The sequence below is a fragment of the Amblyraja radiata genome, chromosome 5, assembly GCF_010909765.2.
Source record: "Amblyraja radiata isolate CabotCenter1 chromosome 5, sAmbRad1.1.pri, whole genome shotgun sequence".
Classification (NCBI taxonomy): domain Eukaryota; kingdom Metazoa; phylum Chordata; class Chondrichthyes; order Rajiformes; family Rajidae; genus Amblyraja; species Amblyraja radiata.
In genome coordinates this window covers 49,016,410-49,088,498 of record NC_045960.1, presented here as the reverse complement: position 1 = coordinate 49,088,498, position 72,089 = coordinate 49,016,410, and the positions used below count along the sequence as shown (strand labels likewise).

The 72,089-nt window shown below is 43.3% G+C and overlaps 1 protein-coding gene, 1 long non-coding RNA gene and 1 other non-coding gene across 4 annotated transcripts; 1 reads left to right on the top strand and 2 right to left on the bottom strand.

The window, feature by feature from the left end:
* Positions 1 to 12,346: 12,346 nt before the first annotated feature.
* LOC116972829 lies at positions 12,347 to 15,277 on the bottom strand. The gene is made up of 3 exons (XR_004411902.1): positions 15,265 to 15,277; positions 12,693 to 12,695; positions 12,347 to 12,437 (listed from the first exon to the last, which is right to left on the bottom strand). It is a non-coding gene; the product is annotated as an uncharacterized LOC116972829 (long non-coding RNA).
* Positions 15,278 to 16,466: 1,189 nt separating this feature from the next.
* Positions 16,467 to 58,689, top strand: mcm9 (minichromosome maintenance 9 homologous recombination repair factor). 2 transcript variants are annotated; one of them, XM_033021170.1, is made up of 13 exons: positions 16,467 to 16,923; positions 20,758 to 21,072; positions 24,203 to 24,519; positions 25,804 to 25,885; positions 27,741 to 27,941; positions 33,063 to 33,188; positions 38,060 to 38,179; positions 49,355 to 49,529; positions 51,658 to 51,860; positions 52,011 to 52,214; positions 54,681 to 54,763; positions 55,023 to 55,168; positions 56,964 to 58,689. In XM_033021170.1, the coding sequence occupies exons 2-13, from the start codon at positions 20,763 to 20,765 to the stop codon at positions 58,462 to 58,464; spliced, it is 3,468 nt and encodes a 1,155-aa protein (XP_032877061.1). In that variant the 5' UTR covers positions 16,467 to 16,923; positions 20,758 to 20,762; the 3' UTR covers positions 58,465 to 58,689. The 2 variants fall into 2 exon arrangements, 1 of the variants encoding a protein (XP_032877061.1); XR_004412026.1 differs by lacking the exons at positions 49,355 to 49,529; positions 51,658 to 51,860; positions 52,011 to 52,214; ... (1 more) ...; positions 55,023 to 55,168; positions 56,964 to 58,689 and having other exon boundaries at positions 33,067 to 33,188; positions 38,060 to 38,172.
* Positions 54,503 to 54,575, bottom strand: trnak-cuu. The gene has a single exon. It is a non-coding gene; the product is annotated as a tRNA-Lys (tRNA).
* Positions 58,690 to 72,089: the final 13,400 nt, after the last annotated feature.

Here is a 72,089-nt window from a genome sequence, read left to right as displayed (position 1 = left end):
ACACTGCCCCTACCTTCCCTTCAATTTAAAACAACCCGTTTTTTCACCAAGAGGATATTCAGATCCCTTTGCAGCCTTCAGTACCCTCCATCTAAAGAGTAATGGGCGCTGGTCGAGCTGCAGCTTCACAGCAGTGAAGGTTCAAGTGCAATCATAAAGTCAGATACAGTCCGAGTGAAGTTTGTACATTCTCCCCTTATGCACATGAGTTTGGCTGGGTGCTCCGGTTTCTTCACACATCCCAAAAATGTCACACTTTGGTAGCTTAATTGGCGACTGCAAATTGCCCTAGTGTGTAGGTGAGTGGTAGAATCTGGGAAGAGTTGTGGGGAGAATATAAATTATGATTAATGAAGGATTTGTGTAAAAGGCTGGCAAATGGCAGCCAAAGGGCCTGTTTCCCAACTGTATTCTCTGTGAGCACTGTACACTCTTTAAATAGATAACCACATTTTACCAAGTTATACTTAGATCATCTATTTTTACATAGAAATTGCGCATAAATCATTTTTGTGCGTGATTTGAGTCTCACCCATCAGGATAAAGAGTGGGCTCATCTTGGCATGGTCCACTCTTGTACGGTTGCTATTTTCTGAGCATTATTTGATGGGCCGAATGGCCCAATTCTACTGCTATCACTTATGATCATTTGCGAGCAGGGAAACAACAACAAATGTGTATGACGTTCACTTCTATCATACTGATAGAAATTAGACAAATGAAGTCTATCTTTCTTCCCTCACTCGTGATCAAATTAGAAGCAATCTTCACTACAAATTACTGAGCAGATGTGAATTAAAGTGTCCTGATGGAGATATTGCTCTTTTGCTCTCTGCGTGTGCCTGACTACTGCTCTGTGCACTGCAAATGTCAATGCTTGGCCTCATGCTGCTTACTGCAAAAAATGAGAAGACATCTACAGTACATGCTGTGTTCTCTGCAGGCTTATGAACCCATGGCTCAGAGCGGCATGGATCCGCAAATGGGAAAAGATCGACTGGCATCTGTGACTGAAGTGGGAGGGCGGGGAAGGTTGTCTCGCCACTGACATTCAACATTCCCCCAGATCTGTTTTCCTTCACCTCCATGGCAGCTTTTTGATTCTGCACTAAGGCTGAATTATATGCAGGGGTCAGTGCAGGAATAAACAGCATCTTTAGTTTCTAAATAATGCTGTCATCAGGAAATGCACAAGCAGTGTGCTAAAACTGCTAGAAGGGGGAAGAACATTTTAACCATTTCCCATATGTTCATTTCATTTGTATATGTCAGACAGGGTGCCCGGGCTAACCCCATGCGATGCTCCAAGAATGGATGAAATTCAATTTCCATGCACTGGTGCCGAATTGACTTTTCATCCTACAGTGGTAATATACTCGGTCTCTTTACCCAGGTTATTTTATTAAATAGTAAGTAGTTGAGACCAACTCTGATTCTTATGTTACACCTTAAGTTACAGTTTACCAATCTGAACATTATCCATTTACCTAAATCCTCGGCTCTCTGTTAGTTACCCTAAGCTCCACCCTTGGTACGATGTTATCCTGGTATCCCTGAGTTCTTATATGTGGCACTTCATCAAATGCACTTTGAATAGTCAAAATTCAGATTCAGATCAGATCCGCAGATCGGATCCATTCAGATCAGATCAGATACATAACATCCACTGGTTTATCACACAAGATACAAGATACAGATACAAGATATATTTATTTGTCACATGTGCCAGTTGGCACAGTGAAATGTGATCACCATACAGCCATACAATAAAATAAAGAACACCCAATATAGTTCAACATAAAACATCCCCACCCAGCAGAATCAAATGTTTCCCACTGTGAGCAAAGGCACCAAAGTCAGTCATCTTCCTCGATGTTAACCCGAGGTCGGGGCCTCCAGAGCCCTCCGTAGTCGCCGCTAAGGCCCGCTCGCCGGGATGATGTTACTCTGACATCGGAATGGGAGGCCAACCTCATCGGCTTGGACCTCCGAATCAGCCGCTTCCTACCAGAGTCCGCGGCTTCCGACGTCCCCAGGCCGCGCCAGGCGGAGATTCACACTGGTGGCCCTCGGCAAAGGGCTCAAGTGACTCCGCGATGTTGTAGTCAGCGCAGCCCGTGTTGGGAGCTCTGCGAACCACAGCTCCTCGATGTTGGAGCAGCAGGCCCATCGATCCGGAGCTCCAAACGGCGATCCAGGAAGGCATCGCCCGCTCCGCGGTGAATCCAGCGCCGTGCTGCCACTGCCAAAGCTCTGGTCCGGTCCCTGGTCTCAGGTAGGAAAGGCCGCTCCGATCCAGTGGTAGACCACGAATAGGGGGGGGGGGGGGTGAGGACACAACTCGGAGAAATAGTCACATCCTCGCCAGGAAGCAACTGGGAAACAGTTTCCCCCTTACCCTACCCCCTCCCCCACATAGAAAAACTAAAGAATCCAGTGCGCAATGCATCCTCAAACATGCTTTCCCTTCTTAACACCATATTGATTTTTGCTTCAATGTATTATGAACTTCCAAATTCCTGCCGTGCCTTCCTTCAAAATGGGTTCCTGCATTTTCCACATGCCAGATGTCAGGCTTATGAGTCTAAAGTTTCTTGCTTTCTTTTCCTCTTCTTTCTTGAATAGGATATTCTATTGGAGACATGAGAGACTGCAAATGCTGGTACCTTGAGCAAAAAACAAAATGTTGGAGATTCTCAACGGGCCAGGCAGCATCTGTGGAGGGAAATGAACAGATGGCATTTTCAGACAGATAGAGTAGAGGGGAGATATTTGGTAGAAAGTGGTGAGGGGAAGGGGTGGGACAGGAGCCAGAGAAATGTGGATCCAGATGAGGAGGTGTTATATTTCTGGGTTTCCAATCCACTGGGACATTTTGTAAGAAATAGAGAATTTTAGACCATCATTTGACCAACACTTATTTTATAGAGAATGAAGCATATCAAGTCCAACAAACATGTTAGTGTTTAGTTCCATTAATTTACTTAACACCTTTTCTATGGCAAATATGATTGTTTTAACTTCCCTGTTTGGGGTATTGGTATTTGTTTATTATTGCCGCATGTACCAAGATACACTGAAAAAATTTGCTTTGCCTGCTATCCAGGCAAATCATACTAAACATGAAAACATTAGGTAGTGCAAAAGAGAATATAAACAGAGTACAAAATATAGTGTTACTGCCACAGAATGCAATTTAAAAATAACTTTTGCTCTTTGATTTTCGCTTTTATCAGAATACTTTCAGTGTTTACCCTCATGAAGAAAAACAAATATTTGTTCCGAGTCTGAACCATTTCTTTATTTCCCACTATTAATTTGTAAGTCTGACCTCTTAAGATGTAACATTTAATTTGGTTACTCTTTTTACAAAAACTTGTAGAATGATGTTTTTCATTGAATCATGAATTGTTAGAAAAACAGAGGCTTCTTATTTTGTCACGTGAGCTGTTCCTTATGGGTCTGTCCCACTTAGGCTATTTGTAGGTGACTGTCGGCGACTGTCATGGTCGTAGCAGGTCACCAAAAAAACGGCGACTCGACATAAAATTTGAAATGGGATCATAACTTTAACAACAAAATAAAACGGTCAGCACCAGCGACAACGTCTGTCACTTGGCGACAACCTACATTAACCTGGTGACAACTACGACAGCACCTACATCAGGAGAAGTCAAGCTACGCTCATTGGCGTCAAACCCACTGTTGCCGATTGTCTCCAAATATGTTTCAACATGTTGAAAATCCAGCGGCGACCAGAAAGACGCTACATCTTTGGGCAACTGAGGAGACCATTCACGACCATACAGGCGACACTCCGGCGACCATGTGGCGACAGCCTAGTCTCCGGCAGTCGCCTAAAAAATCGCCTAAGTGGGACAGGCCCATTATTCCTTCACAGACACTGCATTGGCAATTCACAAATAAACTTTTTTTTTTTCAGGCATTGCTCTTAAGTGAATGGATTATGATAGCAACAGGGGGCATTCTTCGTATTACTGCCAGGACAAACAATTCCCTCCAATCTTGTCGGCGTACAAATAAATACAGAAGGAAAGTCTCCAAAACAACTAAAAATAATGTGGTAATATTGAAAGCCAAATTGAAACTGTGTTCTATTCCAGGGCTAATTACTGCATTTGGGATCTTGGTCATGTTGGGAGGAATTGCAATGGTAATAATGGGTTATTGGCCCCGAGCTTATAAGATTTCCAAAACCATATCTCAAAATGCCACTAGCAATAATATGACAGCAGAGACCAAAACCTTGGAGATTATTTCTGGATTTGTGGCTCAGTCTGACAAGCTGAAGATTTTTGGACCAATGGTTGTAGGGATTGGCATATTTCTCTTCATCTGTGCCAACGCAGTTCTTCATGAAAGTAGAGACAAGAAAACTAAGATAATTAACATGCAAGATATCTATTCTACGGTGATAGATTTTCAGAGCAAAGAGAAAAAGGCATATGTTCCCAATGGAGTTGTGAATTATGTGCAGTGCAAAAGCATGTATAATCTGAAACCTCCAGATTCCCACAACACAGTAAAATTGGCTGAAAGTTCATGCCAGTCACCTACTGCAGATGATATAAAAACAGTGTGATTTAATTAAAAAGAAAAACAGGAACATTGCAGTTATTTTGAAAAGCAGGAACAATTTAACCTCCAAGAAAAAATGACATTATCATGGAGTATTTACAGGAAAAAACTATTAAGAATAAAAGAAAGAAAAAGCCCACATCAAATGGATCTGAATGCTGTGTTACTTTTGTTGACAATCTTACTCCCCCCACAAGTGCAATGATTAGATCAGTTTACAGCAGAGAAGACACAAGATCTTCCAATGATAATAAAGCACAGATGTAAAATAAAAAGAATAGTTTGAATAATACCTGATCATATATATCCATCATTTTTACTGACACTTCTTTCGAGAGGGAATGAAGGATAGTACATCATCCCAGAGCACCTATTGGATTCATTTGAAAAAACATGCCTCGGCTGAATGTTTTCAAAACAATAAAGATGGCATCAAGGATGCGACTTCAAATGTTGTCTGGTTTGATCATATTCAAGTGATATCCACCAAACTCTTGTAAAGATTCGCACTCTCATCGAGAACAATAGTTCCCTCAACATTTTATGTCTTTATTTCTACCCTCCAGACTTTAGAAACCATTAACAATATACAGTGAGAAGAAACCTTCAGATGGTCACAGCAGCAGCAAAGCTTTATTATAAATCGAGGGAGCATCATGATGTTTGGAATGTTTGTTGACATTTATGGATCGGGACCTGCTTGCTGTTTTACTGGTAGCTCCACCGCTGGTCCCAGTTGCATTGGTGTCTGAAGTCATTTTTATATCTCTTCCTATTTAAGTATGTTCATGAAGCCCTTACCTATAATTGGTACCTTGGCCACCTCTGAAAAAGGCATGGTTGAAGAGATGACAGGCAATTACTCATCGGTAGTAAGTAGTCACCTGCAATATTCACCGACATGCTTGACCTCTTCCTATGAGACAGGCAGTGATAAAGGTTGAAGAAAGCTCTCTTCAAAATAGTAGAAACAAGGAACTGCAGATGCTGGTTTCCAAAAAAAGAGACAAAGTGCTGGAGTAACTCAGCTGGTCAGGCAGCAGCCCTGGAGAACATGGACCTTGTACATTTTGTCAGGATCCAGACTTCAGATCATTCTTATTCTATCCATGTTCTCCAAGGATGCTGCCTGACTCGCTGAGTTACTCCAGCACTTTGTGACTCCCCAAACTAGATTGAGTTGTCAGAAATTGTAACAAAACTATTGGTTAAACTTTGGGGAAACAGCAACCAGAAGTGTAGCAATGTTTAAAGCATGGTGACTGGGTATGAAAACGATGAGAAATCAAGTCAAGTTTAGTGTCAAATGTACAGGTTTAGTGAAATACAGCTAAATTGAAAATCTTGGTTGTAGCAGCATCACAGGGACATAGACTTAGTCAACACAGGTAATACATGAGTTACACATATATCCTACAACACATTGAGAAGAGAGAGACTTCAAAAAATAAGGTGGTCCAAATAATTTGTCCAAAATACAATTAGAAAACAAATCCATGTTAGGGCAAGAAGTTGTCCTTAGTGTTTGCCAAGGTAGCCTGGGGTTGTGCAGGCTGGTGCAAGAAATAAGTGGAGCGGGCGATCCTTCGCCGGGGGTCACCAGAGAAGAGCTCCGACCGCTGGCCTGCGGCCTACAACATTTCGAAGCCACGGTCTCCGGTAATGAAGTGGCCGATTTGGGAGCTCCGGGCCGTGGGGTGTGCTTGACCTCTCCCGACGTCGGCGGTCCGACCAGAGGGCCTGAACATCAGGAGATCCGTAGCGGCGACTACGGAGGGTCAGGGCCCCAACCACGGGTGAACAAGGGAGGAGGAGGAGGAGGACTGTCTGAACTGTATTGCCTTCCATCACAGTGAAGAATGCTGTGGTGGATGTCTGTGTTGAATTATATTGTATATTGTGTCCTTTTTTAAATGTAACACTGCATGGTAATTACATTTCACTGCACCTTATGGTGCATTTGACAAATAAATTTGAACTTAAACTTGACCTTGAACTTGAACCTGAGGGTTGTAAGACAGTAGGTGTTCCTAACACTGACAGTGGGGATCCTTGATAATAGATGCCACCCTCTTGAGACTGCGCCTCATGTGGATGCTTTAGATATGGACTAGCCGTGATGGACTAGGCTGCATACAGCACTTTCTGAAGCATCTTGCATCTTTGCATTGGAATTGCCATACCATGTCACAAGGCAACCAGTCAGGATACTTTCTACATTGCATCTGTCAAAGTTTGAAAGAGTATTTAGTCACATGCTGCATCTCTTTAAACTTCTAAGAAAGTAGTGGCTGCTACTTTCCAAATGATCCTAAATTACACTGTGGTCTAATGATGATCAATACTCTGATGAATTTCAAGAGGGATCAGTGAAGGAGCTTTGTGCATAATCAGTCACAAGAAGCATCCATGTAAACACACCGATTGTTAGAATAAATTATTGGAAACCACAGATAGCTGTCTCAATGTTATTGATGACTACAATTTAATCAAATTCCCAAGCTCAAATTTGTTATTTTGAAGTTTTTCAGTCAGCTTTTTAGTTCCTGTAACAACTGAATACAGTGGTGGCATTACTTATTACAGTAAATAAGAATATACAGTATTAATATGTCCAATTAGGAATATTGCTGCTCCATGTTTTAAGACATCATCAGCTTGGATGGATTCTATCTTAAATACAATTTGTAATTATATCAGGTTCTACAAGTGTGAAAGAAAACAAATGGAAGACCATGTAAGATTTCTGCAAAATGCTGGCAATAGTTCCCTAGTACCCAATTTCTTAATAAAATGGATGAAAATAAATGTACAAAATAAATTTTGTATTTTGATGCATCCTAATTTTAAATTACAATAATATTTAGTTGATTGTTTTAATTGGGCCTCTTCAGTTTGTGTACTCATTTTGACGCTTTTTTAATACATTGATTAATATCTTTTGGAGTTTTTTGTTCATTGTTCGTTTCTGATTGATACAAATTGGTGATCAAGTATTTATCTTCCAATTTAATGTTATTTTTCATGTACAATTTCTGATACCCATTTTGCCCAATCCTAGCAATAAATAAAGTGAAAATATTCAGAGTAATTTGCCAAGCATGCTTGACAAAAAGGATTTTCTGTAATTGCCTGCTCCCACTCATAAGTGAACATTATTCAGTGTTGTATGTAGAGTCATAGAGTCATCGAATCATACTGCATGGAAACAGGCCCTTAGGCTCAACTTGCCCTCGCCAACAATTGCTATGTTTGCTGAATCTTTGATCATGTTTGAAGTATGTTGATGCGGGCCATCTGATTCCATGCTCCCTTTAACTTATCCACATTTAAGCTGAGCAAACAATATATGTGAAGTTTAGATATAGCACTTATCTATCCACAAGAGAACCTGCACGAAAGACTTCCCTTTCCAAATCCACGTGACTGAAATTCACGATATAAGTAGCTTTAGATGCTGGGTGTACCAAAATGTACTGGAGCAATTCAGTGGGTCAGGCAGCATCTCTGGAAAACATGAACATGTGTCTGAAGAAGAGGCCTGTCCTGAAATGTCGCCTATCCATATTCTCCAGAGATACTGTCTGACCCACTGAGTTACTCCAGCACTTTGTGTCTTTTTTGTCTGAAATTTGAGTTGGACAAGCCATGGCAATGCTGATTGAAAATGGAAGATCAGGGCAGAGTCTTGGCTTTTCAAGAGAATAGAGGTGGCCCGGGAGTGAGAAATTAGGTGTAGGTGACCTGAGGAATCTCCAGGCAGGCAATGCTATACAGTAAAAGATTGATCTATCCAATGTTCATAGCACCGCTGCAAGACTAAACCCAAGCCAGAGAGGATTTCTGCATGAAGAACAGCAACAGATGTTCAGTAATATCTGTTATATTGTTCAATAATACGATTTTGGTTCTCTGCTTTCAAACCCCAATTCCATCCACAATGTTAGCTTCTGTATTCAAATCATAGTTTATATAATTTCTCAAATCCACTATCATTTTGCATGTTATGCAAACTCATCATATGGCTAACATATGCAAAACGCTACCCACCATGTGTTGTGGTAATGTTACATCCACCTGGGCTCATGCATGCACATCAACAAAACTTGCAAGAACACAATAGCATGAAGAAAGTGGACATATCCTGGAAAGAGCATATTTCAAGAAAAAATGAATGCAGCTAAAAACAACCTGAATAACATCAAAATTGCTGCATCAATATAAATTAATCTTCAAGTGTTCTTTAATCATCTGGGAGATACTACTACTGCAATGCAATGAGCAACGTCTTGCAATTACATTAGCTCTCGAGCAGGGTATCTTCTTCTTCTTGTCGTGTTGCTACACTTTTCCAAGCCACTGCGTAACGCAGGCTCTGGCACATGGGTTGAAGACCTTTAGATCTTCTGGTTTGCAGGGCTCTGGGAGGAGGGGCAGGTAAGTAGGTGCTCCATAGTTTGGGTTGCCTCCCCGCAGTCACATTCGTTTGGTCCATCGTTGTTGTACCCCCACTTCTGCATGAGGGCTTTGCACCGTCCGACCCGTGTTCTGAGGTGATTGAGGCAGAGCCAGACTGGTCATGTCTCTTTCACTCCCAATGGAAGGGACTCCTCAGGGTATAGTGTCAGTGTGTGGGGTTTTGATTGTAGGTGTGTCACCCAAGCATCTATCCTACAGGTGCGGGGGTTATCATTCAGGGGTTGAACTGCATGTAGGAAGCTATTTCTGGATTTTAACCTCTTTGGTGCCTGGACGTGTTGGGACAGTGGATGCCGAGGGTCATCCTCCTGCTTGGTGCGTTCCACTTTTGAGGATACTGCTCTTCTGATTGGAGGGGGTGCAATACCACACAACAGGTACAGGCCGTCAACTCGTGTGGACTTGAGGCAACCAGAGATGGTTCTGCATACTGCATTTAGCACCGGATCCAACTTCTTGGCATGTGAAGAACGTCCCCAGACTGGGCAGGCATATTCTGCTACTGAATAGCATAGTGCTAGGGCAATACCTTGTTCCTGGATCTGATCCCCATTTAGAGTTGGCCAGCTTTCTCAGGATGTTGTTTCTGGCACCTATCTTTGCTTTTGTCTTGATAAGCAGGGCAATGGACTGGATAAGCAGAATGTAATTAAACCTGTGATAAGAGTTTCCGCTCCTAAAAATCATATGAAGGAATTAAACAGATTTTCAGCCAGATTTCCTTCCTCTCTTCAATGTTTCAATATCTCCAGACTGCTCTATTCTTCTTTTACATATGTAGTTTTTTCTAAGAGATGAACAAGAAGTTGCCTTTAATTTTCTCCACATAAATATATGTCCAGAACACAAAGTAGAATTACCCGAAGTACAGCAGGAGGGTGAAGAAAATGTAAAATACAAAACTGTGTACCTCACCCCAATAACATTGTTATACATGTGTTTCTTGTGTGTGTACTGTTGTGAATGCCCATGCAAATCAAATTCAATGTTATTGTTCTGGTTACATATTAAAAGCAAAAAAAACCCAAAGTATTTTATTAAAAAAAGATTAGAATCTGAACAATTGCATTTGAGATAAGAGGTAAACAAGTCTGGGAAATGTAGCAGAAATCAGAGAAATTCATCTTCATCTGTATCACAGAACATGCAAGAAGGTGGTGGCTGCACATTGTAATCAGATTCCCAAGTCATTGCATTAATTTCCACGTGATCTTTATGACCTTGCACTCCCAGAAATTTGTAACTGAAGGCTTTTTTTGAGCAGAAGTCTGAGGATAATAAATCAGTTCACGAAACATGCTCCAGATGCTTTTTAGATTGATTGATTTAAAGATACAGCATGGCAACAAGTGGTTTAGTCCACCTAATCCATACCACCCATTGATTACCCGTTCACACTGGTTCAATGTTATCCCGAGGAGGAGGAGCCATCTTGGTGAATAGCTGCTAGCCAGCAGCCGTCCGTTTTGAATTCGTTTTTTTTATAGTTCTTAGTGAGTCCTGTTTTTTTGTTTGTAGGGGATATGGTCTTTTAATGTGGGGGGGTAGGTGTAACTTTATTTCTAGGTCCCTACCTGGTCGGTGTGGCAGCCTTTTCTCGGGGCTGCCCGTCGACCCGTCCTCGTGGCCTACCTGCGGGCTTGGAGCGCCGTTTCGTGGCGGGGACCGTCCAGCACCTCGGCCTCGGCGGCGGCACAGCGTTGGAGCGCTGGAGTGGAGCGGGCGATGCCTTGCCTGGGTCGCCGCGCTGGAGCGACGCGCTGGAGCTCTGGCGAGCTGGACCGCCGAGAGCAACATCTCCGGCTGCGGGTCTGCGGAGCGGAGAGGCGGCGGTGCGGAGAGGCGGCAGTGCGGAGAGGCGGAGCCGACTTTAACATCGGGAGCCTGGGAGCTCCAAACTGGCGCGGCCTTGTCGGCTTCGGCAGCCGCGGGCTCCAACCAGGAAGCGGCCGTTCCAGGTGGCCCATCCGCCGAAAGGACTCCCGACGCCGGGGCAAGACCACCCGGTGAGAACGACCAGGGACATCGGGCCTCCGTAGAGGCAATTGCGTTGGCCTCAATAGGCCTGACTTTGGGGTGAACATGGGGTGGGGACTGGACATTGTGCCTCCTCCACAGTGCTACCCACTGTGGGGGGATGATTTTTTTTTGTCTAATTGTAGTCCTGTAGGTCTGTGTCCAAGATGGCTGCTGTGAAGAGAGAGTGGACGCTAGCGCGCTTTGGCTGCCGCTGCTCTCTCTTCACACTGTGTTTTTGATTTTCTGTTTTTGGATTGAATTCTGTTTTTAATTTGTGTCTCTGTGATGTCTTTTTTACCTGTTCTATTCCGATTATATGTTTTTATTCCGATTACTATGTAAGGTGTCCTTGAGATGTCTGAAAGGCGCCCATTAAATAAAATTTATTATTATTATCCCACATGGGCATTTATTCCCTACACAATGGGGCAATTTACAAAAGGCAATTAACCTACAAACCCGCATGACTTTGGATGTGGGAAGAAGCCGGAGGACCCAAAGGAAACTCACAGGGAAGATGTACAAACTCCACGCAGGCAGCACCTGAGATCAGGATTGAACCCGGGTCTCTGGTGCTGTTAGGCAGCAGCTTAACGATTGATCCTAATATTTGCTGCAAATTCTCCTGAAAAATATTAGTATCAATCCTAACTCCCAATAGGAAACTGACCAGCCTCAAATCTGCCCATGTTAGAAGATGAGGAATGAGGAGATGGTAGTCAATCAGCTAATGACAAAAGTACAGATAAACAGGCTGTCAGCACTATTTTAATAGTGAATTTGGTTTCATCACAGTGGGAGAGCCAAGGGATTTCAGATACTGAAGTAAAAAAATAAACTGCTGTTGAAACTCAATGGGTTGAGCAGCATCTGTGGAGGATATTCTATGTTTTGTGCCATGACCTTGCATGAATGGGCTAACATAAAACCTGCCATCTGAAGGCAAATGAAGAGGGCTGCATTCACAAGTTTAATTTTTTTACAGCACCACCAATGGACTGACCCTACAAGGTTATCAGTAAAACAAATCACTCCAACAATGCCTTGCACCCTCTCCTCCCTCAAACACCTTCTCATTTCACTTTACAGATTAGTTTAGATTAGAGATACAGCATGGAAACAGGCCCTGCAGCCCACGCGGACCATCAAACACTAGTTTGTATGTGATCCCACTCTCTCATCCACTCCCTACACACTAGGGACATCTTACAGATGTTAATTAACCCACAAGCCTGCACGTCTATGGGATGTGGTAGGAAACTGGAGAGCTTGGAGGAAACCCATGCGGTCACTGGAAGAACGTGCAAACTTCACGCAGACAGCAGCCAAGATCAGGATTGCTCCCGGGTCCCAGGTGCTGTTAGGCAGCACCCTTTTTTATCTGTGCCACTGGGCCACCTTCGACACGTTGTCTGGTTTGCAGGACTGCTCTCAGTGGGGTGGAAGATTGCAACCTTCACGTGGTCCGCCCTGTTTCGATTAATGCAATCAACTCGATGTGCACAAACGGAAGATCAAATAGAACAAGTTGTCCAACAACTTTAGGCTGTGCACGCCACACAAAAGAAGAAGACTGCTCTCAGAAAGTAGAGCACAATCTGGATATTTCTCCATGCAAGTGAGGCATCCTTTGCCAACAAAGCAGTCTTATAGCAATCCCAAGACAATGGTTCAATGGTGCTTTATTGTCACATGTATGGAGGTAGAGTGATATTCCATTTTTGCATACAGTTCAGTAATAAAATTACTATACATATCACAAACTTAGTTAGGTAAAGTATATAAAGAGTATGCAAGAGTCACCATGTTTTGGCGTCATTTTTCATGATTCAGGTCTAAGTTGTTATAAATGTAGAGCTCTTGGCCATAACAGCACATCGTTGGCCTGGCCAGGCAAAGTTGTTGGTGTACTCCACTCTATTTTAAACTTGGTTCCTTGTAATCCATGAAAGAGTGAAAAGAGTAATGTGTAATCTGGCAGTACAGATCGTTAGGAGAGAATGTTATACATGGTTGAAAGTGATTCAATCCAATCAGCAGTCAAAGTACAAAAGTATGAGATGAGGTGTGAGTTGGCAATGGGGTAGAGGAGAAAAAAATTAAAGGTTGGAGAGTAAATTAGTTATAGCCACCTTTTAAAGGAATAATACATATCTAAAATGTAAATTATTTCACTTTTGAGGCAATTAAAAATAGCAGGGGAAAAAATCCCATCAAAAGAAATTAAAGATAATATAAGATTAATGAAAAAGACACAAAATTGCCAAAATAAACAGTAAACCTGAATTTCAAAACTCAGCAAAATGGAACTAAAATATTGATAATAAAGAGAAAGCAGAATAAAGAGCAAAGGCAGTGCAAGAGTTTTTACAGATTAGTAAAAAAAAGATGAGCATTGGTTAATATGGCTCCTTGCAGAAAGTGAGAGGAAATTATATTGACAATAGACAATAGACAATAGGTGCAGGAGTAGGCCATTCGGCCCTTCGGCCCTTCGAGCCATCACCACCATTCAATGTGATCATGGCTGAACATCCGCAATCAGTACCCCGTTCCTGCCTTCTCCCCATATCCCCTGGCGTAAGGGAAGTAAGGAAATAACAGAGAAACTGTACAAATATTTTGTGCCTTCATTCTCAAAACATAGAACAATATAGCACACAAAGAGGGCATTTGGCCCACAATGTCCGTGCCCAACAATATGCCAATTTAACCATTTTTCCCCAAAGTGGAAATGTCGAAGACTAGAGGTCATAGCTTTATGGTAAGTGGAACAAAGTTTAAAGAGGATGAGCAGGGCAAGTGTTTTTCCACAGAGGTTGGTGGGTGCCTGGAATGCGCTGCCAGGGATGTTGTTGGAGGCGGATACAATAGTGATGTTTAAGAGACGTTTAGACAGGCACATTGATTTGCAGAGAATGGAAGGATATCGACCATGTGCAGGTAGATGAGATTAGTTTATCTTGGCGTCATGTTCGGCATAGACATTGTGGACAAATGAGCATATCCCCGGCTGTATTGATCTCTATAAATGTGAAACTAATCTCCTTTGCCTGAAAGAACCTGAGGGTTATGTTTTTGCACATAAAGGGTGGTGGGTGTATGGAATGAGCTGCTGGAGGAGGTAGTACTATCACATGTTTAAGAAACATTTAGACAGGTACATGGACAGGGCAGGTTTAGAGGGATATGGGACAAATGCAGGCTACTGCAACTAATGTAGATGGGACATGTTGATCGGTGTGGGCAAGTTAGGCTGAAGGGTCTGTTTCTACACCGTATCCCGCCATTCTTGCATATGCATGTGCCTATCCAAAAGCCTCATATGACACAAAAAACTCTTGGAAATAGAGGAAGAGAATATATCTAGAGTAAATCTGAAAATAATAATAATAGTAAAAAACGTTTATTTCACAATCCTAAGAACCTGGTGGCTTGCATGCAAGCGATTTGATGGTTGTGACCAAGGAGATATTCTACATACTGGTTGCCATCTTCCAAATTTTGATGGTTGTTACAATTATTCCCACTCTAGGGCAGCAAATGTCACCCTACAATTAAGGAAAGGACGGAGAAATAACAGTAAACTAGTACCATTTAATCTGACCACCATTCAGAAAATATGTTTAGCTTTCTGGAATCTGAAGAAGGGTCCAGGCCTGAAAGGTTACCTGTCCACGTCCTCCAGAAATGCTGCCTGACTCACTGCGTTAATCACTTTGTCTATTTTTTTTGGAAAGCGGCACCTGCAGTCTATTATTTCACCATTTATCCTTTTATTAAGGAAGTGTTAGAGGGTGTTCTGTACTCCTTGGAATTTAGCAGAGTAAGTGGAGATCTTATTGACAATTACTTACAGGGCTTGACAATTGTGTTTCCCTTTGCCAGAATGCTTGGAACTAAGAATCGCAATTGCAAAGAGGTCAGGCAGTAAGGACAGAAACAAGAAGAAATTTATCCATGTAATAACCAAGAACCAAGAACCTTAATAATGCAGTACCCAAGAAGGCTGTGAATGGTTCATTGTGATCTATATAGGCGAGTTCGGTATTCCAAAAAATGCAAGGAATCATGGGATTTGTCAAAGGTCACTTGCGATAAACATTCTCGGCAACTGCACTACTGCGTGTATACAGACCTGCGTTTCATCCGTAGTCAGGATCAAACCCAGGTCTCCGGCGCTTAGCGCTGTTGAATTGCCACTGGACCATCCCCATCCCCTCCCGAGTGTCCCATCCCTGTCCGGGGGTGGCCGGAGATGTCCGGGGTAAACCTGGACTGACGGGACACCGGCCCAGAGCAGTGGAGTTAGTGCTTCTTCTCCGCGCTGGCTGGGAGCCTGGGCCGCCACTGCTGCGGGCCGGTGTCCCATCTGTCCAGGGCTGTCGGTTAACCCAGCGGGACGGGCAGTTGAGCTGGAGTTAGCGCTTCTTCTCTGCGCTGGCTGTAAGCCTAGGCCGACACTGCTCCGGGACGGTCCAGTAGCAATTCAACACGCTTGCAGCGCCGGAGACCCGGGTTCGATCCTGACTACGGATGAACCGCAGGTCTGTATACATGCAGCAGCACACTTGCCGAGAATGTTTATCGCGAGTGACCTTATGACCTGATGGCCTGGGCATGCGCAGTCGGAATACCAAACTCGCTTATTCCAGGCAAACACTGATAAATTCCTCAGAACCTCTGCTGGGGAATATGCGGCAAGTTGCTTGCGCTGAATCGCGGAGGTAGTGCATCAGTCTTTTTTTTTGTTCTTGTTTTGTAAGAATAAAATGTTACAATTTCTTAATAACCCTTTATTGCTTTTCTGTATTGACCTGTCATCTAGCTTTATTAAAGAAGAGTAATTGGTTGTGCATATTTTATTGCTATGGGTGCTGTGTTTGGGTAACCCGGGTGGTGCAGTTCGGTGACCATGGGTCACTGGATTGCGAAATTTTAGATCGTTCAACCCGCCAAATAATGCAAGTTCGTTACATTATATCGTGTACAAAACTAAAGTTGTGAAATGAGAAGTTATTTAAATTTAACAAGGCATATTAATCCAGTATGACAAATAATCCCTTAAATGTACCAATGGGTTTTCTGCTTTAAGAAACAGATAAACAGTTCGAGTTTTATTGAACCCGCGCTGAAATTGCAGGGCTGGGATCGACCATTGCACGGGTGGGGGGAGAGGTGGTGAAGGTAGGGAATATAACATCCCTTGATTGAAGTATTGTAGGTACACAATATTCACCAATTAAAAATAAAATAATAAAAAACGAATGAACATTTTATTTCAGTTAAATATCGCATGTTACTACAAAAGAGGTGAAACAGTGGCTATGATATTTCTTCCGGGCTCCGCCGCGCTCTCTTGGGTGGCGCGGCTGGCGGGAGATACGAACGGCCGCTGGGGGCAAAGATCCTGGCTGGGGGTTCGCCTCATTGTGACGCGGCCGCTGCTTGTTACTGTTCACCGGGTCCGGCAGACGCTAGGGGTTCCCCTCATTGTGACGCGGCCGCTGCTTGTTACTGTTCACCGGGTCCGGCAGACGCTAGGGGTTCCCCTCATTGTGACGCGGCCGCTGCTTGTTCCGAGGCCGCCGGCGCTCCGGTTTTTGCTCAGGATTGCAGGATCTGGATTACCCCCCTGCTATGATGTCATCGGGTTCTGTAACGTCGCAGAGAAACTCCGGGTAATCTGCGCGTCATCGCGAACACGTCAGTGAGTGGTGACGCCATCGGGTGGTGACGACACTTGCAGAGGTACCTGGGTGCAATCACAGGAGGCCTTGGAGCAAACGATGGCATTACACGAAGACCAGAGGGCATAGTTTTAAGGTGAGAGTGCCAACGTTTAAAGGAGATGTGGGGGGAAAGTTTATTTTTGCATAGAGGGTGTAGTCAACAAAATAGAGAGAGTACAGAGGAGATTTACTAGAATGTTGCCTGGGTTTCAGCAACTAAGTTACAGAGAAAGGTTGAACAAGTTAGGGCTTTATTCTTTGGAGCGCAGAAGGTTAAGGGGGGACTTGATAGAGGTTTTTAAAATGATGAGAGGGATAGACAGAGTTGACGTGGAAAAGCTTTTCCCACTGAGAGTAGGGAAGATTCAAACAAGGGGACATGACGAGAATTAAGGGACTGAAGTTTAGGGGTAACATGAGGGGGAACTTCTTTACTCAGAGAGTGGTAGCTGTGTGGAATGAGCTTCCAGTGAAGGTGGTGGAGGCAGGTTCGTTTTTATCATTTAAAAATAAATTGGATAGTTATATGGATGGGAAAGGAATGGAGGGTTATGGTCTGAGCGCAGGTATATGGGACTAGGGGAGATTATGTGTTCGGCACGGACTAGAAGGGTCGAGATGGCCTGTTACCGTGCTGTAATTGTTATATGGTTATTATATGGTTATATGGGTGAGGCAGATGGGATCGTGATCGTGATAGTAGAGATAGTGGTGTTTAAGAGGCTCTTGGATAGGCACATAGCTATGCAAGTAATGGAGGGATATGCATTGTGTGCAAGCATATGTGATTAGTTTAATGGAGACAATATACTGCAGTTGCTGGATTAGAAAAATATACAAAGTTCTGGAGCAACTCAGCAGGTCAGGCAGCATCTCGAGAATATGACAAGGTAATGTATGAGTTGGGACATTTCTGACCTGGAAACCTCACATATCCATGTTCTTCTGAGAGGATGCATGACCCACTGTGCAACTCCAGCACTTTTATTTTTATTTTAGTTTAGAAACATTGAAAAATAGATGCAGGAGTAGGCCATTCGGCCCTTTGAGCCAGCACCGCCATTCAATATGATCATGGCTGAGCAACTAAAATTAGTACCCCATTCATGCTTTTTCACATCCCTTGATTCCTTTAGCCATAAGAGCTAGATCTAACTTTCTCTTGAATACATCCAATGAATTGGCCTCCACTGCCTTCTATGGCAGAGAATTCCACAGATTCACAACTCTCTGGGTGCAAATGTTTTTCCTCATCTCAGTCCTAAATGGCATACCCCTTATTCTTAAACTGTGACCTCTGGTTCTGGAAACCCCCAACATTGGGAACATTTTTCCAGCATCTAGCATGTCCAATCCTTTAAGAATTGTATATGTTTATGTAAGATCACCTCTCATCCTTCTAAATTCCAGTGAATACAAGCCCAGTCGACCCATTATTTCATCATATGTCAGTCCCGCCATCCAGGGAATTAACCTGGTGAACCTACGCTGCACTTCCTCAATAGCAATAATGTCCTTCCTCAAATTAGGAGACCAAAATTGCACACAATACTCCAGGTGCAGTCTACCAGGGCCGTGTACAACTGCAATAGGGTCACCTTGCTCCTAAACTCAAATCCTCTCACAATGAAGGCCAACATGCCATAGCTTTCTTCACTGCCTGCTGTGCCTGCATGCTTACTTTCAGTTTAGTTTATTGTCATGTGTACAGAGGTAGAGTGAAAAGCTTTTTTTTTGTTACGTGCTATAGTCAGCGGAAAGACGATAAATGATTACAATCATGCCGTCCATAGTTTGTAGATACCTGTTGGAGTAGGGGTTTAAAAGAGTGGAGCGATTGTAATGAATGATTGATCCACTTCTGAGATCAGCACCAGGGTCACCTGGCTTGGGCGCCATCTTGCTTTGCATTAGTTTAACATGTTCTGCACAGACCGCGTGGACCATAGGCCTGTTTCTATGCTGTATTGTTTTATGTAGTATGTTCCAATGTCACAAATGCAAACAGGAGTAGAAATGACACCTTATGCTCTGGTGCAAATCTATCTGGAAATGAACGAAGTTCAGGAAAATGAATCTGATTGGGTTTTTATGAAAATATGGCTTTTTGCTATTTCAGTTCAACAGATTAATAACAAATTTGTTCCAGAACTTGAAATGGTGGGTTTCGTGGAAAGTGTTCATAGGTATATTTATGGAGTGAGACATATATTACACATTTTTTGCCTGATTCTCATTACCTAGAGAAGACATTTTATCTGGACTTATTTTTTTAATAGCTGAACAAAAACATCTAGACTCTATCCCGTGCTGCAAGACTGGAGTTGTGGCTAGATGCTAAGGATGGTGGGGTGTTGTGATAATCTGACATTAGTCACTTTTGTTGACACACTGCAGTTCACAAGATGCCATGAATTTATCTTATTGATGTGGATTTTTATTATTATGGATCATTTTTCCTCAACAGCACCCATGAGATATGGCCTTTTACCATGGACTTTAAGACGGATGTTGTACAAACAACCACAGTGGTTCAAAATGTGGGATGTACTTGATTAGATAGTTCACAAGAACATGAAAAACATATACTTGCCAAATTAGTTGTTGTCTAGTTGTTGTGAAATCCAGGAATGGCCCCCATTCCTTAAAATAAAGAATCTATGATGACATTAGCCATTTATGGGGGAGAGTGATGGAACCAGTGAGCAACTGGTTAAATGTGATCTGTCTCAGAGGTTCAATTCAAAATTGGGTAATTTTAATGGTGTTTCCAGTAAGCATACCAACCAGAATGGCTCCATTAACTATCTTGTGTTCAATGACTTTCTTAAGACATGCAATTATGTAAATGCATTTATGATTGAGCTATTGCCCAACTTGAACTTCAAGCAGCAGCATTTCATTTAATGAGATAGGGAAAACACTGAGTTACATTAAGGGCCTGTCCCATTTAGGCAATTTTTTCTGCAACTGCTGGCGACTGTCACAGTCGTAGCAGGTCGCCGAAAAAGCGGCAACTGGACCCCGCTGCGACAATGTCTACGACAAGCTACGACAATCTACCACCACACAGGCGACAACCTACAACAACCGATGTCAACCTACGTCCACCCACGACAAGCTACGTCAAGCAACGACCCTGTCAAGCAACTGAAGACAATTCAGTCACTGGAGGTTGAAGTAAGGTTGACGTAGGTAGTCGCCAATGGAATTCACCGAAGTCAGGACCCGGCGACAACCAACGACACGTGGCGACAACCTGCGTCATCCTGGCGACAACCTACGATAGCGCCGACGACAGGAGAAGACAAGCTACATCAAGTTACGTCAAGCCCACAGTTGCCGAAATGTTTTGAACATTTCAAAATCCAGCGGCGACCAGAAAAACGTTATGACTCTTTTGGCGACTTGAGGAGACAACTCACGACCATAGAGGCGTCACCCCGCGACCATGTGCCAACAGCCTAGTCGCCTGTAGTCGCCGAAAAAATTGACTGTGGGACAGGGGTTTTACTGTATTTGTATTGGTACCGATGCATTTAAGATTATATATGCAGAAGTCTGATTAGCTAGTAAAGCTTTACTGCAGGACAAGACCCTCCTGATTATCGAAGATAACTGAAGATTCAGAACTGATTTTTCATTCTTATTTTTCCATTGGAAAAAGTTGTAATGAGATGTAATTTGAAGTATTGCAGCTCTTGTGTTGGGTAAGGAGTTGCCGAATTTAGTTCATGTGCCAATAATTTAAGACAAAATGCCAATATTAGCTTGCATTTGGTGCAGTAACAGTTTCTTAAATTATTTCAAATAATAATTGGCAAGTTTTCATATTATTCCTAAATATGCTGATTCTAATGGTGCAGTAACATTTGCTACCTGCGGTTGGATAGATAACATTTTAATTTTGTTTTTGTTTTCCGAACAGGAAGTATGCGTCTGAATACAGAACAAGTTGCTTTAATCGGACAAGTCTTTGAATCATATGTTGTAGAATTCCACAAAAATGATTTTGCCCAGATTCTGCAGAAACCAGATCAAAGTGCACATTATCCGATTACGGTGAATGCCATCACACTGTTTGAAATCAGCATGGAGATTGGCGAGTACTTGAGCGCATTTCCGAACGAATTATTTCCAATATTTGACAATGCATTACACAGAGCTGCCACGGCAATTCTGCAATCTTTTGCAGAGCCGCATGAATTGGTCATGAAACAAAACCTTCACACAAGAATTTCAGGTTAGTAGGTGAAATGCATGGCTATGTTTCTATGTTTCTAAATGCAAGGCATGTAATCTTTCTGTCTTAGTTATGACCCAAGGATGCCATTCGGCCCAATGACTCCCTACTAGTTCTCTACAGGTCTCATTAATCCCACTTCCCCCTTTTCTTCTTTCCCTGTACTCCTTAAATCTATTCTTTCTCATGTGTCCATCTAATGTCCTTTCAATTCTTCTGCCACAAGCCTACACTTGGGTAATGTACAGGTTAATTAACCTGTTATTACATTTTTGGAGCCCCCAGCAGAAACCCACAAGGTCAGCAATTGAATGTCCATATTTCTCAAAGCGAGGCAGTTTCTGGTAACATCTTTAGTTTGGTCGGTGGGGGCGCTGTGAGTCGGCTGCCCTGCCAGCAGCGTGTTCATCATTTTGACTTTTTTGGGGGGTATTTTATGTGTCGAAATGTTAGTTTCGGTGTCTCTTGGTGTGTCTTGTGTGGGATATGGTGGGTGGGGGGGGGAAAGGGGGAACCGCTTTCGGTCGCCTCCTCGACGGAGAGATGACTTTTTCCATGTCGCCTCCCTCGCGGCCTAACAACGTGCATTGGAGCGGCCTATCCCGGTCAGGCCCAGAGATTCAGCAGCGGGCGCAGCGTGGACTTTTCCATCGCGGAGCGGGTGAACTCTTGCCGGGGGTCGCCAGAGAGGTGTGTTCCAATCGCTGGTGACTTTGGCATCATGGGACTGTGGTCTGCGGAGCTTCTAGCCACTGGCGTGGCGTGGACTTACCATCTGGAGTCTGGGATCCCTTGCCGGCATCGCTGGAGAAGAGCTCCGACCGCCGGCCTACGGCCTACGGCCTATAACATCCTGAAGCCGCGGTCTCCGGTAGGAAAGTGCCGATTCTGGCACCCACCCCAAGCCGCAGAGGGTGTTTGACCGCCCCGACGTCGGAGGTTTGATCATCCCAACGAGAGGGCCTGTACATCAGGCCGTCCATGGCGGTGACTACAGGGGGTTTATGGCACCAACCACGGATGGACAAAGGAGGAGGACTGACTGAACTTTGTTGCCTTCCACCACAGTGACGAATGCTGTGGTGGATGTTTGTGTTACATTTTGTTGTGTATTGTGTGTTCTTTTTAAGTGTATCGCTCCTGGCAAATTCATTTCACTGCACCTTCGGCTTTGACTATTGGTGAACTAGTTTGTTGGTCTGCGCCAGCATCGCACCAATCACTCCAGCATCTTTAAATAATGATCACTCAAAAATACTGTTAGCTGACTCTTATTACTTGAAGTTTCATTTTTTACTTCTCGTGTAATTTCAATTTGAATCAAGGAACTGTACTTCATCTAAGTAGTCAATTTTGCTGCAAGGTAGATTTGTGTGTTTGTTTGTTGTTCTTTTAAAATTATTTTCTGGTGCTAAACATTCTTCCCAATAATGAAGAGAGGATTTGAACAGAGTTCCATATCCACTTGGGTACCAATATAGCAGACAGCAAACTTTTGGGTCAGAACTTGGATAAAGACACCACAGAGACGAGGGAATTAAATGTGACATCTCAAAGTTTACAGATGACACAAAGCTGGGTGGCAGTGTGAGCTGGGAGGAGGATGCTATAAGGTTGCAGGGTTACTTGGACAGGTTGGGTGAGTGGGCAGATGCATGACAGATGCAGTATAATGTGGATAAATGTGAGGTTATCCACTTTGGTGGCAAGAACAGGAAGGTAGATTATTATCAAAATGGTGTCAGATTAGGAAAAGGGGAGGTGCAATGGGATCTGGGTGTGCTTGTACCTCAGCCACTGAAAGTAAGCATGCAGGTACAGCAGGCAGTGAAGAAAGCTAATGGCATGTCGGCCTTCATTGCAGGAGGATTTGAGTTTAGGAGCAAGGAGTTCCTACTGCAGTTGTACAGGGCAGTGAGACCGCACCTGGAGTATTGTGTGCAATTTTGGTCTCCTAATTTGAGGAAGGACATTATTGCTATTGAAAGAATGCAGCGCAGGTTCACCAGGTTAATTCCTGGGATGGCGGGACTGAAATATGATGAAAGACTGGACGTATCACTAGAATTTAGAAGGAAGAGAGGAAATCTAATTTCAAGGTCAGTCTAATTAAGGTACAGGGAAATTCAAATTACCATATAGCCATACTAAAAAAAAGCAACAAGGCACACAACGACATCAAATTTAACATAAACATCCACTACAGCGGATTCCCCACGTTTCTCACTGTGATGGAAGGCGATAAAGTCTATTCTTCCTCTTTATTCTTCCGCGCCGGGGCAATCGAACCACCTGCAGTCGGGGTGATCGAAGCCCCCGTAGCTGGCAATCGAAGCTTCCGTGTCGGGGCGATCGAAGCCACCGCATCGCGGTGCTAGAAGCTCCTGTGGTTTGGAGCTCATAGGTAGATCCCTGGCAAAGGGTTCGCGGGCTCCACGATGGTGTCTGCAGGCTCCCATGGTGGAACTCCCGAAATTTGATCTCCAGCAAAGGCCGCCAACTCCTCGATGTTAGGCCGCAGTGTGGACGGAGATACGATACGGAAAACCTTTTCACCCAGAGAGTTGTGAATCTGGAATTCTCTGCCACAGAAGGCAGTGGAGGACCATTCACTGGATATTATCAAGAGGGAGTTAGATTGAGCTCTTAGGGCTAAAGGAATCAAGGGATATTGGGGGGGAAAAGCAGAAATGGGGTACTGATTTTAGAAGATCAGCCATGATCATACTGAATGGTGGTGCTGGCTTGAAGGGCTGAATGGCCTACTCCTGCACCTATTTTTCTATGTTTTTACTTGTTTTACACCTGGATGTAATGGCAACATCTCAAAATCCATTGTAAAGTAAGTATCCTGGTACCTTTATCTTAAGTACTGACCAAGAAGTAATGCTGGCCGCTATAATGGTACTGGTACCAACAAAGATGCACGTGGCCTTTTTTGAAAACTACATGAGTCTCTTTAGCCTATATTTCTGATGAGAGCAAAAAAAAATCTTGACATGCTACTCAAAAAATTTGGTTTAGATGTGGTCAGCTACCATTGTCAGTTTTTATCCTTCATTCAAGAAAATAAATATGGTTATTTGGGCAAGTGTGAATTGATTTGCTTAAATCTTACTGTTTCCTACAGGATTGCCGCTTTGTCCTGAGTTGACGAGGGATCGTATTCCAAAGACTAGGGATGTGGGCCATTTTCTTTCAATTGTTGGCACGGTAATCCGCACAGGAATGGTGAAGGTGCTGGAATTTGAGCATGAGTACATGTGTAACAAATGCAGGCATGTTTTCACTGTAACCGCAGACTTTGAGCAGCATTATACCTTCTGTCGCCCCACATCCTGCCCTAATCCAGAAGGTTGTAACGCCATCAAATTTTCATGTCTTTCTGGCGCCTCATCTTCTCGTTCAAGTTGTAGAGACTATCAAGAAATCAAAATTCAAGAACAGGTATTGTAAAAACTACATTTTTAACATTTCTGTTAACAATAAAGCTCTTAATTTTCACATAACAAGCATTTACAAATTTACAAAGCTTACAAATAAAGACAGTGCTGCAGTAACTCAGCGGGTCAGGTAGTATCTCTGGAGAACGTGGATAGATGATGTTTGTATATAAGGGTCCTGACCCAGAACGTCACCTAGCTATGGTCTCTTTTTTTGTAAACAAGCATCTGCATTTCCTTCTTTAAGCATTTAGGGCTACAAGATGCGGTCATAATGTCAAAAGTGACAGGAGCAGAAATAGGCCATTCGGTCCATCAAACCTACTCCACCATTCAATCATGGCTGATCTATCTCTCCCTCCTAACCCCATTACCCCTGACACCCGTACTAATCAAGACTAATAATTTATTGCAAAGCAAAATAACTATATTTCGGATTAAAACCCAGAATCTTTGAGACATACACAGCAGAACAGCAACGTTTGTGGAGAGAAAAATACAGTTAACATTTTAGATTCATTCTCTTCCATCAGAATGGTTTATGTCAGTATCAGTATTCTTTAATATCTGAATATGAAACTAATTATTTGTAGGGTCGGAGGAGTTTAGGCTGAGATTCGAATTCCAGTTCTTTGCATTAACATTTTTCTTGATTCAGTTTTTATGAAATTCTATCATCATTTAAATGATAATGTCTTGGGTTTTTGGTAGGTGGTGCATTCATCCCCAGTTGGTGCTCAACACTAACCTGCTGCAGTTTAATGCAGGCTGCAGCAGACCAGAGGGAACCCCAGCCCAATTATGACCACATAGTTACAGTGGACAATAGAGATGAGGGGAAAACGCTGGCTTGGTGTTATTAGGCAGACCAGGATCCTAGTTTGGGAGAAGACATCAGCTGATGCTCAGAAAGGAGTTAGCTTAGAAACCTTGCTTTACCATATCATGCAAGCATCAAAGGTGTATTGTAATTATACTCTAGCTCGGAGAGGTTTTTCTCCATATACTAATCCATTCAAAATGTTTTAAATGGGTTGACAGATTTTGAGTTACAATACAATACAATACGGTTTTATTCGTCACATCTGCTTTCTGCTTCCTGCCACAAGTCAACATAGAATTACCCAATTGTGTTGTCACCAAAATTGGGTCATTTGAGATCTTTCTAGTCATCGAATACTTTTATCTTGTATATTTATCTTGTATATTTTTGCTAGTTGTTTTTTTTTAGTTTTTAGTCTTAGAGCTATTGTATTAATCCTTGCATATCTTCCTGTTTCAATAACAGGTTCAGAGGCTATCTGTGGGAAGTATACCTCGATCGTTGTTGGTTGTACTAGAAGATGATCTGGTGGACACCTGCAAATCGGGTAAGATTTACTGGTTAAGTTGTGTTGTACAATTTTAACATGCCCTTTTGAAGTTGAAGCCCTCCAGAGTGCAGACTCCATATGTACAATCTGAAAATGATCCTTCTCACAATTAAAGCCTTAACCAATTACTCTTAGGAATGGATGGCATTACAATTTAATCCTGAACTATAATTCTCTAATATTTTAATTAAAAACTACTGTTATTTTCTGAAAATGAATGTTTTCATGACTTTCAGAGACCGCACTATAAATTGAGCCTACACTATACTACACTTGTTGTTTTTAATTGGAGCAAGAAGAATTTAGAAAAACATTGTTCAATATTAATATTAATCTTTTAGCTTAAATAAGTTATTCTTCTCACTCCTTTTCGAGCTTGTAAAGAAAAAGTGTTGGACATTTAAATTTTGCTTTATGCTTTCCATTGCTTTGCAAATATTGCCTGGAATGTCCAATTGTTTGACTATTTTGATTTTGTTGTTGTTATTATTTATTCCTATTTATGTCTTGTTCGGAACAAATAAACAAATCAAATCTTTTAGCTTAAAGGAAAACTTGGATGGTTGTATAATTACATTTTTTTAAACTGGTGCATCATGTGAAGTGTTCATCTGAATGGATAGATGGGAGGTGTGCAAAATGTCTTATTAGAATAAATTTATTTAAGGAAAGTTTTCACTCCTGATCTGCACTGGAAATTCTTTCTCCATCATGTGATCACATCCGAGAAAAGGGGAAATATTTAATTTATGAGTTGGATGAAGGTGCAGAAACTTTATTGTGAATGCCATAAATCATGATGATGATGCAACCTGTACATTAACAATAAATTGTAGTGTAATACAGCACGGAAACACACTCCACTTCCTCATTGAAGTGCTCCCGATGATCTAGCCTTGACAGCCCTGCAGGTAGAGAATTCCATACATTCATCACCTACCTGTGAGCAGTAGTTCTCGTGTAGCTATGCATTAAATTATTGCCTCTTAATCTTGTGACTATTTTCCCTCACTTGGGATTTTCCAAAGAGTGGAAATTTCTCCCATCAGGATTTTGTATGTTGGGACCCAGTCAGAGGATGATTTTTTTTACTAAATCAGGATTTTGTATGTTTCAGTAAGATCGTCCTCATTCTTCTGTTCCAAAGAATGTAGGTGTAATTTCGTAGAACATAGACACCATCGGTGATAAAACAACTTTCATCCAGGGAAGTAGCCTGTGAATCAGTTCAGATTTGTTTCTAATGCTAGTGGATCCTTTCTAAAATAAAACTGCTCACCAGTGCCCTGTAGAATTCTAATCAAGTTTTGCACTTAACCCGGTGAAGAGAGAGGGCCTGGGGAACAGGGTCCTGGTGAACTTTGAGCTTGAATGAGCCTTATGTCAAATCATTTGTTTCTGAACTATCAGAATCTATTGGAGTCTGACTGTGCTTCCAAATAGTTTATTCACTTCTCCGCTCCTGAAAACGAACAGTAACCAAATGCTTAGAAGTACAGCATGTAGAAGCGGCATGATGGCGCAGCGGTGGAGTTGCTGCCTTGCAGCGTTTGCGGCGCCGGAGTCCCGGGTTCGATCCCGACTACGGGTGCTGTCTGTATGGAGTTTGTACATACTCCCCATGACCGCGTGGGTTTTCTCCGAGATCTTTGGTTTCCTCCCACGCTCCAAAGACGTACAGGTTTGTAGGTTAATTGGCTTGGAATAAATGTAAAATTGTCCCTAGTGTACGTAGGGTAGCATTAATGTGCGGCGATCATTGGTCGGCACGGGCTCGATTGGCCTGTTTCCGCGCTGAATCTCTAAACTAAATTAAACTAAAGTAACATGCATATTTGTATTTGAATCACAGGTGATGATGTTACTCTTTATGGTGTGGTCATGCAAAGGTGGAAACCTTTTACTCAAGATACCCGTTGTGATCTAGAACTTGTCCTGAAAGCCAATAATCTCGAAGTGAACAATGAACAGCCATCTGGAGTTGTTATTGATGAGGTTATCCAAAAAGAATTTAAAGAATTCTGGGAGAGTTACAAGGCTGATCCTCTAGCAGGTACCGTACCACGTGCAATTGATTAAATCACGTCAGTGGATTTTTCAGGTAACACATCATAACTAGATTTTACCGTGTTGTGTTGTGTTGTGGTGCGTAGGTCCCGAAACGAAAGAGAAGAGTCAGGTATTTCGAGAGGCACCTTTATTTGTGTTCCTCCCGGTTGTAGGGAAGTCCACGAGAGAAAGATGGCACCCAAACCCTTGCCTTTAAACCCTCTGGTTAAGGGCCACCTCTGGACTGAACCATTCCCGTGCCGAGGGGTTTGACAGTTAGGATGGCCCGACGCTTGGGAGCTGCCACAGGACCCCCCCCCCCTCCCAGAACCCGAGGCTTGTATGGCCTCTGGAGTGGCGTCCGGTGGGCATCACGGCGCAGGAAAACGTATGGGCAGTCCCGGAGGGCTGATGGCAAGTGCGGGCGAAATGTCCCATGGCGGGACGTCGGGACGGGTGCGAGCCTGCCAACTCGCTCGCGAAGGTGCTTTAAGGTGGATGAGGGCGTTCCCTGCTGCCCCGGCGCCGACGGCACCAACTCCCCGGGCACCGTGAGCGGCGACCCGTACACGAGTTCCGCCGATGATGAGGCCAAGTCCTCTTTAGGAGCAGTCCGGATGCCCAGCATGACCCACGGCAACTCGTCCATCCAGTCCGGGCCAGAGAGTCGTGTCTTCAGCGCTGCCTTGAGCTGCCGGTGGAACCTCTCCACCAGACCGTTAGCTTGCGGGTGGTAAGCCGTGGTGTGGTGCAGCCGCACCCCCAGCAAGCGAGCCATGGCTGACCACAGCTCGGAGGTGAATTGTGGCCCCTGGTCTGAGGAGATGTGCGCCGGCACCACAAAGCGAACAATCCAGTGCGCGGACAACGCACGAGCGCACGTAGCCGTTGAAGTATCGGCCAACGGTATGGCCTCCGGCCACCGCGTGAAGCGGTCCACCATCGTGAGGAGGTGGGTGATGCCCCGGGACGGCGGAAGAGGCCCCACAATGTCCACGTGGAGATGGTCGAATCGCCGGTGAGGTAGACCGAACTCCTGAAGGGGCGCCCGGACATGGCGTGGATCTTCGCCGTCTGGCACGGAATGCAGGTGCGAGCCCAGTGGCCAACCTGCTTGTGCAGACCGTGCCACATGAAACGAGCGGCCACCAGTGCCGTCGTCGCCCGGATTGATGGGTGAGACAGTCCGTGGATCACCTCGAAAACCCTCCGGCGCCAGGCGGCAGGGACGATGGGGTGCGGCTGAGCTGCGCCTCCGCCAGGGCAGAATAGTCAATTCTGGGCGCCACCTCAAATACGGCGTCGATAGCGGGGCGGGACAATGCGTCGGCCACTCGGTTCTCTTTACCCTCGACGTAGCGGATGGATGTGGTATATTCAGAAATGTAGGCCAATTGCCGCTGCTGTCGTGCGGACCAGGGGTCGGAAACCTTTGCCAGGGCGAAAGTGAGAGGCTTGTGGTCTGTGTAGGGGGTGAACGGGCGGCCCTCCAGGATGTAGTGGCACACTGCCAGGAACAGAGCCAGGATCTCGCGATCGAACGCGCTGTATTTCGTCTGCGCGCGGTTGAGGTGCCGGCTGAAGAAGGCCAGGGGCCGCCAACCTCCGCCCGTCAGTTGCTCCAGCACAGCACCAACCGCCGACTACGAGGCATCCACCGTGAGAGCAGTCGTGTCATCTTTCAGCAGTACGGCCCGAGCAAGGGCCTCCTTCGGGCCGCCAAATGCTGCCACTGCCTTGTGGGTCCACTCGACGTTCTTATGCTGCCCACCCGCCAGAAGTTGGTACAGCGGCCGCATGATGCTGGCCGCGGATGGCACAAAACGATGATAAAATGCCACCATCCCAACAAACTCCTGCAGGCCACGCACCGTGTGTGGGCGGGGAAACCGACGGATGGTGTCGACCCTGTCCGGCAGGGGAACCGTGCCTTGTGAAGTCACGTGGTGGCCGAGGAAGTCGTTCTCAGTTACCCCAAAACGACACTTGTCGAGTTTGATAGCCAAACCATGCTCCTGCTGCGAGCGGCTGGCCACCAGGATGTCGTCAAGGTAAACGAACACAAACTCGAGGTCGCGACACACCCCATCCATCAAGCGTTGAAAAACCTGCGCAGCGTTCTTGAGGCCGAATGGCATCCACGTCAATTCCCGGTTGTAGGGAAGTCCACGAGAGAAAGATGGCACCCAAACCCTTGCCTTTAAACCCTCTGGTTAAGGGCCGCCTCTGGACTGAACCATTCCCGTGCCGAGGGGTTTGACAGTTAGGATGGCCCGACCCTTGGGAGCCGCCACAGTGTAATAATAAAATATAGAAAAAGGCAATTTCAACTAATTGAGTATGCAGGATCACAGATCAACCTAATTCCTCACTAAAGGACACACAGTTCTGGAGTAACTCAGCAGGCCAGGCAGCATCTTTGCAGAACACGGATAGGTACTGTTTCAGGTTGAGACCATTTTTCACACTGATTGTGGGTGAGGGGAAGAAAACTGGAAGAGCAGCATCTGCAGTACCCTGTTACCTATTCACCTGTTTCCCATCTACATATCACAGATTCCACCACTTGCCTACTCCCCTATGTTTACCGTAGTAAATTAACTTACCAGCACGTACTTAGGATACAGTATATACTTAGGACAGAATATATACTTAGAGAAAACACAGCTACACACAGCACTGGAAGCCAGATTTTAACTCTGGTTGCTGGACCTATGGGCAACACCTATACTGGCTGCACCATCTCTGAATGGATAATGTTTGTTAAGGAAGTGTTAAAATTATCAATTATTGTTTATAGCTGAAATGGCTAAATTGGTGGTTTTGTTTTTTAAATAAAGTAGTGATTTTCCTGGCAGAACTTTAACTACATTTAAGTGTAGTTATTGTCTGTGAAAGTCATTGTCCTGCTTTCCCTTGCACATGGCATTGGGATATACCAGAGTAAAGTAATTATTTTTGCAGTGTTGTCATCATTTGTGTTGATTATGTGTCAGTTGCTTTTGTTGTTTATATCCCATGAATGTGTTGCTTGTTGGGTTTATCCACCTTTTCACCCCTTTCTGAAAAATGTAACAAAATAGGTCCTTAAAATAGGTTGAACCTATTCTTATAATTTTTTTAATAATTTGTAATTATAAATGTGAAACATATTAAAGCATATAAACATTGTACAGGTACTATGATTGCAACCAGCATGCAAATATACTGCGGTTACCTGCTTTGCAACCTGCAGCAACACCCACAACAGATGGATGCAGATGCATGGGAACATCGCCATCTACAGGTTCCCCTCCAAGTTGCACATGGTCCAAACTTGGAAACCTGTTGTCAGTCCTTCATCTGCTCTACATTACAGCACTATAGAAAGTTACGGGGAGAAGGGGTTGAGAGGGAAAGATAGATCAGCAATTGAATGGCAAAGCAGACTCAATGGGCTGAATGACCTAATTCTGCTCAGATGAATGAATTTATGGAAGCACTTTAACCATATGGACAGCAATCTATCAAATGGACTACTCATTACCATCTTCTTGAGGGCATTTGGATATGGCAGTAAATTCCAATTATGCCCTGCTCTATATAAGTAACAAAACATTTATTGCTGGGAAGACAATTGATACATTGAGCAGTCTAAAAAGAATCTGTGAAATATCTGTTGGACTAGGTATTGTTTAGAACGATGTCTTGCTCATGCATGTCTCCTCTGCTCATGGACAGACATTGATTGGCTTCTGGTTTACCCACCAGTGATTTTTAAAATGTTTGTCCTATATGTTGGAAGTCATGACCCTTCTCTCCCTATCTCCTTGCCCCACATGCTGTACCTTTTCGACAGCTAGGTTATTTTAGAGCTGGCTTCCGATAGCAAGGTTCCTTTAGAGCTGGCTTCTGTCCAGCATTTGTCAAATGTGTCTTCAGCGATCAAAGCCGTGTTCCCCATTCAGTCTCTGCTTTTCTGGCTTCTGTTAAAACGCATCTTAAGATTTGTTTTCTGACCAATTTATTTTTCACCATGCTGAATTTTACTCGCTTACAATTCTGTGATAGGCCTTGCGATATTTTGCTCGATAAAAACATTATGAGATGCTGTTAGGAGTAGATGAATTATTGGTAGAGCTGGATTAATTTAACATAGAAAGATATTTGGTCATCTGTGCTCTCAATGAGGAATGGGAACAAACTAAAAGGCACCACCAAAGAGTGGAAGACTGAAGGAAAACGTATGCAGTAGTGAGAATCCAGGGGTTCAACTCTAGATCAGTGAGCCGTCTGTCCAAGGTGGGGAAAATGTGGAGGAAAATTCTTTGCGATAGGATTTACTCCAATTTTGAAGAGAATGGGTAAATTGAGGATAGCCAGTTCACCTTGGTATATGTCTTACTAACTTGCGTTTTTTGACGTGGTTAATGAAAGTTGGGCAGTGGATGTTGAATACATGAATTTTAGAAAGGCTTTTGATAAGGTTCCTCCTGGTAGGCTGATCCAAAAGATTAAGATGTGCAGGATACATAATGGCTTGGCTGTGTGGATTTGGAACTGGCTTATTCATAGTAGACAGAGAGAGGATAGTAAACAATAGAGCTGCTCAGGGATCTGGAAGAAACCATAGTGGCGTTTAGGAGGTTTATACATGGGCACATGGAAGAGCAGGTCATAGAGGAATATGGGTCATGTGCGGGCAGATGAGATCAGTTTAACCACATTATATTCAGCACGAGCATTGTGGGCGGAAAGGCCTGTTTCTGTGCTGTACTGTTCTATGTTCTGGATTTCCTCCCACCTCATAAATTCCACGTTAACATTTTAAGTTTCACACAAGTTTTAAAATTGAAATTTTTAATGGAATTGTGAATGAACCTCTTGTCAACTGTTCTGGAGTCTAGTGATGAATATAAACATACTCTATTAAAACCTTAAAATGCACAAGTGATAAACTACTTTAAATTGGACAATATAATAGCTTGACAGCACTGAGCAAAGTGGGTCTAGGAGTGAGTGGAACATAATGCTGGTTCTGATAAATTAGTTTATGGCGGCACATACAAATACTTGTGTTCTATTTTGAGTGCAAATAATAGGATATGCTTTGTGTTCTTTCATCACATATCTTTATTTTTTTAAGGAAGGAATGAAATTCTGGCCAGCCTTTGTCCACAAGTATTTGGAATGTATGTGGTTAAACTAGCAGTCGCCATGGTCTTAGCAGGTGGAGTGCAAAGAATTGATGAAGCTGGGACCAAAGTTAGAGGTTAGTGTTGTCAAAGTAGACATGCAATCTTATTGAATTTATATCTTGTTGATTAATCTGTGGAGCCCATATCATTGTTCTATGCTTGGAATGGAACATCATTTCCTTTTAGCAATGATGTTGATGCAATTCGTGCAATCCATGCAATTCATTGGAACGATTTGAAGCAAAATTCATAAAACCAGAAATAATTTGAGACTAAAAAATAATTTGGCCTGTTTAACAACAAAATAACTTGATTTTTCTTGAATACGTTGAACATGCAAGATCTTTATCTGCCATCACTGCCTGAATCATGTAATGGTCTTTTAATAAAATGCCATTTGTAAAATTGTGCCAGTTTTGCCGTCCACGAGTTTAAAATATTATTTCAATTGGATGTATAATAATGTTTCACACTACCTTTTTATCTGTTTTTGTTGGTTTTGTACACATCTACAAGAGTACCTCTTGGTGTCTCGTTCAAGGCCAAAAACTGACCTTGTGTCTGTCTATCCCACTTCCGGTCTGCATTGTAATTAAATTTGTGTAAAATCGCTACCCTATATTGCTAGGATTTTTTCGCCACCTTACTCACCGTTCTCTTCTGCTCCAAGCCACCAAGTTTTGTTCAGATCTGTGAAATATTAGAAAGGTTATGACGGTTTAAAAAAAAAAGTGAGATCAGCAGATTGGTCTTCTTGCCTGTCAGTCACCATGAAGGTATTGCCCCAGAGGCCGGGCGTGAGTCAGTCAGCCCGGAAGCCGTGAGTGAGAGTTGAGTCTAGAACTGTGAATACACCAGCCGTGAGTGAGTGAACTGTGAGCCCACCTGCCGTGAGTGAGTGAACTGTGAGCCCACCAACTGTGAGTGAGTGAACTGTAAGCCCACCAGCCATGAGTGAGTGAACTGTGAGCCCACCAGCCATGAGTGAGTGAACTGTGAGTCCACCAGCCGTGAGTGACTGAACAGTGAGTCCACCAGCCGTTAGTGACTGAACTGTGAGCCCACCAGCCGCGAGTGATTGAACTGTGAGCCCACCAGCTGTGAGTGAGTGAACTGTGAGTCCACAAGCCGTGAGTGAGTGAACTGTGAGTCCAAGAATCCATTCGGCCCACAATGTCTATACTAGCCCTCTGCAAACCAGTCCCTTCGGCCCACAACACCCTTACTAGCCCTTACTAGCACACCACCCTTACTAGCCCCCCCCCTCCACTGGTCACCGCCTGAAGCCGTCCCCCTCCCTCAGCTGCAGGACGCTCACCCCTCCCCCACCAGCCCCCAACAGCCCCGCCAGAAGCCGTGCCCCTCCCTAGGCTGCAGGACGTTCCCCCCACCGCCTCCCGACAGCCCCCGCCTAAAGCCGACCCACCTCCCCAGGCTGCAGAACGCAACAAGAAACGCAACAAGAAAGAATGGACTGAATCAGGGGCGTCACAACAGGAACCCGTCACCCGTGCCTGCGCAGTTGAGGGCTATGCATGAGTGGTGGAATATTGGAATTGGTGGAGAGATGGATTATTGCATTGGGGGACCAGGCATCCTGTGTGAGAATGGGACCCAACGGGTCACACTTAGTCTAGTATATAACTAAAACTCTCATCTAGTTTGATTGTTTGTGTGTGTGTGGGATCCCGAAATACAGCCATTGTCCTGCGATGTGCAGTACAGGTGCACAACCTTTTATCCGAAGATCCAAATAACGAAAACCTCCGAATAGCGGCCATTTTTTCGGTCCTTGAAGAAAGGTCCTTGAAAAAGTTCACCGAGGGTGGCCTGCAGAGGTGACAGCGGAACCTCCGGTCGGTCCTCGAAGAAAGGGGAACTAAATCCCCATTCATGAAAGAGAAGGTGAGGGTATATTGCGCGGGAGGGTAAATAATTGACAATATGCTGCTGCCTGCCCGCTGAGTTAAAAAGTTCCCACGGTAGACTCACGATACACAGTGTTTCGTGAGTCTTGCGTGGGAACTTTTTAACTCAGCGGGGCAGGCAGCAGCAGATTGTCGCTCCCTTCAGTTTCACCCCACCTACACCCCTCTGCTTCCCGGCCATGTGTGTGACCCCTTCCCTCCCCTCTCCAGCTCCCCGCCCATTGCACCGGCGCGGGGGCTTTGCACTGTCACCGGAGACGTCAGGACCAACGGGACACCGACCCCCAGGCCCACTGCAAGCACGGAGATCCCAGAGACCCACAGCCAGCAGCAGCCCAGCCCAGCCCCGTTCCAACTCCAGAGGAAAACTGCAAACTGGCCGGAGACGTCAGGACCACCAGAAGACGTTCCCCGAGCTGCGCCCCCTCATCGGGACACCGACCCCCAGGCCCACTGCAAGCACGGAGATCCCAGAGACCCACAGCCAACAGCAGCCCAGCCCAGCCCCACTCCAACTACAGAGGAACCTGGGTTGCGGATGACGGGGCGCAGCTCGGGGCGTCGTAGGGGCCCATCGGGGAGCGGGTTCCTGTTGGTCTTGACGTCTCCGGCCACCTGCCATCCTCCGGGAACCGTTCCGCCCTTGCAGGAGAGTGGGGTTGTTTGCAGTTCCAGAGGGAGGGGGCAAGGGCGGTACAGTTTCCAGTCTCAGCTCCAGTCCAGGGGGGTGGCCGGAGACGTCAGGACCAACGGGACACCGACCCCCAGGCCCACTGCAAGCACGGAGATCCCAGAGACGCACAACCAGCAGCAACTCCAGCCCAGCCCCGCTCCAACTCCAGAGGAACACGTAGGGGCAGAAGCTGATGGTGTGCAAGGTACGTCTTGTTCTTGGGGTGGCGGATGAGGGGGCGCAGCTCGGGCTGTGGGCATACTGCCACTTGTCGCCGTAGCGGCCCATTAGGGAGCGGATTCCTCTGGAGTTGGAGGGGGAGGGAGGTATTGTGCTGTTTGATCGCCCCCTGCTATCCCAGGGACAGGGAGACACAGCGGCTTTTTAGACTGGTGGGCAATCACTTCCAAAGTTCTGCCCACACAGTCAGTGCACCTCTTCTACACTGCATTTCATATAAACATTTATTCTGCAAGAAAAAACTACATTGAAGACTCAAACTCGCGACCGAGTTTACTGCCGGGATCAAGGCGCAAACTCGCGACCTTGCGGATATGAGCCGAGCACTCTATCACTGAGCCAGCCATTGAAATCTACGCTAAAAAAATTCCATTCCGAAGACCGACAAATTCTGAATTACGAAAAGTGTCTGGTCCCAAGGCTTTCGGATAAAAGGTTGTGCACCTGTACCAAGTTTTGTTTAGATTTATGTTATATTTTACAAGTTATTGACATTTTAAACTTTACAAAAAACACTTTTCAACGTGCCCTGCCCGTCAGCCACAGTCGACGTCACAACAGGATGCCAATGGGTCCGCCCCCTGCGCAGTTCACCTGCCGCTATCTTGCAATCGACTTTCACATCGCAATGTTTTCATTTTTTCGCGTGTACTTGCCTGGCCTTACAACGGGGACCCAAAGGCTCTGCGGGTAAATTTCCTTCTACTTTACAAACACCTCCACGGGTCCTCTATTCACTTTAATTTAATTAGTGCCATCAACGGCACTACTTTGAATTCGGCAGCCGCGCATGCGCAGTTTGGTGGAATATTGCGTTGGGGGAGCGGGCCCAACGAGTCTGCACTTGGTCTAGTATTTCTAATAAATCAAGTCAAGTCAAGTTTATTCGTCACACGAGATGTGCAGTGAAATGAAAAGTGGCAATGCTCACGGACTTTGTGCAACAAACAAACAAACAAACTACAAACAGAATGGAACAGAATCACATATTTTACATATTACATATTGTGGGAGGAAAAAAAACACAGCAATTAAAAAAAAACAGTAGAGTGGTACAGTAAAGTTAGTCCCTGGTGAGATAGGAGTTTACAGTCATAATGGCCTCTGGGAAGAAACTCCTTCTTAACCTCTCCGTTCTCACAGCATGGCAACAGAGGCGTTTGCCTGACCGTAACAGCTGGAACAGTCTGTTGCAGGGGTGGAAGGCGTCTCCCATGATCTTATTGGCTCTGGAGTAGCACCTTCTGATGTATAGTTCCTGCAGAGGGGCGAGTGAAGTTCTCATAATGCGTTCGGCCGAACGCACTACTCTCTGCAGAGCCTTCTTGTCCTGGGCAGAGCAGTTCCCAAACCAAATCGTGATATTTCCGGAAAAGATGCTTTCCACAGCCGCTGAGTAGAAGCCAATCAGCATCTGCAATTCTTTGTTTCTGCAGAGGATTCTCTGTTTCTGCAGAGGGTTGATACTGATGTATTTATGACTTCTGCCACTGAACCTAGTGAGTCCTAGTCAGCAGCATAAGGTGAGGACAGATCAGATGTACGTAACATCTGGCACCTTAAATTTCTGTTAGGACATGTAAATGTTAGCATATAGCAACTCCATGCATTTTTCAATGCAGTGTCTACTCCTGGTGAGGACGGGAGGGGGAAGGTATATGTTATTACCTTGCTTAATTATTTTACTTAATTTTATCCCTTAATTTGTATTCTAATCTTTATTTAATTGTTTTTGATTTTTTTAAATCGTGTCTATATTTTAAAATATAGAATTCATTGCGTATTTTTTTAAACATCATTGCTGGAGGTGCTTAAAAAAGACCAAGACCTCTGAACAGTCAAGGGCTGTCAGAATAGCCACATCCGTAGCAATGCTGCAATGTGCTGCCCACTTGCCTTCCAGAGCCCTGTTCTGCCTTGAGGGGCACCTCTGTAGTGTTGAGAGTTCGCTTGCTAAGTCCTTTGAATGCGGGAAAAGTCCAGGCAGGTAGAGGAGTGATGATGGCAAGTGTGAACAGCTGGCAAAATCCAGTGAGTGCATGGCTGAGTGTATGTGATTCATTACTGAGAGAGCATAATTACTAAGGTTTTCCTTGTTTTGAAGGAGAGCCCCATCTCTTGCTGGTAGGGGATCCCGGTACTGGAAAATCTCAATTTCTCAAATATGCAGCAAAAATTGTACCTCGGTCAGTCTTGACAGCAGGAATTGGATCAACGAGTGCGGGTAAGCAAAACATTTTGTTTTCCTGCAAAGATCAGGGAAATATTTGCATATTACACGAATTACAATCCTGTACAATTTTAATCCTCCATTACTGTATTTATTTTTCATTTAAATGACAATTAAAACACAAAGTACGTGCTATAACATCAGGATAAGAGCTCAACTAAGAAAACCAAATCCAAAGTACTATAACTGAATATACCAACTTATGCTAAAGACTATAACTAACTCCATGTGCAATAATTTATATGCAATATGCAATATTTTTGTTAGTCATATTTTAGATAAGTGGCTCACATCCTTTTGCATTGGTGTAAAAATTGATCAAGCATTTGGACTTATGGCTCATATTTTAAGATGGCAAGATAATTTTTACAATTACAATTCAATTTATTGTCATTTGGACCCCTTGAGGTCCAAACGAAATGTCGTTTCTGCAGCCATACATTACAAACAAATAGACCCAAGACACAACATAATTTACATAAATATCCATCACATTGCTGTGATGGAAGGCCAAAAAAACTTATCTCTCCACTGCACTCTCCCCCCCCGATGTCAGAGTCAAAGTCAAAGTCAAAGCCCCCGGCGGGCGATGGCGAATTGTCTCGCGGCCATTAAAGCCACGCCGGGTGATGCAAGGTCGCACACCGGGTCTTGATGTTAGAGCCCCCGGCGCGCGCTCGCAGTCCCGCAGCCATTCCAAGCCGCGCGGGGCGGTGCTGTAAGGCCCCGCTCAGGTGCTCTTCAACCCCGCAACTCGGGCGGGAGAAGTCGCCGTTGCGGAAGCCCTGAAAAGCGGTCTCCCTCCAGGGACCCGCGGGCTCCCGGTGCCGCCTGCCAAACCCGCAGTTGCAGCCTCCGAATCTCCGGGGGTCGGGTCGCAGCAGCGTCCACCACAGCTCCACCCGCTCTGGACTCGGCCAGCTCCGCGACGGTGAGGTGAGTAGTCGGCACCACAGCCCCCGGTCTTCCTGTTGGAGGCCGCTCCTCGTTGCAGCCCCAACGACAACGGAGACCCGACAGAGAAAAGGTCGGGTCTCCCGTGCAGGGAGAGATTTAAAAGTTACCCCCACACCCCCCCCACACACATACCCCAACAAAAATAACAAAAACTACATAAAAACATAAGACATAAAATAAAAACGCAGACGGACTGCAGAGGCCGCTGCTGACGAAAGCCGCGCCGCCCACCGAATTAATTGATAATTCTGTCACAATGATTTGAGTTTTCAAAATTTTATTTTGATTTTACAGCTGATCAAACACAAAATTCAAGCAATAAATTTAAAAAACAAATTAAAGCATTTTAATCAAAATTAAAGTATGAAATTAAAGTTGAATTAAATTGTTGAACAAAATATAACAATGTCAAATTGACATCTTGTGGCCTCCATCCTAGCTAAATTTTTTCCAACGGGAAAAATTCTGTCTTATGACCTTAAAAAATCTGGATGAAATCATTTAAGGAGACAAGGAACTGCAGATGCTGGTATCTTGTGCTGTAGGAACTCAGTGGGTCATGCAGTATCTCTGGAGGATGAGAATAGGTGATGTTTTGGATCAGGAACCTTTTAGAATAGTTAGCATTCTGGCAGCAGTTAGCATCTGAAGCAGTTAGACAGGTACATGGATAGGACAGGTTTGGAGGGATATGGACCAAACGCAGACAGGTGGTAATAGTGTAGCTGGGAGATGTTGGCCGGTGTGGGCAAGTTGGGCCGAAGGGCCTGTTTCCACACTGTATCACTCTATGACTCTATCTCTAATATGGTGATGACCCCTGGTGCCCCTTGGCTGCCGAAACCTGCACAAAAGCTGCAAGGCTCTGTGACAACCAATACAACAATATTTGCTGGGATTTTCCATCAACTCTCACCGGAATTTTTCATCATTAAAAACAATTTGGACCCCTCACAATCCAATTTCAATCCCTCGCGGCACAATCTTGGGTCGCCGCACATGGGTGGGAACCAGCTGTCTAGATAGTGCTTCCAGTTACATATTCTTTTGTATTCTGGTGTAGAACACACAAGTTCAGACAATTAAATAAAAGTCTGTATTTCTCTTTTAGAAGGAATAGTAGTCCTGGTAACAGTAACTACAAGTTGCTGCAAAAGCTATCTAGAAACCCAGCAGAGCCAAACACTCTCAACCCCTCCTGATCAGTACCACTCCTGTAGCTAATTGCAACCAACCCTATCCCATCCCAAATAAATTAAAAAGTGCTGGAAGTACTCAGCAGGTCAGGCTGCATCTGTGGCAAGAGGAGCAAAGTTAACATTTTGGGTCAACGACTCATCATCAAAACTATGAAGTTGGCAATGAAATTTGTTAAGCTACAGGGGGGTTGGGGGAATTTCGGTGAAAGCGTACAACTGAGGTGACTCGAGGGATAAGCTGTAAACAAGGTTATCTGATCAATGGGAGTAGCTAGAGAGTGAAAATATAGACAAATGACTATTGCACTTGCAAGATGCAGGGCAGGAGGCAGTGCAAGACAGGATGGGCATGTCCTGCACCCCAAGGGAGAGGAAACAAATTAGCTGAGCCAAAATCATGGTGGATAACTGATGCAGCTGTGGCCTGCTTTAGCTGTACAGAGCCACAGACCAATAGGTCAGTGGGAGTGTTTTAGTTTTAGAGATACAGCATGGAGACTAGCCCTTTGTCCCACTGAGTCTATGCCGACCATCAATCATTTGTTGTACGTTATCCCACTTTCTCACCCACTCCCTACACACTAGGGACAATTTACAGAGGTCATTAACCTATAGTATAGGTAATAATACTACTACAATCCAGTAATACTGAATGACTATTCAGTAATAGCTGTATTGCAGAAGGCTTATTCAACTGTAGTACACACAATGCATCATCCAGTCTTGTGCCTTGTTTCCTTTCTGGTCCTTGTCCTGAATTTTGCAGTGTCCAGTCCTCCCTCAAAATTTGAATTGATCCACTGTGTACCAACCATTTAACATGGAGCATGGCTTTTCAAATGTACAATTTCTAGGGTAGAAATGAAACCTTTAAAATCAATAGAATCTATTAGTCAACAAAATAGAGAGAGTACAGAGGAGATTTACTAGAATGTTGCCTGGGTTTCAGCAACTAAGTTACAGAGAAAGGTTGAACAAGTTAGGGCTTTATTCTTTGGAGCGCAGAAGGTTAAGGGGGGACTTGATAGAGGTTTTTTAAATGATGAGAGGGATAGACAGAGTTGACGTGGAAAAGCTTTTCCCACTGAGAGTAGGGAAGATTCAAACAAGGGGACATGACTTGAGAATTAAGGGACTGAAGTTTAGGGGTAACATGAGGGGGAACTTCTTTACTCAGAGAGTGGTAGCTGTGTGGAATGAGCTTCCAGTGAAGGTGGTGGAGGCAGGTTCGTTTTTATCATTTAAAAATAAATTGGATAGTTATATGGATGGGAAAGGAATGGAGGGTTATGGTCTGAGCGCAGGTATATGGGACTAGGGGAGATTATGTGTTCGGCACGGACTAGAGGGGTCGAGATGGCCTGTTTCCGTGCTGTAATTGTTATATGATTATATGGTTATATGGTTAATGTAGAAACAAAGAACTGCAGATCCTGGTTAATGCAGCAAAGAACACAAAGTGCTGGTGTATTGAATTGAATTGAATTGAATCCCTTTATTGTCATTCAGACCTTACGGTCTGAACGAAATTTCGTGCCTGCAGTCATACATACATCATACAATAATAAACAACAGTAAACACAAATTAACACCACCACAGTGTATCACTGTGGTGGAGGCAAAAAAATCTTAGGGTTTCTGTCTCTTCCCTCCTCTTCTCCCTCTGCGCTGAGGCGATTCCCCACCGGGCGATGGCACAACAGTCCCGCGGCTCACCGAACCCCGCAACGGGCCGGCTCAAAACACCGCGGCCCGAGGGTGGTCGAAGCTGCCGCCCTCCAGTCCAGCACACGCAGCCGCTGGCCCGCGGCTGAACCCAGGACTCAGGTCACCGCCACCAGAACGCCGTCCCAGCCACCGGAGCACCGTTCCAGCCCCGAGCCGGATGGCCCTCACGCGAGTGCCGTTCCTCCCTCGAGCTGGGCCACTCCGACGGGAGTGTAACTCAGCAGGTCAGGCAGCATCTCTGGAGAACATGGAGATGACGTTTTGGGTAGAGACCCTTCTTTCTACCGAGCCTGAAGAAGAGTCTCCACCCAAAACATTTGCTATCCATGTTCTCCAAGGATGCTGCCTGACCTGCTGATTTACTCCAGCACTTTGTGTTCTTTGCTGCATTTACCAGGATCTGCATTTCTTTGCTTCTACATTGATTTTAGATTTGTATCTGTAGTCTCAGCTTGACTGTTCAGTTAAAGCTGATATTCACGGAGTAACTTATATGACCATCTGTATCAAATTTCAACCAGTAAAGTGTGTGGCTTTATGTTTGTTTCAATGTTCTGTTGCTTAAATTTAATCTGTTGCTGCCTTTTCTCTTTGATGGAATTTGGCCTTCGGAGACACACCAGTACGCATTTTTGTACACAAATAACAGTGCACATTTACCGATGTCTTTTCAACTAAATTGTTTATGATTGGATTAGTATTGCGGAAGAGAACTTGTTTGCCTGCTTTTATAAGATCATCGGAATATGTCTGACGTGATGAGCCTTGGTTATTCTATGACAAAAACTAATGGACGCGACTTGAATCCTGAGTATTATGAATTGTGTAAACTAATATCAAGTGTGCTTTTTTTAGAATTGTCTTTTGAGTAATTTGCAAAATGTCTCTGACTAGAGGTACATGAAAAGACCTAGAAAGCCTTTTGACTGCTCGCAACAGGCAAAGACTGTCAGGTCATGCAAAGGTTGGGCAGTCTGCCTACTTCTTGCCTTTCAGAGTCCTCCTCATCCTCTCAACAAACGTTTTATTATTTCCATGTAATGTTCCAAAACAGAGAGAAAAATTGGCCCGTGATTACTGCCAGAGCCACTGAGCTACTATCAATAGCATGTATTCTGTGAGCAGCAGATGCTGCGTGTAACAGTTTTGAACAGTTGACACATAATGGGGGGGGGGGGGGGGGGACAAAACTTATTTCTTGTAAAGTTCACTGAAATTGTTGCAATTATTGTTGGTATTTTTGATGCTGTTCCTTCTTCTGATGGTGGGACTTTTATGATGAGGTGGCTGGGATGAAATATATGCAGGATTCAAGGATTCAGATCAATGAATGGAGGAAGCACATGGTGAAGAGCACAAATAACAATTTATTAAAACAAACACAAGTAAAACACAGAAAAACTATCATCAATAAAGAAGCAATACAAAATAACTGTATCACCAAGAAGAACAGGTGATTATGTGTCAAGCTAGCTATCTTCCTTGGTACCATAATGGCATGAGTTATGTGTCCTATCAGACGCCGAGCTAGTCTCGGATGTCTTTGGGCAAGCAAAGCTTATCTCAGAGACCTCGCAGGTGTCCTCATGATCTACTGGTCCCTTTGAATTAGCCCAAGTATTCTTCGAAAACATCTACTTGTTTTTCTAAGCAGGGTTTGAAATGTGCTGCTAATTTAGCTGACAACTCCATTTGAACTCACAGTCAGTTTAACCCTTACATTACAGTGTCAACAATTATAGAAAATAGGTGCAGGAGGGGGCCATTTGGCCCTTTGAGCCAGCACCGCCATTCATTGTGATCATGGCTGATCATCCACAATCAGTAACCCGGGCCTGCCTTCTCCCTGTACCACTTGATTCCACTAGCCACTATAGCTTTATCTAACTAGTGGCGGCGCGGCTCTGGCTGCAGCGGCTCTCCGGCAGTCCTGTTTGTTTTGTGTTGTTTATTTTCGTTTTGGTTAGTCTAGTTTTGGTTTTTAGTTTCTGTTTTGGGGGGGGGGGTTGAAACGGGGCTTGCTGTCTCTCCCTGCGGGGGAATGCGACTTTTTGTCGTATTCCCCTTCTCTGCCTCCGTCTGCGCTGAGGCCTAATGGCGGAGCTGGCGAACTCGAGGCTCAGGAGGCAGAGCCCGCCAGGACTCGCCCTGAGCTCGCTCTCGTGAGGGCGGCCCGGCTCGGGGCTGGAACAGGGCTTCCGTGAGGGACTGTGACGCTCCCGTGAGGACGGCCGGCCCGAGGAAGGAACGGTGCTCCCGTCGGAGTGGCCGAGCTCGGGGAGGTATGGCGCTCCTAGCCCGAGGGAGGAGCGGCGCCCATGTTGGGGTGGCCCAGCCCGAGGGAGGAGCGGCGCCCGGTCGGGGCGGCCCAGCCCGAGGGAGGAGCGGCGCCCGGTCGGGGCGGCCCAGCCCGAGGGAGGAGCGGCGCCCGGTCGGGGCGGCCCAGCCCGAGGGAGGAGCGGCGCCCGGTCGGGGCGGCCCAGCCCGAGGGAGGAGCGGCGCCCAGTCGGGGCGACCTGGCGCGAGGCTGAGACGGTGGCAGTACTCACGTGAGGGCGATCCGGCTCGGGGCTGGAACGGTGCTCCGGTGACTTGGACGGTGTTCTGGCGGTGGTGGCCTGAGTCCGGGGTTCGGCCGCGGGCCAGCGGCTGCGTCAGCAGGACTGGTGGGCGGCAGCTTCGACCACCCCGGGCCGCGGTGTTTGAGCCGCGGGACAGGTTTTAACATCGCCCGGGGGGTATCGCCTCAGCGCAGAGGGAGAAGAGGAGGGAAGAGACTGGAGACCTAAGACTTTTGCCTCCATCACAGGGAGGAGATGTTGGGTGGACTCACTGTGGTGGATGTTAATATGTGTTTATTGTTGTTTTTTTATTGTATTGTATTGTATGTATGACTGCTTCAATTTCGTTCAGACTTCGGTCTGAATGACATTAAAGGTTATCTTATCTCATCTCTCTTTTAAATTCATCCAGTGAATTGACCTCCACTGCCTTTTGTGGCAGAGAATTCCACAAATTCACAACACTCTGGGTGAAAAAGTTTTTTCTCATCTCAGTTTTAAAGGCCTCCCCTTTAATCTTAGACTGTGGCCCCTGGTTCTGGACTCCCCGAACATTGGGAAAATTTTCCTGCATCTAGCTTGACCAGTCCTTTTATAATTTTATACGTTTCTAAATACGTTTTTATCCTTCTAAATTCCAGTGAATACAAGCCCAGTCTTTCCAAAATCTCCTCATATGACAGTCCCGCCATCCTGGTGATTAACCTCGTGAACCTACGCTGCACTGCCTCAATGGCAAGGGTGTCCTTCCTCAAATTAAGAGACCAAAACTGCACACAATACTCCAGATGTGGTCTCACCAGGGCCCTGCACAACTGCAGAAGGACCTCTTTACTCCTGTACTCAAATCCTCTCGTTATGAAGGCCAACATGCCATTAACTTTCTTCACTGCCTGCTGTACATTCATGTCTACTTTCAGTGACTGGTGTACAAGGACATCCATGACTGGTTGCGCTTCCCTTTTTCCTAATCGGACACCATTGAGATAATAATCTGCCCCCTTGTTCTTTCCGCCAAAGTGGATAACCTCACATTTATCTACATTACACTGCATTTGCCATGCATCTGCCCACTCACTCAACGCTGCAACCTCCTAGCATCTTTTTCACAGTTCACACTGCCACCCAGCTTTGTGTGATCTGCAAATTTGCTGGTGTTGCTTTTAATTCCATCATCTAAATCATTAATATATATTGTACATAGTTGCGGCCCCAGCAACCAGCCTTGCGGCACTCCACTCACCACTGCCTGCCCTTCTGACAGGGACCTGTTTATTCCTACTCTTTGTTTACTGTCTGCCAACCAATTCTCTATCCATGTCAATACCCTACCCCCAATACCATGTGCTCTAATTTTGCCCACTAATCTCGTGTGTGGGACCTTATCAAAGGCTTTCTGAAAGTCCAGATACACTACATCCACTGGCCCGCCTTCATCTATTTTACTTGTCACATCCTCAAAAAATTCCAGAAGGTTAGTTAAGCAGGATTTCCCCTTCGTAAATCCACGCTGACTTGGACCAATCCTTTTACTGCTATCCAAATGCGCCATTGTTACTTCTTTAACAATTGACTCCAGCATCTTCTCCACCACCAATGTCAGGCTAACTGGTCTATAATTCCCCGTTTTTCTCTCGCTCCTTTCTTGAAAAGTGGGATAACATTAGCTACCCTCCAATCCACATGAACTGATCCTGAATCTATAGAACATTAAAAAATGATCACCAAAACATCCACGATTTCTCGAGCCACCTCCTTGAGGACCCTGGGATGCAGCCCATCCAGCCCTGGGGATTTATCAGCCTTCAGTCCCATCAGGCTACCCAATACTATTCCTTGCCTAATGCAAATTGCTTTCCGTTCCTCTGTCTCCCTAGATCCTCTGTCCTCTAGTACATCTGGGAGATTGTTTGTGTCTTCCTTAGTGAAGACAGAACCAAAGTACCTGTTCAACTCTTCTGCCATTTCCTTGTTCCCCATAATAATTTCACCTGTTTCTGCCTTCAAGGGACCCACATTTGTCTTTACTAATTTTTTTCTCTTCACATACTTAAATAAGCTTTTACTATCCTTCTTTATATTCTTGTCCAGCTTACCCTTTACTTCATCTTTTCACCCAGTATTGCCCATTTGTTGACCTTCTGTTGTCCTTTGAAAGTTTCCCAATAATCTGGCTTCCCGCTACTCTTTGCTGTGTTATACACCTTTTTTTAGTTTTATTCAATCCCTAACTTCCCTTGTCTGCCACGGTTGCCTCTTACTCCCCTTAGAATCTTTCTTCCTTTTGGGAATGAAATGATCCTGCATCTTCTGGATTATGCCCAGAAATTACTGCAATTGCTGTTCCATCATTCTTGCTAAGATCCTTTTCCATTCGACCTTGGGCAGCACCTCTCTTATGCCTTCATAGTCCCCTTTGTTCAACTGCAACACTGGCACTACTGATTTAACCTTTTCCCTCTCAAATTGCAGATTAAAGACTCTTATGCCCCTGTCCCACTTAGGAAACCTGAACGGAAACCTCTGGAGACTTTGCGCCCCACCCAAGGTTTCCGTGCGGTTCCCGGAGGTTGCAGGAGGTTGCCGGTAGTGGAAGCAGGTAGGGAGACTGATAAAAACCTCCGGGAACTGCACGGAAACCTTGGGTGGGGCGCAAAGTTTCCAGAGGTTTCCGTTCAGGTTTCCTAAGTGGGACAGGGGCATTAATCTTGCCCAAGCAACCATCTGTTTGTGAGTCTTGATCATAAGTACTTGCCTTCTATTGGGGCAATACATCCAAGTCTGGTGGCATAATGTGCAGTTCCCAACAGATGACTGGATGCCTGTCACCCTGCCTGTTTTTCACTCATGGTCTTGCTTAACAATTAAAATAAGTTAAAGAAAAAGGACGAAAATCTCTGTAAAAAAAATCTTCATTTGCACATTAAGTGCAGTCATAGTAACATGGAAAATAGCTGCAGGATCGGCCATTCGGCCCTTCGAGCCAGCACCGCCATTCAATATGATCATGGCTGATCATCTAAAATCAGTTCCCCGTTCTGGCTTTTTCCCTATATCCCTTGATTCCCTTAGCCCTAAGAGCTAAATCTAACTCTCTTGAAACTCAGTCATGGGCTAAAGAACTCCCTTTCACATCATGATGATTTTTAAATTCCTCACTGCTTTTCCAGCGATTAAATTCATATTAGCAATGCAGTTTGCCAGTGGGCACTTCCGTGCTGTTTGTCAACAGCAACGCAGCAGAGCTTCAGTGTTCAGTTTCCCATCTCCGCCTGTGCTACTGTCAATTCTGCTTTCCTGCCTCCTAATCATAGAGAAGGAGTCTGCTTTGCCTAATAGCCCATAGAGTAACATTATAAGATGACAAGCAAATATCACAGATAAAAATGAAGCATTATTTAAAACTGGTTGGATTAGCTATATGTGTAGGAAACGAACTGCAGATGCTGGCTTAAACCAAAGATAGACACAAAAAGCTGGAGTAACTCAGCGGGAAAGGCAGCATCTCTGTAGAGAAGGAATGGGTGACGTTTCGGATCGAGACCCTTCTTCAGACTGGTTAGAGATAAGGGAAATGAGGAATGTAGACGATGATGTGGAGAGATAAAGAACAATGAATAAAAGATATGCAAAAAAATTAACGATGATATGAAACAGACCATTGTTAGCTGTTTGTTGGATGAAAACAAAAAACTAGCGCAACGTGGGTGGGGAAGGGATAGAAGGGGAGGGAATGCCGCTGCTACCTGAAGTGAGAGAAAGCAATTTGCCACTGGGCTTTTATCATCGTTACTTTTTTGAATGTCTTTTATTCATTGTTTTTTATCTCTCTAAATTATCGACTCTCTCGTTTCCCTTATCCCTAGCCAGTCTGAAGGTCTCGACCTGAAACGTCACCCATTCATTCCTTCTCTCCAGAGATGCTGCCTGTCCCGCTGAGTTACTCCAGCTTTTTGTGTCGATCTTTGGATTAGCTGTATTTTGCATTAGATTGAATTGGTTCTGATCTTGTTATTTACTTCATGCAACTGAACAAAGTGCACTTGTTTGTTCAGCATGGCTCCAAGTCAATGTAATCAGCACATGTAACATAGACAAAGCTGCATCTTTGTTATAGTCAGTTATGATTGTTGGATAACAGTTGCATCCAGAGGGCAGCAGCTGCATGAAAACACTATAGTGCTCAAAGCTGCCACTATTTTGGCGTGGATATGCTTCGTCCCAGCTTCCATAGTTGCTGGATGAACATCCAGGAAGTCTCTACGAACAATACTCCCCACTGTGCCACTCCTGGACTCTTGCCTATTACTCCCCTCCCCCTGTCCCTCCTACATTCCCTCCACTGGCTTCACAATTTGCAACTCTTCAATCAGCCTATCTCTCACCTTCACCTTTAATCTCTGGCCTTTGTTCCACCCATTTGCCTATCAGAAATCCCCCTCGCCTATGCCCAATTATTACATGTTACACTTTGTTCTGCCTCTCCTCTCTCCCACTCTTCTCCCCCCCCCCCCCCCCCACACTAGAAACAGTCTGAAGAAGGGTCCTGACCCGCAACGTCACCTATGCATGTTCTCTCGAGATGCTGCCTGACTTGATGAGTTACCAGCACTTTGTGTCCTTTAGTGTAAACCAGCATCTGCAGCTCTTAGTTTCCACTCAGGGCTTTTACTCTCTTTGAAATGTGCCATGAGGTTTCTTTCCTCTGCCTCTTTCTCTTGTAGGTCTGACTGTGACTGCTGTAAAGGACTCCGGGGAGTGGAATTTGGAGGCAGGAGCTCTTGTTCTGGCAGATGGAGGTCTTTGTTGCATTGATGAGTTTAACAGCATGAAAGAACATGATAAATGTAGCATCCATGAGGCTATGGAGCAGCAGACTATAAGTGTGGCAAAGGCAGGGTAAGATTTTCTCATATTTTGAAGTTGTTTTCAGCAAAGGACTAATTTAATGTTTGGTTTCTCCATGGTCCCTCCCCAAAGTCTTAAAACATGTGCATTCCGTCTTCCTTGTGGCAAAACAAATGATTATTTATACTTTAGCAACAAATATGTTAGCAAAATACCCTGTATTGCATGCAAACTAAAGCTCTTCACTGTATCTCAGTACACATGACAATAATAAATTAAACTAAACTCTATGTGACTATTTTAGGGACAAGCCAAATAATACTAGTATAACAATCAGACAGTTCTGAGGTAAATTGAGAGCAATCGGCATTTGATCCACATATCCTAAATTAATATGTATGAATAGGTGCAACCAGTACAGAATTTTGAAATTCTAAAATAATTTCTCATTAGCTCCACAGTTTGTTCATTGCGGATGTAAAATGAAATGCTACTGAAATAATTTCCCCATTGGTGTTTGCTGCCAAGTAATGCACCCTTCTTCAATTTGGTCTACATATTGGATTGTGTGGCACGGTGGCGCAGCAGTAAAGTTGCTGCCTTACAGCGCTTGCAGTGCTGGAGACCCGGGTTTGATCCCGACTACGGGTGCTGTCTGTACGGAATTTGTACGTTGTCACCGTGACCTGGTGGGTTTTCTCAGAGATCTACGGTTTCCTTCCACACTCCAAAGACGTACAGGTTTGTAGGTTAATTGGCTTGGAAAATCTAAAAAAAAATTGTCCCTAGTGTATGTAGGATAGTGTTAATGTGCGGGGATCGCTGGTCGGTGAGTGCCATAGGGCCTGTTTCCGTGCTGTATCTCTAAACTAAACTAAATGGTCATGACTGCATTAAACATTTGAGAAACTATTTGGGGAAAAAACATCAAACATTAGAAAACAGGCGACCCCTGCATTACGGCCATTTTGTAGAGGAAATCTGTACTTACAGATTTGCAAATCACTACCCAAAGGTTTGAGATATGGAATAAAATTTGCCCTTACAAAATTGATGGGGGAAAAAATGAATAAAGATTTTTTGTTTCAACTTGTACATTTCTTAGCACTTGCGTAGATGATGCAGCTTTGTATCACAAATCAGATCATATTTTAGGAAAATAATGTAATGTGGGGAGGGGACGGGTCGTCTGCATGTTAATTTAATTAAATCAAAAGATTGTTACCGACCTCAAGTAGCTCTTCCTTGCACCTCGTCTCAATTGTTCAGTACCTAAATTTCTCAGCATAATTCCTGAGAGGATCGAGGCAATTAGTTCTCCAGTTCTGGGAAGACCGATGTCAAACTGCAATTAGAATGAATGCAAGTCTGGTGCATCCGTGTTTGTGCTCTGTTATACAGGATCTCATGCAAGTAGTTCTGCAATGATGCAATAGTTGCATACCTGAGAAATCTCATGTTGTGGAAGAATAATTGTGCTAATGTGGAAAATGGTGTCGGGGGCTAGATGATTTCAGTCTTGCATAACTAGGTTTGTATCCCCCCCTTGCAGGATTTTCAAAAATAAAAGTTTTTTTTTAAATAGCTAAGTTTACTTCTGTTAGTGCAAGCTAAAAATACTGAAAGCAGTATGTTGCATTTGTTGAATAGTGTATCATTGCACAACAATCACTAAAAGTCAGTTTCAGCAGCCAGCAGTGGTGAAGCTTTTGGACCATGTTCTTAAGAGAGCATGGCATTTGCTCGCTGTGGGGAGGTTAAATAAAACACTTTCTTTTCCCTGAACTTTTTTGTTTGCAAGGCAGCTTTTTCTCTGTTTGTCAATTTCCAAAGTGACTTTTAACTAGTTATTTTGTTGTTGATTTAAATAATGTTACGACCAATTCAGCCTGTGAAATTGAAATAATTTTCCCGAATTCATCAATTGTGATTTATCCAGTTCGGGCCATGGAAATGCGTGATACAGCAGAGCAGTGACAAAAATAAAATCAATAGGTTCACACAAAATTGGCGGCATTTTTAAGGACACTGTATGCTGTTGTTTCTATGTGATAAGCATCAGGTGAATAAAGGTTTGGTGCTGCCATTATAATTACTATTAATATGAGTGTTAAAATTGTTACTAGTATTTTTCCCATGCAATATTCTAATATAAAACTGACCATCTTTCTATGTTTAGACTAGTGTGCAAGCTGAACACTAGGACCACTGTACTGGCAGCTACTAATCCAAAAGGCCAGTATGATCCCAATGAATCTATCACTGTAAATACAGCTCTTGCTAGCCCATTGCTGAGCAGATTTGACCTTGTTTTGGTGCTCCTGGATACCAAAAATGAAGAATGGGACAAAGTAATTGCTTCATTTATTCTGGAAAACAAAGGTATTTAAGGTCAAAAAGCATTTTTTATTTACCGTTTTGTGAATTTTTAAATATCCCTTTAGGCTTATTAAATAACATGAAATGCCTCAAGGTTACATAAAAGTGTTGTTTTAATGATAGAACGATATATCCTTTCCTAAAACCATTTAGCGTGTCCAACTGTCTCTAACAATTTGTGGAGCATGGAGAAGATGAAAACCTACTTCTGTCTCATCAAGACATTTCAACCTAAGATTTCCGAAGAAGCAAATAAAATCCTTGTGAAATATTACCAAGTGCAACGTCAAAGTGGGTTCAGAAATGCAGCAAGAACCACAATACGTATGCTTGAGAGCTTGGTACGTTTAGCTGAAGGTAAGCAGTCTTTAGATTTTTAACGATCAAAACGGATATTATGGATTTACTTTAATACCAATAAAATTCCAAGAATTGGCCGTACTTATTAGGTGCCTGGAGTGTTCCTCACTATAAAAATTATTAGCCCCTAAATGATAGAGGAAAAAATTAATAGGAACATGATGGGCAACATTTTCACACAATGTGGGTGGGTGGGTGTTCAGAACAAGCTGCCAGATGAAGTAGTTGAAGCAGGTAATACTGTTTTAGAAAAATGTACTCAGGAAAGATTTAGAGAAACATGGGGTGGATGGGGAAACTTGATCGGCATGGATAAGCTGGTCCGAAGAGCCTGTTTCCATGCGATATGGTTCTGTGTTTGTGGTCGATGGAAAATCAAGGATCCATCTGTGGAGGGAGGTTCGGAGACCAATCCAGGAGTATGCAGATGAGTTTAGTTGAAATTATGATGTTGAAGACCAAACTATAGTCAATAAATAGGTGTACTTGTTATCCAAATGTTCCAGAGATGGGTTTTGGGCATCTGTTGTGGACCTGCTACAGCTGTAGGCGAATTACAGTGGATCAAGGCTTTCTGGGAGGGTGGAGTTGATGCGTCCAGTAACTCGTACTGAATTGATGCGTGGCCCTCATACTGAAAAGTTGGAGGCCCCTGATCTAGAGTAAAGAAATATGTCTGTCAAGGTGGTGTGAAATTAAGAGATGGGAGTCTGGAAGTGTGCCAGGAACCATGATAGATTTTTTTTTTTTTTAACCAAAAACTATGGAAACACTGGGGAAATGGGTACACATTTAATGTTTCGGGTCTTCGACCCTTTGCCAGTGCTTTTGTATTTTTTTTCCTTTATGAATCAATACTTTATAGTCACGTGTGACAAGTCACAGTGAAACCTTTACTTTCAAACCCTAGGTATGCAAATAGTCACCACATAAAGGGTGCTGACAAATTTACAAAGTAGCCTGGTTCCAGATCCTCCTTTGTTCTTCCCCCCCCCCCCCCCTCATGGCGGTCCCTCCCACGCTGGGTCCTCCTTTGTTCCTCCCCCGACAGTGGCGTCCTCACTCCCACGTGGTCCGTCCTCGTTCGTCTGTCGGCGTCTTCATCGACCACCCCACTGACCTCCACTATCAACGCCAGGTCCCTTCCGTGGCGCGACCCAGGCCCCAGGTGCCGTCCGTGGGCCCCACCTCCGACTTCTTTGCAGCCTCCTGGGAGGCATCAATTTGCAGCTGTAGTTTATTGATTGCCATGGGATCCTGTAGGTTATGTAGGTCCACACCTGGAGTATTGCGTCCAGTTTTGGTCTCCTAATCTGAGGAAAGACATTCTTGCCATAGAGGGAGTACAGAGAAGGTTCACCAAACTGATTCCTGTGATGGCAGGACTTTCATATGAAGAAAGACTGGATAGACTTGGCTTGTACTCGCTAGATATTAGAAGATTGAGGGGGGATCTTATAGAAACTTACAAACTTACAAGATTGTTCCCGATGTTGGGGAAGTCCAGAACAGGGGGTCACAGTTTAAGGATAAGGGGGAAGTCTTTTAGGACCGAGATGAGAAAAAAAAAATTCACACAGAGAGTGGTGAGTCTGTGGAATTCTCTGCCACAGAAAGTAGTTGAGGCCAGTTCATTGGCTATATTTAAGAGGGAGTTAGATGTGGCCCTTGTGGCTAAAGGGATCAGGGGGTATGGAGAGAAGGCAGGTACAGGATACTGAGGTGAATGATCAGCCATGATCATATTGAATGGCGGTGCAGGCTCGAAGGGCCGAATGGCCTACTCCTGCACCTATTTTCTATGTTTCTATGTACACTTCAGCTGTAGTTCATGGGTGGCAGAGGGAAAATATATTTAAACTGTTGGATTAAGTACTAGTTAGTTGGACTATTTATTTTTCTTGTAATAAGCTTCCACACTTGAGTTCACTATTTGTCCATATCCCAAAGCTTCACAGGAGTAATGGGACATATGCAGCAGTTCTTGTGTTTCTTGGGTTAAATGTTTGATTAGATATGTTTTAATAATTGAAAATACATTTAAACAGAAAGGTTGCAAAAATAAAGACAACAAATCCCTTAAAGACTAGTTTTAAATTCAAAATAATGAGTAAAGATCTTATTTTCCCAGTGCAATCAGATGTTCTTCGTAGGCTTGATTTTTATAAAGAGAGCAGAGAGAAACAATTTAGTCCCCCTCTGACTCGGCTTCAACTCAATGGTTAGATGGTTCTTTATGTCACAAATCTTTGCACCTGTTGCCATACTTTGGAGCCAAAGAGTAACGCCCAACGTGGGGCTCGAACCCACGACCCTGAGATTAAGAGTCTCATGCTCTACCGACTGAGCTAGCCGGGCTGTGTCACAATTGCCTGCTGTTATTTGTAGGTTTATTTCAATTCAGTGTATAGATTTTTTTTAAATCTACTGCTGCCTGCCAATTTTTGTAAATTTGTGTTTTAGCTCATGCAAGACTAATGTTTAGGGATAAAGTAACTGTTGAAGATGCCATCACAGTGATCTCTGTAATGGAGTCATCCATGCAGGTATGTATTGCTGAAAAAAACATTTTATTTTGAAATGAGAATTAAATCCAACATCTCATGTAAAGGTGAAGGAGTGAAGTTGGACGTTTAGCACATTATATCAAGAGATACACGCAAAACACGGAAATATTTTGCTTTTGTATCTTTAATAATATATTGAACTAATTTTATCACGTGCACAAATAATTGACGTAAGCTAATTGAATGCGAAATTAGTCTTTTTGTGACTTTGGTTTGCTTTTTTTCCCCTTATTTCCAGGGAGGTGCTCTTCTCGGTGGTGTGAACGCATTGCACACGTCCTTTCCAGCAAACACAATTGAGCAATACAAAATGCAGTGTGAATTGATGTTGGAAAGACTGGGCCTAAATGATCTTCTCCATCAAGAACTGCAGAGACTTGACAGGTAAAAAAAGTTGCACAAGCTGCCTGGAATACTACAAAGTATTGTAGTATAATGTATTGTAGTATAATAGTACTGAGGAATACTACAAAGGTTTACTTTAATTATACTTGTAGGGTAATAAATGTGATCATTTTAATTGAAGAAACACCACCGTTATCAGAGTTGGGTGGATTCATTGATTATTTAGACAAATTATTTTATTATTGACACTTTAGTTGTTGCTAAACATTACAAGAATGTTGAACTGCAAATTGAACTGACAATTGAACCCTCCCCCCTCCCCCCCCTTACAGATGCTGCTCAAACCAGTTTCATGAGATCCTCTCAGTTTAATTTTGTTATAGATTCCAGCATCTTGTGCCTCCATAAGTGGTAATTGTAATGTGCAATTAACCCCCTACTTGCTGATTACTCTACTGGGAGCAGTGCAACTTTGTCCAGCCGGTTTACGACATTGATTTGAGCAATTGGGTAGGGCTGACTACATGATTGTCTACAAGAATCAGCAAGGGAGCAATATTGTGAAGGCTGCCTCATTGAAGCAAAGATGCCAGAGTTGTATCTCAACTAAGACATTGGAAATGTGAAATGGAGCTTGGAGATGCATTGCAATGTGGTCTCTGCTCACCAGGGAATTTTTGGAATGCTTGCAATACTTGCGTGAGGGAGTTTTTAAATTGTTTCAATGCATTAGTGCAGGCATGCAGTGTTACTTCGAACAGATCTGCACGGGATTAGATGAAGTTAAAGTTTTCAATTGGGGACAGAGCATTAAATGTTTATTAGAAAACCTCAATAGGGATTTTGACCTTTCAGTGCACAAAGAGCAATAGCCACGTCATTTACACTAATCAGGGACGTAAGGCACTGGTCAGACTGCATTTGGAGTATTGTGAGCAGTTTTGGGCCCCATATCTGAGGAGGGATATTTTGGCAATGGAGAGGGTCCAGAGGAGGTATACTGGAATAATCGGATTAACGCATGGCTCTGGCGATGTGACGAATAAACTTGACTTGACTTGGCCTGTACTCACTGGAGTTTAGAAGGATGAGGAGGGGGGGGTGAAATTGAAACTTACTGAATAATGAAAGGCGTGGATAGTGGATGCAGAGAGGATGTTTACACTGGTGGGAGAGTCCAGGACCAGAGGGCACAGCCTCAGAATAAAACGATGTACCTTTAGTAAGAAGATGAGGAGGAATTTCTTTAGCCAGATAGTGGTGAGTCTGTCATTCATTGCCACAAAGGGCTATGGAGGCCAAGTCTTTGGGTATTTTTAAAAGCGCAGATTGATAGGTGAGTTGTAAGAGTATCAAATGTTACTGGCAGAAGGCAGGAGAATGGGGTTGAAAGAGAATGATAGATCAGCCATGATTGAATGGCAGAGGAGAATCGATGAGTTGAATGGCCTAATTCTGCTCATATTACTTAAGAACTAATGAATTTATAATCCCATTTCATTTTATTTAAATTGAGGAATAAACCCTACCTGAGTTTGTTTCTTTTACCCAGCTCATGGCTGATTATCCCACTTCTACCACAGCTTCCCCTCTTGTCCTGCACATTGATTTGAACATTGCATCAGATATGTAAATAAGGCGATTTTGTTCTGCTAGCTATAACACATGAGAGCTTTTAAAAACTGAAGTAATCAAAGAGATGGATCTAGACTTCATATCATGTTTAGCGGGTGGTTAGAGAGGGTAGTTCTGGCTTTTCATCAAAAAATAATTTCTGTAGATGACATTTCTGTGGATTAAATATTTTTCATAATGTAATTTGTATTTTCAATAGCATTCAGAATGGAGACGAACAGCATCCACCAAATGGATGTACAAACTCAAGTGACAGATGTGATGCATTTTCTGAAGCTGCTCCCGATTCAAGAACTGATGGACTGAATCCCATTGCTCAGGATGTTGATCAAACAGATGGTGATCTCACCTGGTTTGATGACTTTCAAAGCAAAACTCATGAAAAGGGGCCAGAAAGAGAGGGGAATGTAACAGCTGAATCCTGCATACTCAAACTAACATCAGGGAATTCTTATCAGCATTTGTTTTCTAAATTAAATACCAGTCCCCAGCCAATAAAAAGTACAGAGCAAGTTGCAACAACAAGTAATTCCAGCAATATTTCACCACCTATAGGTTTGTGTGGTGCAAATAACATGAAGTCTGCTGGTTTAGCCATTGAGAATTCAGAAGCTGAAAGAAGAACTGGCACGGATCACATGAAAAGACAGACAAATGTTGAAATCCATGCTTCCTCAAACACATCGAATTCTGCTGTCACTGTTCGGGTGTCCAAAAAGCTACACGCTTCCCGGGTTTCACAGAGCGGAATGTTGTTCAAAAGTAAAGAAGCTTTTAACGATAGTAATTTATCTGAATCAAGTGAACCCAGTGCACTTCTGAATCTGGATGACTCCAGCTCATCTGGTGGTACTTCAGGCCAATGTACTTCACCTGGGCTCCAAGCTGAAGCAAATAAGAAAATAAAACCACCAGGAACAAAGCATACTTTAAAGGCTAGTGATGCCTTTCCTCTCCAGCCTGAAACTAGTGGGGATTCTAACATCCTATTGACCAAACTAAAGACATTTGTATTCAAGTCAAAGCAAAAACTAAGCCATTCAACTGCAGCTAAATCTACTTCCGAACCCTCTGCCCCGTTCTCTGATCATACAGAATTGAATAACGAATTGACACATGCTTTTGAGCAGCCATCCCAAGCCAGTAACCAGACAGAAATTCCCCGAATATTACAAAGCTGCGCCTCTAACAGTAATCTCTTGCATAAAAAAGCAAGCAAAGGAACATTGGTTGCTAATTGCAGCGGTACAGAACCATCACTTGATCTGCAGAAGAGTCTCAGTAACAAACACACGGGGAAGATGCAAAAGGTGGCACTGGATAAATCAAAACCTCCAATTCCTACAGAACTGATAACAGAGCAAGAGGGCAGTGGAAGTTCAGCTTTGACGGGCCAGGTGAAGGTGTCCTCCAGTACTTTAGCAAAGCTTGCTTGTTTCTCTTTCAGTCCATCCCCTGACAAGAAAAGTGAAAAGATTACAGATCAAAGGGAAGTATCGGTTGCGAAGCAGAAAAGTATGGTACAAAATAATGCTACTGAGTCTGGGATGCTGTCCAGAAAAAGGAAGACCTTTGGATTTCCATCAACTAGCACCACAGCAGCGACAATGGGTAGATATCTCTTCTCTGCTGATGAATTGGAAGATGATTGTATTCTGGATTTTGACTGGAATGAAGAAAGAAAAAAACCCAAAACTTAATTGTGCAGGCTCACCTGCGTAGCTTTTTAAAAATAAAAGTTTTGTACTTTGTGATAAACCTATGCACCGATTTAAACAGAGCTTACATGCAAAACATTTTTTAAATTGCTGGCTTTAAAATAGTCGATTCGATGATAAAGTATTAGCTGTGATGTAAGGAGAGACTAATAAAAGAAAATGTCACAATTTGTCCTTGACAAATGAGAATACTGGATGTGTTATGTGGAAAAAATGGAAAGGTAAAATATGAACTGAGTTGTTTCATGTGCTATCCACTGAGAGTAGTTGAGTATTGGTAGGAAGGAAAAATGCTGCAATGAAAAAATGAAGGAAGAATGCCTTTCTCTCGTTTTGGAAACTTTTTCCTTCACTGCAAGTCAGTCAGTCACACTCAGCGAATTACAGATCATTGTGTCTATAGATATATTTTATAATGAAAGATTATAAATGAATACAACTTTCTTAATGTCTATTAAAAGGACACTTAATCAACAGGTGAAGCATTGCAATTAATTGTTACATTCTTGCTATGTATCTTTATTTAACATCGAACAATACAACACAGAAACAGGCCCTTCGGCCCACAATATCTGTGTCAGTCATGATACCAAGTTAAACTAATCTCTGCCTGCATGTGATCCATATCTCTATAATCCCTGCATGTCCACCGATCTAAAGCCTCCTTTTTTGCTGGAATTATTTGAAGTAGTAAATAGTAGGACAGACAAAGGAGAGTCAATAGATGTTGTATACCTAGATTTTCAGAAAGCCTTTGATAATGTGCCGCATGTGAGGCTGCTAAGAAGAGGGCCCATGGTATCATTAAAGGGCAGAAACTGGCATGTATAGCAGGTTGGCTGGATGGTAGAAGGCAAAGAGTGGCAATAAAAGGGACTTTTTCTGGTTGGCTGCCAGTGACTAGTGGAGTGCCGCAGGTCTCGGTGCTGGGGCCGCTGCTCGTCACGTTGTATATTGATTTGGATGAGGGGACTGAAGGTTTTGTGGCCAAGTTTGCGGATGATACGAAAATAGGTGGAGGGGTAGGTAGCATAGAGAAAGCAGGGTGCAGAAGAACTTGGACAGGTTGGGAGAGTGAGTGGAGAAGTCACAGATGGAATATAGTGTTGCAAAGTGTGGAGTACTGCATTTTGGTAGTAGGAATAAAGGTGTAGATTACTTTCTAAATGGGGAGATAATCCAGAAATTGGAGGTGCAAAGGGACTTGGGAGTGCTGATGCAGGGTAACCATAAAGTTAATCCGCAAGTCAAATCAGTAGCAAAGAAAGCTAACGCAATGCTAGCATTTATTTCACGAGAACTTGCATACAAAAACAGGGATGTGATGCTGAGGTTCTATATGGCGCTGGTCATAGACACATAGACAATAGGGGCAGGAATAGGCCATTAGGCCCTTCGAGCCAGCGAAGGGCCAAATGTGATCAATAATAATAATAATCATCATTCAAATAATAATCTGCCTTCTTGTTCTTGCCACCAAAGTGGATAACCTCACATTTATCCACATTATACTGCATCGGCCAGGCATATGCCCACTTGCCCAACCTGTCCAAGTCACCCTGCATCCTCATAGCATCCTCTTCACAGTTCACACTGCCACCCAGCTTTGTGTCATCTGCAAATTTACTTTTAATTCCTTCATCTAAATCATTAATGTATATTGTAAATAGTTGTGGTCCCAGCACAGAGCCTTGCGGTACCCCACTAGTCAGGCCTGCCTTTCTGAAAGGGACCCATTAATCCCTATTTGTTTCCTGGCTGCCAACAAATTTTCTATCATGTCAAAACCCTACCCCCAATACCATGTGCTCTAATTTTGCCCACTAATCTCCTGTGCGAATTTATCAAAGGCTATCTGAAAGTCCAGGCACACTACATCCACTGGCTCTCCCTTGAATATTTTTCTTGTGACATCCTCAAAAAATTCCAGAAGATTAGTCAAGCATGATTTCCCCTTCGTAAATCCATGCTGACTTAGATCGATCCTGTTACTGCTATCCAAATGCATCTTTACATCTTTAATAATCTAAAATAGACTCCAGCAGCTTCCCCACCAGGCTCTGGTCTATAATTCCCTGCTTTCTCTCTCCCTCCTTTCTTAAAAAGTGGGATAACATTAGCTACCCTCCAATCCACTGGAACTGATCCAAAATTTATAGAACATTGGAAAATGATCACCAATGCGTCCACAATTTAGAGCTACCTCCTTGAGTACCCTGGGATGCAGATCATCCGGCCCTGGGGATTTATCAGCCTTCAGTCCCATCAGTCTACCCAACACCATTTTCTGACTAATGTGAATTTCCCTCAGTTGTCCCTCCGTCAACCTAGGTCCTCTGTCCCCTAGTACACCTGGGAAATTGTTTGTGTCTTCCTTAGTGAAGACAGAACCAAAGTACCTGTTCAACTCATCTGCCATTTCCTTGCTCCCCATAATAAATTCACCTGGTTCTGTCTTCAAGGGACACACGTTTGGCTTAACTTTGTTTCTTCATCACATACCTAAAGAAGCTTTTACTATCCTCTTTTATATTCTTGGCTAGCTTATCTTCGTACTTCATCTTTTCTCCCCGTATTGCCTTTTTAGTTACCTTCTGTTGATCTTTAAAAATTTCCCAATCCTCTGGCATCCCGCTCATTTTTACTATGTTATATGTCTTCTCTTATTTTAACTAGAGTCCTTGACTTCCCTTGTCTGCCACGGCTGCCTCTTACACCCCTTAGAATCTTCCTTCCTCTTTGGAATGAAATGATCCTGCATCTTCTGGATTATTTCCAGAAATACCTGCCATTGCTGTTCCACTATTTCCCTAGGTCCCTTTCCAGTCAACTTTGGTGAGCTCCTCCCTCATGCCTCCATAGTTCCCATTGTTCAACTGCAATACTGCACTTCTGATTTTATCTCTCCCTCTCAAATTGCAGATTAAAACTGATCATATTATGGTCACTGCCTCCTAATGGTTCCTTTACCTTGAATTTACTTTAAAAATTTGGTTCATTACACAACACTACATCCAGAATTGCCTTCTGCCTGGTAGTCTCCAGTCCAACTGCTCTAAGAATCCATCTCGCAGGCACTCTACAAACTTCCTTAATTGGGGTTCAGTGCCAACCTGATTTTCCCAGTCTACCTGTATGTTGAAATCTCCCATAACCACCGTAGTATTACCTTTGTTACATGCCAATTTTAAGTCCTGATGCAACTTACACCCTATATCCAGGTTACTGTTTGGTGGCCTGTAGATAACTCCCATTAGGGTCTTTTTACCCTTAACATTTCTCAGTTCTATCCACAATGACTACATCTGATTCTATGTCACCCCTCGCAAGGGACTGAATTTAATTCCTTACCAACAGAGCTACCCCACCCCCTCTGCCCACCTGTCTGTCTTTTCGATAGGACGTATAACCCTGAATATTCAGCTCCCAGCTCTGATCCTCTGGCAGCCATGTCTCTGTAATTCCTACAATGTCATACTTACCAATCTCTATCTGAGCCTCAAGCTCATCCACTTTATTTCTTATACTTCACGTCTTCATATACAACACTTTTAATTCAGTATTCACCTCCCCTCTCACACCGGTTCCTATTTCACCTGACCTTACTCTCTTATCCCTACTTGAACTTTGTCCCATTAATTTGGGAGTCTTTCGTAACTTTTCCTGCACTCTCTTTCCCTTTAACTCCATCCTTATACTTCCAATTTGTCAACCCCTTCCCCCCTGCTATTTAGTTTAAACCCACCCGTGTAGCACTAGCAAACCTGCAAGTCAGGCCGCATTTGGAATATTGTGAGCAATTATGGGCACCATATCTGAGGAAGGATGTGCTGGCTCTGGAGAGGGTCCAGAGGAGGTTTACAAGAATGATCCCAGGAAGGAGTAGGTTAACACATGATGGGCGTTTGACGGCGCTGGGCCTATATTTACTGGAGTTTAGAAAAATAAGGGGGGACCTCATTGAAAAGTACAGAATAGTGAAAGGTTTGGATAGAGTGGATGTGGAGAGGATGTTTCCACTAGTGGGACGTCATAGCCTCAGAATTAAAGGATGTTCTTTTAGAAAGATGATGAAGAGGAATTTCTTTAGTTAGAGGGAGGTGAATCTGAAATTCTTTGCCACAGGAGGCTGTGGAGGCAAAGTCTGGTTCTATTTAAGGCAAAGATAGATAGATTCTTGATTAGTATGGGTGTCAGAGGTTATTGGGAAAAGGCAGGAGAATGGGGTTAGGAGGGCATGATTGAATGGCGGAGTAGACTTGATGGGCCATGATGGAATGGTGGAGTAGACTTGATGGGCCGAATGGCCTAATTCTACTATAAATTATGATCTTATGATCTCCTTAAACAACATATGTCCTTTAACTTGAGAACCATCTTTAAGCCACACCGTCAGAGATTATTGCATTGATCCTCACCTTCCCTCCCCCACCTTCTGTAATTTTAAATGAACGCATTATCTCCCTTTCCCAGTTCTTTTGAAGGATCTCAGACCTGAAACATTCATACCGTTACTCTTTCCAAAAATGCTGCCTGACCAGCTGAGTGCATTTTCAGTTTTCACTTAACATTTCTAGCATCCGCAGTTTTAAAATATATTAAATTACTCCAAATCACCAGGCTGCTCCAATGGTAATATTGAGATAATTAGTAATCCAAAGTGAGTCATGTGAGTCACACATCATTAGTTTTATTTGGTGAGTTACGTTCACTTATTGACCCATGTATTTATTCTCAGGATTCTATTGTGACATCAACACATAATTAGTTGTTGATTTGCTTGAATCTGCTGACACTTGTGTTTCTTTACATTTAATTTGCTCTTGGTCATAATTTATTGACTGCCAAAAAGTTATTTAATCCAGTTTCTGCATTCTCTTAGCCAGGAGGGAGAATTAAATTTTAAACTTTAAAGATTGCATTTAATTTTATTTGCTATATGTCATTTAATTCACTCTCTGGAATCGATTTAATGGTAAGGGGGTCCAAAGTGTAATGGCCTTCAGAAAATGTATGGTCTTAATATGGGCAAATAGGGTTAATGTAGATGGGCAAAAGAAGGTCTGCATATATGGTGGTTTGACGGGTCCATTTCTGTGCTGTACGACTGATGCTATGACTGGAAAAAAACAGGGACTTGTGTGTGTGGTCTATTTAAATCCAGGGGATAAGTGCAATAAGGGAGTGGACATAGTGCAATACGGGTTTAGGACAGTGAATTAATTTTGTGATTTTGGCTACAGTGAGGCAAACTCCTAGGAATAGAAGGTAAGGCAGCAAGACCTTGAAAACACAAAGCAAATTAATCTGTGCTAATGGAATCAGCCACTGATCGCAGGGACTAACAAGAAAGACTGATTTGATTTCTGGATGCATGAGTGGTTCAAGTTATGGAGGCAAAAGGTGTCAGTTGACATTTCTGGTTGAGGTCCTGCATCAGGACTGGGAGGAAATGGGAAAGATTGATTTGAAAGGGGAGTGAGATTGAGGTTGGAACTAGATAGGGAGCAGATGATGGGCAGGTGGAACCAGGTGGAGGAGTGGGATGGAACAGATGTTGGAAGGTGATGAGTGGCGATGGATGGGGAAGGGATGACGGAAGGGAAATTAGAAACTGTTGTTGGGAGGGACCGGTGAGTGTGTGAGAGGAGAGCTCTGGAGGTGTGGGTTACTTGAAATTAGAAAATTCAATATTCATACTATTGCGTTGTGAGCTGCCCGTGGAATTTTCTATGTGATTCCAATTTGTGTTTGGCATCTATGTAGCCAGGTAGAAGGCCAAGGACTGCCTGATCAGTGTGGAAATGGGAAGGATGATTTAAAATGACATACGACTGGAAGTGAGTTGGCCATTGAGCGTCGTACAGGTGTACCACAAAGCGCTCAGCTTGTCTGCACTTGTTTTCACCAATGCAGAGAAGGCCACATCGCAAGCACCAGATGTAGCTGGACCACTGTCTCATCTCAAATGGCTACTTAGATCACTGGGTGGTGGTGAGGAGGGGAGGTGAATGATCAGGTGTTACACTTATGGTGGCAGTGGGCAACACCAGGAAATGGGGGGGGGGGGGGGGGGTGAGCCAGGGAATCCTGAGGAGAACAGTCCCTGTAGAAAGCAGATATGAGAGTGAGGAGGAGAAGATCTGACTGATGGAGGAATCCTGTTAAATCTCTATACACTTCCATCCCCCATCAGGAAGGTTTTAGAGCTCTCCGTTTCTTTCTTGAACAAATACCCAACCAGTTTCCCTCCACTACTTCACTGACACTCCCAACACTTTGGCAGATGTTTCCCCTGCCCTCAACAACATTCAATGACTACCATTTTCTTCAGATCGACGTGATACCCATGGACACTTGCTTGGGACATGGTTGTGCATGTTGTATTTCATGGCTATGTGGAATAGTTCATGTCCCATATTCCAGCACACACATCCTCTCTCTCCCCCCCCCCCACAATAAAAATGTTTCTCTGATACACGGATGCATTGTTGCTGCCTTCTGCCTTAGCGCAGAGCTTATCAATTTCATCACCTTCCGCATCAACTCCACCTTGACCTCAAATTCCACTGGACACTGCCCCCCTCCCAACCTATCTTCTATAAAGATGCTATCCCTTGTTTCCTCAATTTCTACATCTCTTACTCATCTGTTCTCAAGCTCCTACTTTGAAGCTTCTGAAATATATTTCTGCTTGCATGGCTTCCCCATCTGCCTTGATAGGCCCTTTGCATGCATTTCCTCCATTTTTGATGTTTGTAGTCACCACCGCCCAGTGGACTGAGACCCCACCTCTCCTCGGGCAGAACAGTGACACCTGCCCCATCTACAATGATTCAACATAGTTGACCTTAAAAGGGCCTATTCACTCCTTTGGTACCCTTTTGTTCTTCATATACATGTAGATCTCCTTGGATCACATATTGCTACATGAGTGGTGGACTCAATGTAATATGATATAGCCATCATAATTGAATAAATTATCTATTTTAGTTCAAAAGGAGTAAATGTCAAGTACTTTGTCAACTTTGTTTTATAATGCTTTTACTGCTTAAAATTGCAATTTTTTTTGCCAGATGGTTAGGGCTTGGTGAAATTACTAACAATAGAGATTTATTCCCCTTAAGTGTTTTCTCTAAACATGATTTAATGATGTTTTTTTAATTTTAATTGGTTTCTCGTGCCATTATATCTCCAAGGACTAAAATAAACTGATAACATAGGGAAGGACTCCAATTAGTTTCGAAGGTACAAAATGCTGGAGTAACTCAGCGGGTGAAGCAGCATCTCTGGAGAGAAGGAATGGGCAACATTTTGGGTCGAGACCCTTCTTCAGACTAATTCTACAATTAGTTTCTATGTGAATTACACACTGGTGCTCAGATAACTAGACCAGAACTATAATCCGATTTCCTGTCTAAACTGATAGTATTCCAGATATTTCAAAATTCTCCACAAACTATCTTCAACTAATTATTTGTGTTTTTTGTTTGTCTTTATTTGTGAAATGTCTTCTTGGGCCCATTAGTTGTATTATCCAGGCTACTGCTGCAGTTTGCTCTCTTAGGTTTTCAGGCATTTACAGTAGATGTCCACAAAGCCCAACCACATTTGTGATTTAATTTCAAATGCATGTTGACCCATATCTTAGTCTGGCCACAATTCGCACTCAAATGAAGGATAAACACATTTTATTTCGCAAATACATAATTAGAATTAAGCAATTTAAATGCATGCACATTTGAAGAAAATGGTGAAAAGGTGGAAATGATTTTAGAAATATATCATGGATGTTGTGTTGTAATGTTTAACTTGCAAACTGCATGCTTCTTTCTCAATGATAGTTGCATCATAACAGTGTATAAAACATTTGGAATTTGAAATTTATATAGATCCCATCAGTTTACGTTACCCTTTGGGAAATTAGTTCTTTTTGCTACTGTGTCTAAATTACTTTGACACAATCAATGAGTCCCAAAGTTACAATGTTTAGAAGCCTAGAAAATAGGAGTCTGCTCTGCCATTCAGACTGACTGGTCATCCAAATATAGCCTCCTATTTCTGCTTCGTCTCCACATTGATCTTTTTAGCCGTTAGAACTGTATCTAATTCCTTTGTGAATATATTTGACAATTTGGCCACAGCTGCCAGAGAACTTCACAGGCTCATCATTCTTTGCGTAAAGATATTTCTCCTCATCTCAGTCTTAAATGGCTGTGATGTCCGAGTTCTGAACTCCTCACCACCACCTTCCTTCCTACATTCAACCTGCCTAGACCCATCACGATATTATAAGCGTTATTGGCATGCTTTGTTATTCGTCTGAATTCCACCCAAAATAAATCCAGCTAAATTCCAGTGATCTGAGTTCCACTAAATTAAATTTAATTGAAATTAAAGGAGACATGGGAATTTGTAAAGTTTGAGGATGCCAGTTAACATTTCAATGCATAAATCACACAAACAAGTTTTAAAATACTGAATTAGAAATCAATGTAAAATGGAGAAAGTGAACTAAAAGTAAAACTTTTTTGAACTCAATGGAAAACGGAGTCAAATTTTGACAGACACTCTAACCCTCAACGGGATTATATTGCAGCTGGATTAAATTACGTCTGCAACGTGGAAACTCTACTCCAGTCCAATCCTCTAGCTTTGCAAGTTAGCGAATATCTTATTCTAAAGCAAGGTTGGTGAATATGCTATACTGGATCTAGTCTCTCAAAAGTACAAAATAATTTCTACCATTTCCAGTAGATCCTGAAACAATTCCAAATATATTTGGTGGTTTTGCCAAGTATCTGTAAAAATGACCTACTTTGGATACCATTCCAATTCTGCTCGTAAATATATATTTTTTTAAACTTAGAAAAATCCCAATTTTTTTTTGGCTAACAAACTGACTTCATTTAAAAAAACTATTTTAACAAATGTATGGATAGAATCATGCAGCACGGAAACAGGCCCTTTGGCCCAACTTGGCCATGCCTACAGATGTGCCCCATCTACATTATTCACACCTGTCCACAGTCTACCATGGGGAAACATATCAAATGCCTTGCTGAAGTCCATGTAGACAATGTCTACAGCTCTGCCCTCATCAACTTTTTTTGATCACATCTTAAAAAACTAATTCAGAAGGCATGATCTTCCACATACAGAATCACAATGACTATCCCTAATTAGCCTGTCTATCCAAATGCATATATATCTTATCCCTCAGAATCCTCTCCAGTAACTTGTCTATGACAGATGTTAGGCTTACCGGTCTTAAGTTCCTAGGCTTTTCCTTGCAGCCCTTCTTAAATAGAGGCACAACTTTAGCCATTCACCTGTCTTCTGGTACCTCACCCGTGTCCAATGATGATATGTATATTTCAGCCAGGCAAGTATATTTCAGCAACCTGCAATTACTTCTCTGGCTTCCCACAGTGCTGTTGGGACATCCAGAACCTCTTCGACCATAATACAGACTGCCCTCAAGACAACTCCATTAGCTGCTCCAAGTTCTCCAGTCTTCATGTCTTTCTCCATGGCAAAAACAGAGGGGAAACACTCATTGATGACCTTGCCCATCTCTTGGAGCTCCACGCTTTGGTTTCAGAGGGGTCCTATTCTCTCTGTAGTTACCCTCTTTCCTTAAATGTGCATAAAATCTCTTTGGATTTTTCTAAAATGTTATCTGCCAGAGCCATCCCCTTTTTTGCCATCCCTATTCCTTCTTAAGAAGGCTTCTCAGTTCCCCAAACCCCTCCAGGGATACTCTTGTTCCCAGCTGCCTATACCTGTCCCATGCTTCTTTCTTTTCCGTGACCAGAGCCTCAATTTTTTTTGTCATTCAAGTTCCCTTACTGCCACCTGCCTTGCTCTTCATTCTAACAGGAACATGCATGCCATGAACTCTAGTCAGCACACTTTTTAAAAATCCCACTTTTCTAGCATATCTTTGCCTGAAAACAACCTACTCCAATCAACTCCAACAAGTTTCTGTCTTGTACCATGAAAGTTGGCCTTAACGTTACTACATTGCGTACGATTTGTTGGCCTCAACTGTGGAGGAGAAAGAGGGAGAGATTGGATTTTATTGCCTTCCATCACAGTGAGAAATGTGGGAAGCTGCGGTGGTGGATGTTCATGGGAAATTTTATTTTATGTGGTTGTATGTCTTACTGCTTTTCACTTGGTGTGGTCGTATGGTAACTTGAATTTCACTGTACTTTATGGTACATGTGACAACAAACACATCTTGAATCTTGAATCTTGATTAATCCCTTCAACCATGTAGTACAAGTCTGCTCTCTGGATCTTTCCCTACATGTTATACTTGAGTTTGGCTTGATTATATTTATGTATGACATTATCTCATTTGTGGGGTGTGGATAGCATGCAAAACAAAACTTCACTGTTCAATGTAAGGCGGCACGGTGGCGCAGCCCTAGAGACCCGGATTCGATCCTGACAACGGGTGCTGCCTGTCCGTATGAAGTTTGTACATTCTCCCCATGACCATGTGGGTTTTTTTACTGGGTGCTCCGGTTTCCTCCCACACCAAGGACATACAGGGTTGTCTGTTAATTGGCTTTGGTTAAATTATAAATTGTCCCAAGTGTGTACGATAGTGCTGGTGTACGGGGTGATCGCTGATCGGCCTAGACTTGGTGGGCTGAAGGGCCTGTTTCCACACTGTATCTCTTATCTAAACTAAACCTGGGTACAAATACACTTAAGCTTAATCTCCCACTCAACCCACATTCAGAATTACAGTCCAGTGTGTCATTAAGGCAGAGAAGAAATGGAAATAAAGACACTTTCACCTTTTGCTACAGCTGCAGGCACAGCTGCAAACTGTTCACATAACTCGTAATCAACTAACAGCAGGATATGGAACATGAACCTGTGCCAATATGTACTGTAAAAGACATCATTGTGCACATTTGCAGCATAATCAGCAATTGATCGAGGGATGATTTATCCACTAGTACTAAAATTTAAAATAAAATATTGCTGATGCTGGAATTCTGAAATAAAACAGAATGCTGGAAATATCCATTTAAAATACTAACCCGGTTTCTCTCGCCGTTGATGCTGCCTGACCTGATGAGTATTTTTGTATTTTATATTTTTAATGATATTGTTGATATTTCCAAGCTAAATAGTCTATTCATTATCTCCATGTTATCCAGTGTTGTTCCATCTACTTTTCTGTCTGAACTAAGCAAATGTCAGCATTGGCGCATGTCACTGGCAATAAGGGTTGTTCACCGGTCAAAATCTAAATCTGATACAATCAGTAACATATCTAAATACAATCAGAACAACTAGTGATGAGACATATTCCCAATTAAAGACCTCCTGTTTTCTAACCAGCTTAGACAAATGTATTTCTCTTCCACTTTTAAGAGTTCCAAGTGAAATCTTTTTCAATAATTTCAAACAGTTATCAATAGCCAAAAATTAACTCCAAACATTATCAATTAACTGATATTGATTGACTGCCTCTAGCCATTTTAAAATTGTCGATGCTTTAATTTAATTGCAAGAGACCAATTCCTCAGACTTGATGATCTGAATTTGTATTATTAAATCATGTCTCCTTAATTCAGTGGTCCACATAGTACATTTTGCAGACCACAGTCTTGCTGCAGGGATAACGCAGCTGGTTTTCATAGTGCGATTTTGGGAGGGGGCAGTGTGCTAATACGACCATTGTAGAGACTACGCAAACTTCAATTAGTTTCACATTTGACTACAATTCCAGTCTTGTGTATAATGGAGACCTTCCCAAGTGGTTCTAATTCCATGGTTCACAAGTATTAGAAAAGTTGTTTCCCAATTAATACATTTTGACCAACCACAAGGCACCAATCAGGATACAGTTTCCTGTGGCCATTGTCGGGAAGCTGAAAGTGTTTCCATTGCATAACAAAATAGATTCAGCATTCTCCTTCATTCTCCATGATGCAGTAAAATAGTGTGTACAGGAAAAAAAACCTTGATGAATTTAGAAATAATGAAAGTTGCAGCAGCAGAAACATTTTTGGATACATCAGCAGTAACCGAACTCGGCTGTTGGAGATGATGTGAGACTCGTGTCAGATGGACCAAATAAAGGCAATGCTTTTTGAGTTGATCATTTTGGATTTTTTATAACATATTCACATAAACCCATGTATTCTGTAAGTGGATTGTGTTTTTGTATCATTTTAGAGATTTACTTTTCCTCCCCTAATTTAGCTAAACTTTATCAATCCCCAGAATTTACCCTTTTCTAAATGGAAACTCTCAGGCCATTACACTTGTTTCTCCCTCGAAGAGCTGTCTGCATTTTTCATTTTACAGAGTTTCTCAATGTTGATGATTTTGATATAACACTGATAAATGGACATTAAACATTAGAATACAGTAAAATATATTCGCTATTTAAAATAAATGAGGTGCTCACTTTCCCTGGAAGCTTAATGCATTGATTCACTCAGTTTGTATAAGTGCCTAGACGTCTGCTGAAGTTCCTCGTGTCTGAAAATGCAACATGGATGATCATGAAAAATCATATTACTTCACATGCCTTTTGAGTTAATGGAGAAAAAAAATTAAACAGTGCATAGGAAAAATGGAACTCATCTCATTTCTGTTCTTATGCAGGGTCATTTAATGACCCTCTTTGAAATGCTTCATCGAATTTTCTGGTTTTTTTGAACACCAAATGCCTTTTCCATTTATGGCATCCTCAAATAATGTTCAAACTGGTGAGAGTATTCATGATCAAGCCAAATAGATGGTACCTTATGGCCCTGTGTGTTTTGAACAACACAGCTTCTGAAACTGGATGGGTATTATAATTTTATCATTGCTATGAATTTGAATCTATTTCAGGATTGCTTATATTGTAGAGTAAACACAGGCGTGGACACATTGGAACCTTGTTTATTCCATGTTTTGTGAAATAAACGTGCTACAAAATGTCACATACACTTTAGGCATTTTTCGATCAATGTAGGTATAACATGATCCACTAATGACAAGTCAAATCTGGTTTACTTGCTTGCATCAGCATCAGACGTACATACTCATACAAAACACGAAAACAAATTATATGCAAATTATGCCTAAACTTTCTAAAATAATTAACTTTAAAAAAAAAAAAAGCAGACTTCGGTCTAACAATTAGAAAAAAAACCCTACTCCATGAAGTGTTCTGATGTCGAGGTAGAATTAGGGTTGTGCAAATTGGTTCAAGAACTTGATAGTTTTAGGCAAGTAGCTGTTCCCAAAACTGGTGGTGCGGGACTTTGGCTTCTGTACCTCTTGCCTGATACGAGAGGAGGGTATGGTTTTGATTGGAAGGGGTGGGAATCCTTGAAGATAGATGCCGTGTTCTTCAGGCAGCACCTTGTGTAGATGCTATCGATTGTGGGATGAGCTGTGGCCATCTCTCTATGCTGCCTCTTGTGTTCCTGTACATTGAAATTGCCAATGATGAAGCCAGTCAGGATGCATTTTATATTACACCTGTTCTAATATTTTTATCACCTATCTCTTATTTCTCCAGTCAGAGCATTCAATGCTTGCTTTGTTGAATCACCTCCCTGGACTGGACATTTACCCCC

Bases quoted from the DNA above. Each gene is read 5' to 3' on its own strand.
- mcm9 (XM_033021170.1), top strand. From the start codon at position 20,763: ATGCGTCTGAATACAGAACAAGTTGCTTTAATCGGACAAGTCTTTGAA. The intron at 49,530-51,657 runs GTAAGATTTTCT...TTCTATGTTTAG, and splicing joins ATAAGTGTGGCAAAGGCAGG to ACTAGTGTGCAAGCTGAACA. The intron at 55,169-56,963 runs GTAAAAAAAGTT...TATTTTCAATAG, and splicing joins GAACTGCAGAGACTTGACAG to CATTCAGAATGGAGACGAAC.